We start from the raw sequence: 72,089 nt of genomic DNA, 5'->3' as shown, positions 1-72,089 counted from the left end.
TACGTCGCAGAGACATCGCGGAGACGTTTCCGAGACATTTTTAAAAAAATCTCCGTAAAAATCAAACATGGACATGTTCGATTCTCTCGCGACTGCTTCAAAACCAGGCTCGTCTCCAACGTGTCCAGCAAAAACCGAGTCGCCACCAGGTCGCCACCTCGATTCCTTTCGGACTAAAGCGAACCTTCGGAATAACGAGAACGAACTGTAACCCATAACACGAATTAAGATACAGTCTTTCCGAGGGTCGTCCCCCTATACCCGGCATCACCAGCTTCCCGTTGTTGTTGTTGTTGTTGTTTGTAATACCTTTCAAAAGGCACCTGGTTCACCTCCTTGTTCCCATCTAAACACTAACCCATCGGACAAGATTCAAACTGGCAAGCGAGCAGTATTGATCTGTAATAATTTAAGAAGAGAATGGTCATTCTTTTGAAGAACTTGAACTGCTTTCGCTTTTTGGGAAAGTTTAGACATATCCCTGGTATGAAGAGAGAGAGAGAGAGATCGACTATAATAATAATGATAAAGATGTAGTTTTTGGAACAATTATTTTCTTCAGTAAACAGACACTGTCTTATTCGATTATGACATATAGATCTCCTAAGTGTCAGGTTTTCGACAATCTTATCCATATCAATTGCATGATAAGGCTAGTCTTAAGAATTTTAAAGTAGTATCGTCTGGCCAATTCCCGTTTCCCCCCTTTACCTGCCCTGCAGCCGGTCCTTGCAGAGAAACACAATTAACGTGTTTTTAATTCTTTATCATACATTAAAGAAAAAGAAATCGCTGCTATGCTCTGGAAATCAATATTATGAGTCGCACTCTTGCAGTTCCCTTCCATTGCGATAGAGTATACCGAAATGTGACGTCACAGCCCTTCGTCGCCAAAAAACAACAACAAACAACAAAAAACAGAACAAAACAAGAACAAAAACAATAACAACAAAAACTGGTTCTTAAAGGACAAGTCCACCTTCATATACATAAGGATTGAGAGAATGCAGTAATATTAGTAGAACACATCAGTGAAAGTTTGAGGAAAATTGGACAATCCGTTCAAAAGTTACGAATATTTTAAGTATCTGCGCAGTCACTGCTGGAAGAGAAGACTACTACAGTGTATGATGTCACATGCGTACAACTATATAAGGAAAATAAAAAGAGAATTTCACAAAACTTTACTTTTTGAATAAAGTGCACATTTCTTCGACTTGCTACTGACGTATGTTAAGGGTAATATTATTCCCCCCGCCTTCTGAAAGAGAGAAGTCGAGTGTTCTTTTGTTATGCGAGAAAAATGGAAATATGTTGAATTTTCTTTATTCTTTCTTTATATCGTTGTACTCATGTGACATCACAAGCTATAGTAGTCTTTTCATCCAGCCGTGACTGTGAAGAAACTTCAAAAATTCATAACTTTTTAACGGATTGTCCGATTTTACTCAAACTCTCACTGATGTGTTCAGCTAATTTTGCTGCATTCATTCAACCCACATGTCTATGAAGGTGAACTTGTCCTTTAACAACCTTGCGAGACCCAAATATCTGTATGTGAACACAACGGTCGCAAACCATGCTCGTATCCGGCTCCAACCCATTACTGCTCAAAGACTTGTGCTATAGGGCAATTGTGTGGAACAGCAATAATCAGTTATAACAGCTGTAACAAAAGACTCTGACGTGATCACTTTGGAACTACAGTATATCACTCACTTGAATGATTTCTATCTCTCAGTCGTCCATAACGAAAGCGGTTCAGAACTGACATGTATAATGACATTGATTTGATCAATCATCCTTTACCCTAATGTATAAGGGCCAGAAGAGCCTTATCAATACATACATGCATGACCTGTTGTATTAACGCCCTTCTGTATCCAGTAAGAGACCACTCACCAGAGTAAATATCGAAAGTTTATCTTACATTATTCTTGCAGACTATTACTCAAGCAGAACTATATCAAACTTGGGGAGCTTCGGGGTCCATTTGTACATGTATGATATTACTATTTATATCCTCATGTAAAGCTTGATCTTTCGGAGTTTTGCACGCTGTATAGTGTAGCTCGTGTGTAGGAACAAACGGTGCCGTTCGCTACGCGCTGCACGCACTGCTGCTGCACTGCCACTGCTACGGCCTAACGTTAGATTTAACGTCAGGAAACCTGCACATTTTTCCAAAAGGGAACCATCATCACTCTAGTAAAATGCTCGAGAGGGATATAAAACAAATATCGACTGCTTTATTTCGGGCCATGGTAAAACTATTTGACCTCGGTGATTTCTCAACAGTGCCATGTCCCTCGACTTCGTCTCGGGACATAGCACTGTTGAGAAATCACCTCGGTGCAAATAGTTTTACCATCTCCCTCTGCAGCAGTCGATATTTGTATAATATCACATTGGCAATAGTGCCTGCATGCCAAGTTCGTAGAAAATATTTGACGATGCGTTATCGAGAAGACGAAGGTGTGAGACACAGGAGGGGGGGGGGGGGGGGATAAGGGAGGTACACCCGGATCCGCCACGAACAAATTTGACACTTCAGCATCAGTTACCAATGTACTTACTCATATGCATATAACTCAGCTCTTATCACTTCATGGTTCAAGAGAAGATTCCCAAAGATATTTCAATGGGGAGGGGGGGGGGGGCATGGCGTCCTTTTGAATAAATTATAAGATCCTATCACCCCAGGGACGTTATACCTGCCAAGTTTGGTGAAAATCCGTCGTGTTTGTTTGGCGTGTTGTTTTTTTTTTCAAAGAATAGCTGGAAATGTGAATATTGGCCCCAAATTGATCTTCCCTTCCCAGGCACCGGGTGGGGTGGGGCACCCCGGATCTGCCATGAGCAAACTTGAAGCTGTACAGTAATTGGTCGATGCATACTTACTCATAGCTCTCGAAGTTAATATCACTTCTGTTTAATGAAGAGAAGAATATCTTGAAAGATTCTTGATTAGGGGGGCTTTCGCGACCCCTGGCGTCGCGGGGTGGGGGGGGGGGGGACCAGGAAGCATTGGTGCCCATTAGAACAAACTGAGATCCTATCATATCGAGATGCTACCCAGCCGCCAAGCTTGGTGAAAGATATGTCGTGATGTTTTTTAAGGAAAAACTGAAAATGTATAAAAGTTTACACACGGCGCACGACGGAGGATGGCCGACGTACGCCGGACAATGAATAATCGCAAACGATCACTGTAGCTTTTGACTCTGGTGAGTTAGATAACCGACCGGAAAGTGCCGATTGCCGATGACGAACTTTTATTGAAACTTACAACAGACGAGGGACTTCCGTAAAAGGGGCGGGGTGGGAGGCACTGCGGTGTTGACCGCTACCAGTTGGAGAAGACAACATCACCAAAGTCTTGACCCATCCTATGAAACACATACGTACTGCACACTCATTCGCATGCACACACTTTACAAACGAAAAGGATAATCCAATACATAAACAAGCAAACACTTATACTTCTGGACACCTAAACATGTCATGAAAATTCCAAGGGCCTATGTGGTGGGCATATCCATTTCGTACGTATATCTATCTCACCTCATTCGAAGCGGTTTCGCCTTTACAACTGGCGCCTTCCATTCGCCGAAAATGAACGGGTACGTACCGGACCTTCGCGGAATTCGATGCTTCGATTTGTCTACAATAATCAAGTGGACGCAAAGTGAGGGGACGGCAATGTCATGTTGTTACCCATGTAGAACTCCACTTTGATAGCGATATATTTTGTTTGCTATCCCTTTATTACTCGCGATGACACCCAAAAAGTTATCACACAGATCCACGCAGTATAGGCCTATTGCCATGTTTATGATCACAGTCCGTGACGCAGCCGCCCTCGAATGACAGAGTGCACCAATATGATATGCAATGAGCTTTATTCACCATGCACCCTTTGGGTTCCAACTTTGCTCGCAAAAGTACCGGTACTCATGGTGTGTAACAATTCGATCGTCATCTCTTTATATCGACGGCACAAAGGCGGCGCTCTTTTGCTCAGTGCTCTTATGATCGATACTCGGGTATCAAAGACGCAATCCCCTATTTGTTCGCCTCCCACCCCCCCCCCCCCACACACACACCGATGGATGAGCGATTACGACCTTTTCGGACCGCAAGCTTCTTCTTCCCCCGCCAATTATTGCTTTCAATACCCACCTAAATACACAAACTCCTTTTCCTACGAAGCCCGTATGAGTAAACGGCTGATGTTTAGTATTATGTTCATGTCCATCAATCACCAACCTTGTAAAGAAAAACCTTTCAACATGGGTTGTGTACGTAATCATAGTATAGGTATGGATATGCATGACTAACTGTACAGGAAAACAAACAATAACACCAGGAAAATACCTCCCTGATAATAACACATCATACAGTCTATTTACACATCAGAACGAGTGGATGTTACACGCCTAACACAAGAAGTCAGTACCAATTAAATTAAATTAAATGAATACTCGATCTTCTTCATTTGGTTTGTGCAAAATTTAATCGTCTAAAAAAAAACACAACTTTTTTTCCACCGTTAAACAACGTTCACAAGTGTAACAGAAATAAATAGTATGTATATTTCGAGTAAATCGTCGTGTAGGGCCTCATTCAGGTGAAACTCTAACGCTAACACTATTCTCCGCGAATGGGCTTGCCATGGGCGCGTCTTCAATTCTGGAGCCTGATTGGTCGAATACATGCCAGGTTATACCAAGGTCAGGAACTCGTCGTGATACAATGCCTACTATACACAGAGCGTATAGCGGTGAGAGGTGAGATCTCTGCATTCTATATACAGGTACACTGTACCTCCTCTTGTTTGTACAGCAGCAGAAAGCCTCTGTTGAATACAATGTTGTGCAGACCAGCAGCGCGGAAATATCCCAAAGCTTCAAACACATATCCCTGTACTGGTACTTAACTAACAATGAGCAGCAGTACAATGTATTTGTATGTAATTATACAACAGCAGAGTACATGTAGGACGCTTTGAGACATTCGCTATCGAGGTTAGAAATAACAGTACCTTGCGATGGACAATCGAGAACGTATGAACACTGGTCTGCGCCTAGTGGAGATAGTAAATACTCCGTATACTTTACGGCCTCACTCTTCTGAGGTTTAAATCTCCCCCTTTCCTATACTAATACAAGTGTACTGTGCTCCGACTATGCTCTACTTCCTTCAAACATGAAGCACGCGAAACTTGAAGAACTTGACAAATTTAATGTGTGTCACAGGAGTCAATGTGCTAGGGTGCGAGTAAACGCGGCCTTCTGCTTTTTAATAGATGATTGATATACAAGAGTAAGCGAGGACTGCAGTCGCTCCGGCTGGACAATCACTTATAGGGTCACTTTAGGGTCACAACAAGAAGCGCGTGGAGGCAAGAAGACCTTGAACATGGTATACTGTCGACACAAAGGTGGACTGTAAGAATGGATGAAGGGCACATGCCGTTCACATGCAATTTAACGTTTCGACATAAAGAGGCGGTTGAGAGGGGGAAGCGGGAAACAGTCTTGAGTCAAAGAAGAGTTATGATTAATGCAAGCGGAAACACCTGAGCGTTCGCTTATCCTAATAATTTTGAATGGTGGATACGGGGGGGGGGGGGAGCGGTCCCTGGTCGACGATTTCGGCCAGCTTATAGTTTCCCGATTGAGAAGCACGATTTGATGTTGGTTGATCCTGAGCGTCCGATGGTGGCATGTCGGGTATAATCATTGTAAACCATATTTCCTTTTTTGTTTTAACCAATGGAATCAAGATTTGGAGTTTGGAAACGAACAACCATCTCAAGCCCACGTTGACAAATTATTTAACTCGTTCTATCATAGATGAAGCGGTAGACCCCCCCCCCCCCCAAAAAAAAAAAAAAGTCCTACTACAAGTTAAGTTATCATCACTTAGTTATCATCACTTTCAGTTAACATTGCGGGAATTGGGTTTAAGCCTGCAAAATAATATTATTAAGCCTAATTCCAAATAATATGATGCCTGTCTACTACAGCGTCACGCATTGATCACTGCATCTCAACGGGGGCATCCCACGAGACCGACACCCACGAGTCATACGGTCCACGAGACCGACATCAATGATAGGTCCATGAGTCATACAGCCCACGAGTTATACGGCTCAGGAGTCATACAGCCCATGAGTTCGACACTACGCACAAAAGGTTCATGAGACCGACACTAAGCAAACATAGCCCACGAGACCGACACTAAGCAATAAAGGCTCATGAGACCGACACTAAACAAAGAAAGCCAACGAGACCGACAGCAGGCAAAAAGGCCCACGAGACGACAATAAGCTAAAAAGGCTCACGAGACCGACACTAAGCAAAGAAAGCCCACGAGACCGACAGTAGGCAAAGAAGGCCCACGAGACCGACAGGATAAACAGCGCCATCTACATGTCAATCACCTGTACAGGGTGTTCCATGAACGGAAAAATAACATACTGGCGGGTGCAATTTCGTAAGGCTATCAATTGAAAGATGGTGACCATCTACATAATTATGAACGTCATCAAATATGCATTTCTACATACTTCGGGGGGGGGGGGGGGCAAGTGTGTCAGGGAGCGACTTTGTTATCAAGTAGGAAAATTGAATTGTATTTTTCATGCCCTCGCTCCCCCCCCCCAAAGAAAAATAGAAGAATTAGTATTCTTCATCCCCCAAAAAAGAGACAAAAACACAAATGAATTTAACAGAGGACAATAACGATGTATGAATTAATTTTAGAGCATTGATAATGCCATCGTGCTATTTTTAGTAGGCTTTCCCAGTTTTTAGCTAGAAAATGGACAAGTTATAAATTTTACCTCTTCTCTTTCCCGATTCACTAGTTACTTATTCTATTTTAGATATTCTACCCTCCTGCTTTGACGTTTTGCAGTAAGATCTATTTGTAATTTTCTCTGTAACTATGATGTAATTCTACTGATTAAAACGTTTTAAGTTGCAGGGATTCACCTCAATTTTGTAGCTTGTGTTATTCTCCTCCGAACAGTACATTTATCGTGAAATACAATAGCTGTTTTCATGGACGCATCTGGTTTTTTTACGAATCCCTAACGCTACCTTAATAGACGATTACGTTATTTTTTATTTTTAATTGATACTAAATCAACACCCTCGCTGGTTTATTGTAGAAAGATCTGTTACACACTTTTACTGTACTTTGTTCAATTTTTCTTCACAAACACACACCCATGTAAACACAATTAAAGATCCTGATCATTTCGGGGGGGGGGGGGGGGGGGGGGGGGGGGGGCAACTGATGGGGTAACACCCTGCCGGAGATGGCAACTCTTCCTTTTCATCTCTCATATCTTCCTATGCTATTATCAGGACACCCTATACAATTTATTGGTATATAGGTGGCGCTGTTCATCCTGTCGGTCTCGTGGGCCTTCTTTGCTTAGTGTCTGTCTCGTGAACCTCTTTTGCGTAATGTCGGTCTCGTGAGCCTTGTATGCGTAGCGCCGGTCTCGTGGACCTTTTAAGTGTAGTGTCGGTCTCGTGGGCTTTGTTTGCTTACTGTCGGTCTCATGAGCCTTTTGTGCGTAGTGTCGGTCTCGTGAGCCGTATAACTCCTGGGCTTATTTTACTTGATGTCGAACTCGTGGGCTTTATTTGCTCAGTGTCGAACTCGTGGGCTGTATAACTGGTGGGCTGTATGACTTGTGAGCTGTATGACTCGTGGGCTGTATGACTTGTGAGCTGTATGACTCGTGGGCTGTATGACTTGTGAGCTGTATAACTTGTGGGCTGTATGACTCGAGGGTGTCGGTCTCGTGACGTGCACCCATCTCAACTGGTTTTCATGATATCATTTTTACGAAAACGCGTTGGATTACGATCGAACTGCTGGGACATGTGCAATTTAACTGGCCCTAGAATGTAATTACTAGTATAGTGAGGCATCTGGCTAGTGTTATTTAAACATTCCACAAAAATGATGAGAAATTAACTGGGATGAATATCGTAATGCGCATGAGTGCCGATAAATTGGTGAATGGATGAGCGAACAGACAACAAAGCGTATTACCCACACCGACTATAGTCATGCGTTTCGAATCACTTGTCTTTACAACAAATACTCCGGAAGAATAAGCAATTCATTTAGCAGAGGCAGAGCGAAGGAAAAGTGTGAATTCGTCAACACGTGCTCTAATAGATCTAATGTATTAAAATATAATTCACGTTTGGTAGTACTATAATAGGCCTATGTCTAGGGTATCTTCTTGTTCATGCCACATTTTTTTTTGTAGTAATATGACGATTAACTCTCTGCATATTGGCCACATGGAATTCCTGTTCACAGGGTATGTGTGTTAAATTTGTCCGTGTCAGGTATAATATTGAGGTTTGTTGTAGAAAATCGGAAATTTTCAGGTGCACATACTTGAGAAAAAAAAATCTGAAATCAGATTTAAATCTACAGAATATCGTGGCTGCCATATTTTGAAGGTTAAATTCCAAGTAAGAAGATCGCCATGGTGTGGGTAAACAAAGCCGCTACGATTCATGAAGCGTTCAGAGCAGACGATAAAAACTAGCATGTAGGATACCTATCATACATCGCATGCATTCTGCGATGGCTACGGTCATTTCATACTTCGAGCGCGTGTCTTGTACAGCACTTACCTGAAATTTCTGCCACAATAGTCTTGCCGCTGAAAGTGGGTTCACCGTCATGACTGAATAAGGATTGCCGTGTCCAATTTAGTTTTCTCCAGAAAGCTCTTTAAGGTAGCCTACTTAAGCACAAGCGTGACAAGGACGCCAAAAGTCGTACACCACACAACAAATTTTGTGACGCCAATTAGACCCTCCTACCAATATTATGCCAGCGCGATTTTCTCGCTGGTTGTACTGAACGCTCGCTCGAGCATCATCCGCCAAGCGACATCCCGTTGCACTTGGCAGGGAATGCAGCAGGCCACAGGTTACACGCGGCGGACATGTAGAAAACGCACTGTATACACACTCAGGATACAGAAGCAGATAAAAATGTAATATTATTATTGTTCATGTCGTATAGGGCCTACATCCGTCCACAACAGATAGTTACCGCAAAGCCGGACTTGCACTTGTGATGTGATTTGTCGACAAAATTAGAAAACGTGTCACGCAATAACTATAATGCTTTTGCAATAAAGATCTATGGAAGGCATACACACAACGGGGTCCTATATATATTAGTCATAATGATACATAACAATTCGTGTATATTGTATTTATATAATTTGTATTTTCAAATTTTTTTTACTTATAGGGCACACTCTTCATCATTCATGACAAAAGCAGCACATAAAAGTGACATAAGCCATGGTGAGAATGCATATACCATCAACAAGAAACAAAACAAAAGACAAACAAAACAGCTAGAACACACTGGCGTGAAATAACATTGCAATGAGTTGGTAGATAATGGAAGACAAATTCATATTGGATATAAAATGGAACAGAAAGGTGCCCGGTGAAAAGCAATGCGATGCTAATTTGTTTAAGGTTTTTCAAAATATGGTTTATCTGCTCAAAAACCACAATGAATTCCACGAATCTATGCATGGAGCTGATGATTTATATACTGCATGAAGTAAAATTATGAAAATCGTCTGGAATCGAATGCCCCTTTAAGGAGGGTTCATCAAGTGGAATTGGCCGTCTATTTTCTCGGACGGTCGCGGAATCTTAAGAGGTTTCTATCAACGGGTATTGTTTTTGTTTTTGTTTTTTGTTTTTGTTTTCTTGGAGAGATGCAGTCCACAGCCCTTCCCACCTGCTGTATGACATGCGCTTGCTTTTCTCTCACGACCGTGTCAGCTTCTCAATTCTGCACCTGCCCCGTTATCGACTTATCGCTGTTAAGAATGAACTAACTCAAAATTTGAATGCCGTCACATGCGAATTTGAATGCCCCCTCACATTCGTATGAATGCTCTCGACGGGCATTATAAATTCAAAGACGTAAATATGCTTATTGTTTGACCAAAGCGCGAATTGCACGAACTTGAATGATCGAAAAACGAATTGGATGACTGTTCTCATGGCGCTACACAGGGCCTATATGCATGCAGTTATCGTCTTTTGCGAATTGAATGACTCGATTGTCAATTTGAATGATAGATGTCCAAAAATGACTGCACTATACTCTCAAAATTTGTGATCATTCGTAAGTATAACTAGTGGAATGTGCACTTACCAGTAAAAACGACATTTTGTGGAATTTTTTTATAGTTGTCCCACTATTATGACATCACGCATTGTTGGTCTTGATCTATATAGCGATTATGCAGCTCCCATCCGAACTTATACCGACTGTCCGACTGTTGGTCTTGATCCAGCGATATGTTACATAGTATTACAGTCTATAACCGAATAGTATACGATACTGCCTATTCTTCTTAAAACTTCACGGAATTGTTTTACTAAATCATCTTTACGTTCAAGTGATTTCCCGGAGTGATTTATTATCATTTTCACACTGGAACCTTGATGCATTTTTTGCAACAATATATAGAATTTACAGTTTTTATCATTCACTTAGATATGAAATGATAAAGAGTATACAATTCTAAGAGAAATTCAAAACTATAAGATGATGAAAACTGCTTTTCGAAATGACTTGGATATCCAATAAAAAAAAAAGAGGGCAGGCTAATAAAATGTGGGACCCATATATTCTTTTTTAGGACTACTCTGTTTTACTTTGTTTTTGAGTATCTCGGGCATTTCAAAACCGTTATATCAAATAAAAAGTTGCACCATGCACGCTCTACAAGACCGGTAAAGTGGGTGGGGAGGAGGTGGGGCAGTTTGTATTTCTGGTGCTACTTCCGGGTTTGATCAGTAAAGTGTTGACAAGCCCCCCCCCAAAAAAAAAAGCACAAAACAAAAACAAAAACAACAATAAAAACAACAATAAAAACCACACACCACAACACACACACAAAAGGTTTACTGGTGTCACTTCAGGGTTTCATCACCTCAACAGCAAAAATATAAACCCCAAAACCAAAAAAACAAACAAAACAGAACAAACAAAAACAAAACAAACAAACAAACAAAACCGAACGACCGAACAAACAAGCAAACAAACAAACAAACAAACAAACAAAAACCTGCGCGCATTTTTAAAAGCAATTTTGGGGTTAAGCTGACATGCAAATATTTCTCTGGTGCCGCTGCCGGGGTAAAATAAAGGGGGGGGGGGGCAAGTGGTAAGCCCCTATGTATTCCTTTTTATCATGAAAAAAATATTTCATGCTTCAATATTTCATAAGTTGTTTCTAATTCTAAATTTGAATCAACCATCTTAACCACAAACTACTACGGAGTACTCGAGGGATATGCCAGCCCTATAACTAAATTGGTTTGGTTTGGTTTGGTTTTATTTCCGGTCATAAAAAAGACATACAAATGGAATGACTTTACAAATATACAGAGTTTACAGAAAAACAATAGAGAAAATTAATAACATTGAAAATTAAGAGTTTATACAGAGAACATAAACAATAATAACAAAGACAGGGTAATAGATGAGATAGAGTAAAAACGGCTGGAAAACCCATATTCAGCGACACTATAATAGAGTCACTGGTCTTCCATGGGAACCAGAAGAAAAAAAGAAAAAAGAAGATAGAAAAGAGGGGGAGGAAGGGGGGATCGTATCGTCTTGTAACAATAATAATAATTTTCAATATTATCTTCTTATTCTATAGTTAAAGATCTTATACAAATTATAATAATCATTAATGATACAAACATCATACATAAAAATCTTTGAATTATTCATGGGACACGTACGATACTCGTGAGCGTTGTCGCGCTTCAATAAAAAAAAAAGTAAAACAGCCAATGTTTACCATACAAAGTGACGTATTCTCCATTTATATCATTCTTTGATTTGGTTTGGTCATACGGGTATGGGCCGTTCTTCTCTGTTTACCAGCTGACTGCATACACAATACACGGGCCGGCTGTGTTGTGTGTGTGATGTGGGGCTACTAATAATGTAAACACGCACATATATCCACCGACTCGGAATGACATTGCAAAATTTGTAAGAGGTGCGAGAGAGATCGACAACTTCTTATATGTACCAGCTCCTATTTCTACAAGTAATCTGCGAAAAAGTGATTCTTGAACTCATTATGGCATCATCATCAGAGGTTGTTGGGGCTGGATCGGCAATCGAGCCAGAAATTAAGGAGAAAATGAAATCTGAAGGGGGAAGCGAGCGCCGATTACGACTGTGCAACAAGCAGCGGTGCAGTATCTTCAAGCGGTCCGATGCTGACGGGTAAGCAAGTGGGAGGGAGTCGGGCCGGCGGGCTGCATGCTACATGATTGCACTAGCCACTAGACTGTATACTGACATTACTGTGTTAGTTGACCACTGGAGAAGTTGTTGCTATTGCGTAGAACCTAATACAGAACTGCATTATACTTATACAATAATTTAGTTAATTCAATTCAATTCAATTTCAATTTATTGAAAACCAGGCATAGTCACAGTAACAATCATGATTGAAGCAAATGGATATGACTGAGTCTGAGAGTGAGTCACCAAGAAGCAGAGCTTGTGAGCATGGTGAGTGGGGCCCATTATGAGTGGACTTCTCAAGTTCTCAATCCCAGCTGAGAGTTACCAGCAAAGAGACCAACAACAAGTACGGTAGCCCAACCAGACGCCTGTCATGATTTATACACCGTACTTGAGTTTCCCTCCTCATGGGACACACTGTATATATAAAATATACTATATTCAAATATGTACTTGTTTGGCACCGAGGTCCGAATATACATTTCAAAGTTGATGAACCTATACTGCTCACAGTGACAGAATCACTACTTCGTATACTGCATGATGTGATATGTGTATGCCAAATGAAAAATCAACCAACACACACCACATCGAAATGTTGAACTAGGGACCGTAATGTATGAGATAATGCAGAGCTTGAAATCTGTGAGAAGTAATTATTATTTTGGTAGTCGAACTCGGAATCAGATGTAGAAAATTTTAGCATAGGGCCTGTTTTATTAATCATAAAATCAGCTTTTCTCTCAGGCTGGAGATAACAGATTGCATGTTGTTGCATTAGACTCTAGAGGAGTTCTAATTTACTAAATTTAGATTCAGAAAGTCATGACCGTCCAATTTAAGTCTTCAGTTGTCATATCAGTCGTACAATCACCTGTTCAGGAAATTTGGTTTGTCTTCTCGATTATGGTGTCTGCTTATCTACAGACTTAGTTCAAATTTTTGCTGTCTAGTTCTTGGTCCATGTCTTTCAAGCATATTCAAACATTATTGATGAGTCTACAATGAACGTTTATGGGAAGAGACCTGGTATAATCCAAGATACATGGAATGCATGTGTTACTCTCGTTAAATCTTAAAAGCACAACAATGAAAATTTGATGAAAATCTGATTTCAGCAGGAAAGTTATGGAATTGTGAAGTTTGGCAATTTTTTTGCAAGCAGTTCTTGAACAGTTGATATGAATATGCAAATTAGTGAGCTGATGATGTCATCATCTCACAATTTTCCAGTGATTTTTTTGCTATGAAAGTGTAGAACATACTGTTATAAGTAGATGGTTGAATAACTTCAAAATGATGATTGAAGGGCATACATTGACATACCCCATTGAGTTTAAAAAGTAAGAAAAAAGAAATTTTAAGATTTTGTGTACAAACTATGTGGCAGGTTGTTAGGCAATGACATCATCACCTCACTCATCTGTATTGACTGTCCAAGAACTTTTTTTTTTTTTTTTGGGGGGGGGGTGAAAAACTTCACAATGTCGTAACTTCCTTATTTTTATCCAGTGTGATGTTTATCACATTTTCACTGTTCCGATCGTAAGATTCAATTCTTTCTTTAATAGACTAACTTTTAAGTAGTCCCGAATTCCCTGTGGATGCAAGGAAAGAAATGACATGGAGTTTGAATAACAAAAAAAGCCACATCAAACTTGTAAGCCTTCCTGAATTTCAGATTAAGAAACTAATTTCAGCCCTTCACATGTTTATTTTAAAACACATTCCACCTCAAAGCTTGATGAAATTTAATGATTTATATTTCTACATCAATATAAATGATTGATGGATTGTAAATTATGACAGAACTTCATCAGGAAGTGCTGATAGATAAATTTTGTTCTCAGATTTTAAAAATCATCTTTAACCAGTCGTTTCATTCTGTGACCTACAGAGATTGCCTCATGAACCGATGGACTCCAAAATGGCAGCCTACATCAGACAAGCTACTCGAGGAAGCAGAGGCAAAAGTACTTGGATGTGAGTCATTTCTTAGTTAATAATTTTCTCATGACTGAAAAGTTTGCAGACCTTTTATTTCATTTTTAATAATTTGATTAGGCTATCAACAGGTTGATGAAATTATTCTGATGTATTGTATGATACAGCAGTCTTCTAGCAGAATATCTGCAAGGAATAATATCATAGACTTTGATATATACAACTATTAGTTTTTGAAGATCAAGGCAAAATATGAAACCCCTGGAGACTTCAGGTCAAGCATATTTTCAGAAATTTTGTCTTGAAATACAATTTTGCAAGTGATTGAATGAGCAATTGAAAACCACAATTGTTACAGTGGGAGAATTATATCATCCCTTTCAGGAGGAAATTAAGTGATTTCTACCTTCAACTCAAACCAGTGCATAATTGCTTGATAGGAGGCAAATGTCATGAATATCAATTGACTTGCAAGAATGAGAACACTACAAAATCAAATAGGATGGCTATGGGCAATTCAGGTGCTGCTGGATTAATGTCATATGAGTCTCATCTTCAGTGGTGATTTGTGCCTCTGTAGAGGAAAAATTATGCAAGCACTCAATATTGAAAGAAATCTGTCTTAAATTGATAGATCATTTGGTTGTAAGAGAAAGATTCATGTGATGAATTTCCTTTTCTTCCTTTGCCTGTACTTAGTTTATGAGACAGGGACTGTTGTGTATGTGCACTTTACAAATTTCCACCCTAGTATTGTGTAATTTTTTGTTTGGTTAACTTACACAGGCCTCACAGTGCCTTATGAGTCATTCTTTGTGGAGATAGACGGAGGGGAAAACAAGATCAGAACCATCAAGCTGAATCCGTCCAACTCGACCAAAACACCTTTCGTCCTGGTGCACGGGTTCGGGAGCGGCACGGCCCTCTGGTCATTGAACCTGGAGGCACTCTCAGAGACACGCCCCATCTACGCGTTCGACATCCTCGGCTTCGGGCGGAGCTCGAGGCCCAAGTTCCCCTTCGGTTCGCAGGCAGCTGAGGCGGAGTTTGTCCGTTCCATTGAGGAATGGAGGAAAGCTGTTGGCTTGGAACACATGATTCTGGTAAGAGCTACAAACCAGATCTCATCTAGAGTCTTAACGTGAGAACTCTACACACATTCAAAATACATGTACATTGTATGTCCTACAAAGCAACAAATTACTCATACACAAAGTAAAGTTTGCCCTGTTATTACTGTATATATGCCATTTATTCCATAAGGTTTTTATTTTTTCGATTTTTGCAGGTTGAGTGCTAGTTGTGAATTTGAAAACACAAATATATCAACTGTGATCTCAACATGAATGTGACGTGCATGCACACATGTCTCTGTTCAGTACTGTACTCCCACAATCTTTGAGACAAGGAAAACTGTTTGTGAATTTGATCGCAATTGCTTGCAAACCATGACGAAACATAAAACTCCCTGCACTCGCAAACATTTGTGTCTTGGTGAGATACCCCATACTGAGTCTAACTGTCAAGTCAACACAGATTGATTAACCCGTTGAGGACGGACTGATTTTGCTTTAACACGCGTTTCCCATAGACACCTTCACGAGTATTCTCAGGACTCGTCTTCAACGGGTTATACGTATGATTGGTTTATTGTGCCATCTATCACCTTGTGAGTTAAAACATACAGATGTGGTAACCAGTGCTGTCATTACTAAAAGTAGTGTTTCAATGTGCTTTGTTCAATGTGAACTATTTTCTCTTGCGAGCAGGTAGGACACAGCATGGGTGGGTTCCTGAGCACAGCCTACTGCCTGGTGCACCCTGACAGGGTGAAGCACCTGATCCTCCTCGACCCCTGGGGCTACCCCGAGCGACAGGAGGAGGACCTCAACAACCTGCCCTTCTGGGTGCGTGTCATCGGCACCATCGTCCTATCCTTCAACCCACTCTCCAGCCTGCGGGCAGCGGGGCCTTTTGGTGAGTTTTCTTTGCAGACTACTGTATACATTTGTATGACTATGTAGTATATTTCACAATTTTTGCAACTTTTGCAAGTCAACCAACACTTGAGAATCAATTTCACATCTGGCACTGTGTGGCTGTGCACAAAATGTAAAAAAATGTAATATCTATACCAAAGGGTTTCCAGTAAATCTTTGAATGTGGCCTCATAATCATGAACTAGAAAAGAACTCTGAGAGTGCAGACCTCTGCCAAGGAGCTCATTTCCACCCATACATGCATGCTGAAAAACGCCAAATTTCTTAAATAGAAGCTTGTTGTTTACATCATCAGCTTCCAGTTGCGTGCCGCCTGGCCCAGGCGAAGTACATGCTTTATTGTGCATTGTCAACATGCAAACCTCAAATACGCGCAGCTTGAACTCACTAGGTCATTGACCTTATCTGCCAAAATATCAAAAATCCTCCAAAAATTCATTAAAAACTCCGGGATTACTACCAAAATTTAATCATCTGTTCCTTGTGACATTATCAACTTTTCCTACTAATTTCATTCAAATCTGTTCACAACTTTTTGAGTTATTTTGCACACAAGATTGACAAACAAACAAACGCTGATGAAAGCATAACCTCCTTCCTTGATCGAGGTAATTATCGGATATTCCATAAAAACCCACATTTCACAAAAAGCAACAATTATGAATCATGGTCATTGTGCTGCATCAAAGTCTGTATTTGTATTTGACTGATTCTTTGTTTGCACAGGGCCCTGGCTGGTCCAGAAGACGAGGGGAGACATTGGCAAGAAGTTTGCCTCGCTCTGTGAAGACAATCGCATCTCCCAGTACATCTACCACTGCAATGCACAGTACCCAGCGTAAGTGTGACATATCGTTGAAAAACAGGAACAACAAAAACACACAGGTTTCATAAAAAGACACCTTTCTAAGAATGATACACATCTTTTGCTAGATTTACTGCAATACATAGTTTGTGGTGTAAATTAGATGTATTTCATGTAATTGAAAAAAAAAGTATAAAAGAAAATAAGATTCCTAAAAGACATCTTCTAAATACTTATTCATCCTGGCTTGAAAAGCATTCTCATGTAATTATCTGTCTATTAGTTATGTTGACCATGTATCACAGACTGCTGCTGTATGTACTGGTACACTTTCACATGCCTTGACAACAACAACCGATTGATTGTATAGCTTCTTCACGTAGTTGTTTTATAAAAGAAAAAATATCCACAGATTTGAATGCATTGATCAGCTGTTTTCACTTCCCATGTGTTTTCATGTATAGGTAGTTTGAAGTCTCTCCAGAGTTTGATCATCTTATGTGCTCAATGTACATGACTTTCACATATCTTGTAAGTCTTTCCAGGGAGGTGAGAGGAAACACTCACCTCCCTGGTCTTTCTTATCTAATGCTAAATTTGACCTCTGTTCTAAAGTTATGTTTTTATTGGAAACTTCAAAAAAGCTGTAAAATTTTATTTGCATATACAGTAATGGAAAACCTACTGACTGTTATTTAATGTCATGCTGTCAACAGATAGGTTTGAAATGATGACATTGCTGTATGCATATCTATGCTGTACATTGTACATTGGGTTCTGCCTTCTTGTCAGATACAGTGTATGTAAAGCTGGGTTTACACCATGTTCCCGGCGGCCACGACAGCCCCATTTGCCCAAAATGTAGTGCGCCGTGGGTAGATGAGACATATATTCCCCTGTTTTCTCCCTTCGCTTTCTACACTGTAGTTTTGGTCATTCCAGTCCTCACCTTGGTAAATATAGAGCTATCAGATGCTGTTCTCGTGTCTGGTCAGGCTAGACGATCAATATCTTCAGACGTGTCCCGCAACGGACAGCCTCCAAGTTTTGTTACGGCCTATTTCCTGCCGCCCCATTTTGTTGTGCTCACCCTGTTTTATCACTGCATACAAGATTCCTCATTAGCACCGGGACTACCGTGGCAAATTTTTTGACAGTCTAAAACTCTGACACGGCATCCACGGCAATCACGGCCTGTCGGGTTTGCCAATCCTGTCTCGCTGTGTTGTTTCGAGTCCATCCCATTTTGTCCACGGTGGCCTGAAACAGGGCTGCCAAGGTTGCCGGGAACATGGTGTAAAGGCTGCTTTAGCATGATCACAGAAAAAAAGATATTTGACTGTTCACATCATTCTTTCTTTGACTACAGCGGGGAGAAGGCCTTCAAGGACATGAGCTCCCAGATGGGCTGGGCTGCAAATCCCATGATCAAGAGAGTGGGGGACATCCCGGCCGACCTACCCATCAGCATGGTCTTCGGCTCCCGCTCCTGGATGGACTTCTCCATCGGCAAGGAGGTCCGCAAGCTGCGCAGCAGGTCAAGGGTCGATGTGCAGGTGTGGGATTGTGAACACTTCCTTATAGCATATTTATACACTACATTTCATTGCTAGTGGCTGGGTCGTTACGCTGGCCATAGGCTATGTGTAAATGAATGAGGTGATTTAACACACCCATGTGCAACACATGGATGTTATGCAGGGTCACACTTTCGGTGTTTTGACTTGTGCACTTTCGGTAGTGCGGAGTTACTGTGCAGCAAGCATGGGTAGGGCGTATATGTGGTAATTGTATCTAATTTTCCCCTTATTATCGTGACTAAACCATCATCATTTCACAATTGAAATGCATTTTCAGAGCTTATAACTTCATATTTCTTTCCCCAACGTGTAACAAATATTGAGAAAATCTGCAAAACTTATTTGCCACCCCTACCCCCAAGATCTGGGCCACTGATCACACAATCATGGCGAAAATGTTTGATACAACGTGTAGTCATTTAGAAAAAGTCACAATTGTGGTTTACTTTTTTGCATTAGAAATATATCTTCTTCTTAAAACTTCTTTATATGGTATTATTATCCAGTTCTGTTGAGACATTTTCATCCACTCTCCCTGTTTCATAACTACTGATTATTTAGTGCTTAAGTTTTATAAGCTTGCTTTTATGTTTTAGTTCCCATCATATTCTCTAATATTTGTGCACCTGCATGTACTGCTGTAATTTTGACATTGACCAGTTGCCATTATGACTATTGTGTGTATGTATTATTTTTTTAAATTTTTTTTTTTGTAATTTACGAAGTAAGAGCATTTGTGTTTTCAATGTAAATTTTCCATGATGTAACCCATTACGTGAAATATGAAAATAAATGGAATTGAATGTATAGTGAATTAATGTTTGGAGCTTTATGGTGGTCAGTAAAAGGTTTGCATTCTTTGTATCTTTATTTTTCATCATATCAGATCATAAAGGGAGCAGGACATCATGTGTACGCAGACAAGTTCTGGGAGGTCAATCCGCTCGTCAATAACTTCTGCAAGCATGTACAATGATCACTGGATCCATGCGTGCCTTCTATCCCGAAACCCCACACCTCTTACTCTGTGTGGTGCCAAGATCTGAAGCCATCCATGGATGCCCCCCACCAACTTGCTGTAATTCTAATGAGAATGGTCTGCGTAGTGGAAGCTGTTTGGCGTTTGAGGCTGGTGCGTAGATTCAGTGCAGGAGACAAACTGTGTGATTGGTGATGAAAACTGTGATTTAACAGTGGAGGAAACATGCTGTCATCTTCACCTGCCTGCCCCCAAAAAAAAAGAAAAATGAAATAGCTGCCAAAGGTCTATCTGTTTTATTTTCCAGCATCGTGGCTCCTGCGTAGAAGTCTGAGTGTAGAAATGAACTTGGGCTAAAAATCTCCATAAGTTCAGGTAAAGAGTGAGGTAGGACTTACGCATGTGTAGTATGGGTTCACATAGGGATGATTTTGACTACAACATCATTTGTTTAAAGTTAATTCTTGAATGGGTGATGTTTTTATGTGCTTGAATATATTCAAAGGATACATATACCCTGAACATTTAGTGTGTTTGAGTAGAATCAAGCAAAGTGAGATGTTCAGGACAGTGAAAATTTGAGCAAATTTTGATCAGAACTACAACATATGAAGATGCTATCAATCGAGTACAATTGCCAACTCCATGATGGAGCATGTGAGCTCACTTTTCCATTTGGCCTATGCCTAAAATTCCATCAAATCTTTTTTTTTTTTTTGTATTGAGGATGGAATTTTATATATAGGGGTCGTGTAAGATAAGATATTTACATACATACATACATATTGTACTAGGGATGCATGTAGCACTGGAGATTAACTTGATGGGAAAATTCAACTGTCTTGTCGTATAGTACAGAGCAAATTTAGAAATGAGCTTGCATGTGAAATCACAGAATTGCCAATTTGTGTTTGATTGAGCATAACTTCAAAAATCATGACATTCTCAGTTTTCATGAGAAGTTAGAAACATGTATTTATTTTTAAAACACATTAGTTCTCACAGCCACCTACATGTATACCACAGATTTGTAGTTTACACAATTTATTGGTTGTTGTGTAGCAACTACCACGGTGAAAAGAGTCATAGAAAGTTACAATTGACTGTAATATAGGATTTGTGAAACTTAAGGTGGGTCAATGTGAACGTAATGGTCTCTTTATTTATTATAAACTGTGAAGTCTAGATGAACACCAGATACACACTCTTGTGCTGACTTTGACGTACATATAAAAACGCTTAATTTTCCGGTCCTTTGAATACGGTGTCAGTAGCACCATGGTGTACAGTGTAACACTGTTATGCTTGTGGTTGGTTTTAATATTTGTAGCACTGACGGAGAGCATATCTCAGTACAAGTGAATATATCCAGTTTACAGGTGCAAAAGGTGTATGCTCATCCTAAAGAATAGTGTGGTTTCTAGACAGTGATCAATATAGGAAGAGCATTTGTGTTCTAGACATTTAAAAAACGATGGTTTTTTTTTATGTAGAGAGATAAAGGGATTACTATTTTATGATGAGGAGAATGACAAAAACATTGCGAGTTATTATAAAGAAACAAATTTTAGAAGAGGATTATTCACCCATTTTCTTGGGTGATATTTTGCCTTGTGAATTCTTGATCAGTACTTTGGGGCATTCAGGATGAGATGTAATTTTTTTTTTTAAAGATTAGATCACTAGATCATGTAGAATAATTGTGACCAATCAGGAAGCCAGGAATTGAGAGTGTTTTAATAGAAGTGTTTACCACCTTGAAATTACTCTGTGACTCTGAACTACGCGTAGCTGTCCGAAATAATTTGAACTCTGGAATTGTCAGTGAGGCTTGGTTGTACTAAACTTTAGTAAATATTCAACTCTGAATGACTGTGTCCTGTAGGCTTGTGCCCTGCTATGAATCTGTGCAGATGTTTTCATTTCCAAAAATGTACATCTCTTTGTTTGGGTATTAATAACCCATTTGTCTATATGTCAACACAAGAGGAAAATGGCATTCCCCAAAGAAACATGCCTAACGCCGTGCATGGGTTTGTAGTTGGTGACTGATTTGACATTCTTCTCCTATTGTGACATGATGTGCATGTACCAAGTTGATACCGTTTGCCGACTATTACTAGTCACCCTGAGCTGCATAGGAGCAGCATGTAAAGATACATGTAATACACTGAGTAGGTTGCGATCAATTTAGTGTTAGGAAATTATTAGTTGAAATGCTTTGTAAGGTTGTGCAGTTACATCTAATCAGTCCTGTGTAAGATCATTTTTTGAAGTGCAAACAGAATAATGCTAGGCCTGTGGTGCAACCCTTTGATTTACTGCTGCTTCAGTGGAAAGGACAGGGTGAAATTATTATATGAGTGTAGTATGTATGCTTACATCACAAAAGCTTTAAATAGATGTAATCCCTGAGTGTGTGGTTTTACTTTTAGAGTGCAAAAGAGGGTCCAGTAGAGCTGTTATTCCCTAATTGGAAGCAGGTGAAAGTGCAATGTGTACAGACATAAATCCAGTCGCTGTGTGTAAATACAATTGTATGAGTACAGGGTGTATTAGTGCCTATTCTCATTATAAAAAGAGGAATGATTTCCCTATAAATGTTCAGTTTACAATCATATGGATACTGGTGTGAACTGGTTTGAAACTACTGTACCACACAAGGTGCCTCGATAAATTATAGAAAAGGACAATAAATTATGTACTCTTGAATTTGGTGTTTAGTGAAACCTCATTATAAAGGTCAGATATATTACATAACCCTCTCATAGCAAGGTGATTTTGCAAGCACATGTACTAACTCTTTATATTTGTTTGCTTTTGTATCCTGATATATTGAAAAACCCGATATAACAACATACAAGTGTAGTTGTCATGGTTTTTAGGTCCCTGCCATAATGAGTTCCCTTTGTACTTGAGCTTCCCTTGGTATTGTACCTTTATCTGTTGTTGCTTTCAAGCTCACTGCCTCATATAATTCACAGGAACATGAAGTGACTCTATGCACTGATTAGCCTGAAAAAAAAAAAACAACAACAACAACCAACAACACAGCAAACTTAGAATAGTAGAACATGAATATTTATGAATGCTTTGAATATTCATGAGGCATGCAAGTCCACTACAACCAAACTGCTAGCATCATATGGTCAATGCCCTCACGAGAGGATCGTGAATAAACATCAGAAAGTTTTTAAGTTTTTAACAAGACATGTGGCTAAGAGTGGCCTTCTCCGATGCTGAGGTAGTAGATGCTGCTTTCTGATTGGTGGAAAGTTTGATGGTCTTAAGACATTTGCTAGGATGCCTGTTACCTGGTCCCATGCAACTCATTAGATACAAACAAGAAGATGGCATTTAAAAAAAAAAAAAAATACCATGACAAACAAACTATCAAATTTTGTTAAATATTCATGTAATAGTTTTGCTATATTGAATATCCAATTACTTCAATGTAGAAAATGGATATTCAATATAACAACATTTGATGGTTAGTCTATCTTTACATCCATTATGTTAATATCGTATGTTAGAAAGCAATATGTAAGATTTGTGTTATGAGCACCGGTGGAGAGATTTATTCAAACTTCACGAGACGAATTCAATGAAAGAAATTTTTTTAAAAAATAGATATTCATTAGATTGCCTTGTGAATGTGTTGAGTGCTACACTAATGTACTGAAATAATTATGGTTTAGACTTTGTGAATTACAAAGGAATTATTGTACACTTTGTCAAATCAAAACTGTAAATTAGATTGCCTGTATACTTACTGTAAATAATTCATAGGTTTCTTGTAAAACTACAGAAAGTTTCCAGAACCTGTTCCAAGCAGTTTTACCTTTAAAAGATTACATAGCTAAAAGTATATTTATTTGATGAAACACAGACATAACTATAAGTTTTGCTGTCATTCTCTTGCATTACTTTTTAAGAAGTTCATGTCTTGTGAGCATATGGGGAAAAAGGGGGTAACGAAATTCTGCAGTAGGTGGCAATTTAGACCAATAACTGAGAGAAAGCCTTTGAGCAGAATAAGACAGAAGAACAATGTTTACCCAGCCCAAAAAAGCTATGTGGTACATGTATTCTCAATGTAGGGTAGTCTACCTATCTTACTGCATGCTGTTACAAGGTGAGTCCCATTATAAACAAAGTCCTTCGGACCGGTAGTTTTCTTTGGTCAGATCAAAATTTCGTTATATCTGAACAAATAAATTGTGTAAAGACATCTTGCTGATAATTTGGGTCCCTGAATTTTTACCTGTTTTTTTACTTAACTTTTACTTCCTTGTATCTGAAATTTTGTTGTACTTGTGTTTGTTATAATGGGAGTACACTGTACCACTTTTGTTGGTATGCAGTGAACTTGTAGTCACTGTGGAATATGTGTCCTTCAATTTTTCCCCCCCCCCTCTGTTGTATTAATGGGCAGGCTAGCAGATAAGTACCGAGGTTACATAGAGTAGAAATCTGGGCATTCCACTTATTTGTTTGTTTGTTTTTCTGTGCATGGGCCTTTTTGTGAAATGTAATTGATGAATACAATGTTCGCATAGAGAGGATGCATTTTGCTGTTGTTTGGCAGTTTATACTATTTTACGTCATTTTCCTGTCAGTGGCAATTTTAATCTGTATATGTAGCAATGTAGAATAGTGTACATGAATTATGTCCCATCATGTGTTTATGTTGCAACAGGTACAGTTGTATGCACAGTTTGCTGCTGGACTTATAATTGGTGTATTGTAAGTTAGAAGAGATATCTCACACTGGTGTTGTCTGAAGCATAGCTGGTCAGTAGTGCAAAGGCTGTTTATTATGTTCATGATGTATGAAATCTTTTTCCTATTAAGACTGTGAATGAGTTTCATATGGATGATTGAAGTACATGTACTGGTTCAGGAGTTCTCATATCACATCTGGAAACAGAAATTAACCTGTGATGGTTTCACTTTCAGATATACGGACACCTAATACTTGGGCGCAAAGTGGGGAAATAAGACGAGGATTAAACACACACCAACCAACAGAAAACAGGATGGGGGAACATACCAGCTGTGTGATACATGTATTAGGATTTAGTTGATTGCTGAAACAGCAACTGCTAGCAATCTGGAAAATGGTGGCTTACTTCAGTCCACCAATTAGCATTGGAAGGAAGTTTTATGCACTTCAGACACTGATACTGTCACAGGTTGGTTTCTGTTTTCAGATGTTGCATCAGAACTTTTCAACTGAATTTAGTGAAAACTGCTTGCACTGCAAAATCCACTTTTATAAGGGTGAATCTGTATGAGCAAGCTGCATAGACTCTAATACTATTTTGAAATATATAGGAAGATATGTATAAAAAGAATCATACAGCAGCATCATTTGTACTGAGGAGTTTGTTTCACAGTGGTTAAATCTTGTGCGTGCGTGTGTGATATACAGTGTACATTGTACTGATTCTAACAGAATGAAGCTCTGACCCCTATTGAGCTTTGCTCTGCAATCGAACATACATGTATACTGTCCCTGGGGCAGCAAGACCTTGTGTCTCAATTGGCATATATTCAGAAACCTCTCCTCTCAATTTTGAATATAACCCCCCCCCCCCCCCCAAAAAAAAAAAAAAAAAAAAAAAAAAACCAGGAAAAAAAAATAATTTAAGTTTTAAAACATTACAATTATTCATGAAATCCGAAACAATGTTCCTACATCTTTTTGACGTCAATATTGACGGTTTTATGCAAAAATATTGCAAAAATAAAAATTTTTCACACTTCTGGTCACACTTTCCTCTCAAAAAAGGAAAAAGACCAAAAGTCATCTTTTCCCGGCGATATTATTATATGCTCCAAGGAGAATTTGACTGTTTCAATGTTGATAATTTATTCTTTAACAAAATACCAACATACAAGTGTACATGACACAAAGAACATACATACTGAACTATAATACACTAAGTACAGTAAATGCATTTTTCCTTTAACTTACTGGTCCAACGACAGCCAACTAGCACATAACTGCTCTGTGCACCAATAAGCTGTTCTCATTTTGACATTTTGATAAATCTTACCCTCTTTCAATACACTGTAGTATGAGCCATACTTCTTAATCAAATACAATGTGCCACTGAAATTAGTCCTTTTCTCCATCTCTCTTCAGTATGATTTATGGTACCATCTCAATCATAAAAAAGCAAGGAAAGCAATTTGGGAGGAATTAGAGCTAAACAGAACTGTCTCTTGTACATTTATTTTCATGCACATAATAAGACTATCTCTTTTTTGGCAGACAAACCCATCACATACATGTGTACTACATGACTTTGCCACAATTCATTGGTCATAAGACCCAGCAACTGGGAAGTGCAGCGTCACCAGCCTTGCCAGTTTCCAGTTGTGCAACTGGGTCGCAGTGCCAGTCATAGAGATTTGACATGTTGAATTTTTGATACTGGTCGTTGATCTGACAGCCAATCAGGCTACAATATTATAATATGTACTGACGTCAGTACAGTCATATGGCTAGTTATGTGGTCCGATTGCAAATTGTGAAGTGTCGAGTCACTCGACTGGTCGTGACTTGGTCAGCCTCAAGAATTGTGCAACTGTTCGGATTGAGTAGTGTGCGTTGTGCTTTAAAAGCACACATTTCATGAGTTTAAAGGTATTGTTTACCACTGGGAGCAGTGATTTTAAAAATGTTCATGTTATCACATTTGATGCACATGAGTAGGTCAGTTGTATCACAAAACATCCTACCATAATTACTTTGCAATAAAGCCTAAAATATAAGGAGATATCAATGCTTTTCTTACTAAACTATAACTGTTGATGGTTCAGACTAGACATAATTTTATTTTAACTATTGTTCAGATTTTATATATTCAACACTATTTAATATTGATTATAATAATTAAAAATTTTTATTGGTTGTTTCTATGCCTAACTCACATTTTAGAACTATTTTGAAGCATTAAAGCTGGGTTTTTGTTTCATCTGCAAATGGTAAACAATGCCTTTAAGATGCAGCTTCCTGTGACCAGATTCTGTGCGAGGCACAACAGGACTGTGCATAGTTAATTCCGATGAAAGGTGATTATTTGTTTTGATCATGATGATGATTTTGAATGCGTGTGTGTTTTTACTGATCAGTGATGTCAATGCTATGCATGTACTGGTTGGCTATTTAGTTTGTTATCTTGGTTTTTCATTGAAGTACATAAGATTTGCTTTGAACAGCAGAACTAGAGGTGCAAGGATTTCATGAGCATGACTGCACATATATCTCCTGTTCAGGGCTGCAGATGTTGATGGAGGTTTGAGGATTTATTACTAAAAAGATCTTACATGGCATCTCAAATATGTGTGCACTTCCTTGTCAAATGATAAATGACACCACAAAGTGGTTGACAGAAAAATATGCATGCAACTGGCTATAGGCACAAATCATATAATACCATTTTCCTACATAATGCAATGTTTTAGTAAAACCAGCCTTGGAGTAATTTCTCTTTTTTCTACAGTTGAACCTCTCGTATCAGGACAAGTCGGGACCGGGGCTCATCCGGATAAGGGATTTGGCCGGACACGGGAGACTCGATGCTTTATACATGTACATAATATACATACACATGTACAGTAGCCCATTGTAGTACCACATGTGGTAATGTGTATACTGCAACCTTTTCATTGTTACACTCAGTAACAGACCCCAAAATAGAGGTTCGTGTTTGCAAGAATGAAATCATTTTCTTTTATAAATTCTGGGGATTATTTACCTAAATAAGTATTACGAAATGTATCAAGTATAATTATGTAATTCATGTGTGTTTGTGAAGGAGTTCTCAAGGAGTTGGGAATCCCCCTTTCCTCCCGTAATTATTTTTTAAAAAAAATCACGGCGAGATTGCGTCCGTATAATAGAGAGATCCGGATAAAGGGAGGCCGGATAAGAGAGGTTCAACTGTATTTAAATTATTTGATATGAGGAGAAATAAGAATGAAATGATCCTTCAATCAACCCTATGCCTTTGCAAGGAACCTCTGACCAACCCATAACAGAAGCCAGGCATCACATATGGTCTTAAGAAGTTTTCTTTGTTTTTCCTCCATTTTTTTTCGGTGTGTCTTGAAATACTATCAAAGGCACAGAGAAAAGTAAAAATGTTTGAAATTCTTTGCAGCTGTGCTTCATTTGTAAAGACCACAGTGGCTTGCCCCAGCAACGGAATGTCTGCAGAAACTACAAGAAAAGAGACATAAGCGGACACAAATGTTTAACTTAATCAAAATTCGTCAGCACAAATGCAGTATCTGAAATTACCCACTACACTTGTCTTCTTTTCTTGTCTTTTTTTTCCCCCAAGCACAGAACTGTTTCGAAGTCTTTTCCTACTCTCATCTGAGAGTGGTTATCATGGTAACCCTGCAATGGTCTGGAGCTGGCATCCTCTCCACCGCTTTTCTCCATCCATCTCTCTTGACTGTCGATACAAAAATCACATGCAGATGAAAATCTGTCCTCCGCAAATTACACCGTCCTACTTTTTATCCTTGGATTTTGACTCTGAGCTCTTCTTGTCCTTGTCGGATCCCTTCCCGTCCTTGTCCTTCTCTTTCTCATCCTTTTTGTCCTTGTCCTTGTCCTTGTCCTCCTTCTTGTCCTCCTTCTTCTTGCCCTCCTGCTTCTCCAGGTCCCGGTTCTGGATCTTGTTGTTGATGAGGTTGTGGAGGGCCAGGATGGAGCGGATCAGCGAGGCCAGGTACACCACCAGCATCTGGTCGTTGGTCTTCGTCACCAGCGACTTGACGAAGTCGTTCAGATTCACGTCCGGCAGAAGGTTGAATACATCCTGTGGGAAGGGGGAGGGGGGGGGGGGGTGAGGGAAAAAAAAGGAAAAACATTTAATACAGACGAACTGAAAATTGGCTGTTGCATTTGGAAGAGCTTGCAAGTTAATATTCCTTTTGCTGTCAATTTAGAAACTGTGTCCACCAGGGGGTTGTGTCATAAAGCTGTTCTTAAAGGGAATGTACAGTACTGGTTGAGGTGGGAATTCATGTTTTGAACATTCCTAAGTGAGATAATGAGAAACCTCTTATGAAATATGAAAGAGCATGTAATTTTAAGGAGGATTCAACGTTTATTTGATGAAAATTGGTTTTCAAATGGCTAAGATATCCAAAAAAGTGATAATAATAAAAGGCGACAGGCCACGCCTTTTATTAGGATCTCTTTGTTTCACCTTGTTTTTGGATATCTCAGCCATTTCAAAGCCGATTTTCATCAAATAAACTTTTGATACCCCTTAGAATTGCATGCTCTTTGGCATCTCATAGAGTGATTTCTGAATATCTTGCAAATCGTTGAAAGCTAAATCCTCACCTCGACCAGAACTGTACACACCCTTTAAAGTTACCAACGACTTAAGAACGACTGGTGATCTGTTCTTGTGCTTAATTATTGAAATTTTGATAAGTATAGCACATTAGAAGTGATCACCAGTCGTTCTTAAGTCGTTCGTAACTTTAAGAACAGCTTTATGAAACACCCCCAGGCTATTGTAAACATGAAGCATGAGCAGGACTGCTAACATTATAGACATCAAAATCTGACAGGTTCCAAAAATACTCAGGCATTTATGGGAATCTAAAGAGGTGATATTAATCTTCTACTCAAGGGGGCTACCATTCTCAGCATAATTATAAAAAAGTTGTTAAAGGACAAGTTCACCTTCATAAACATAAGGATTGAGAGAATGTAGCAATATTAGTAGAACACATCATTGAAAGTTCGAGGAAAATCAGACAATCCGTTCAAAAGTTATGAATTTTTGAAGTTTTTGTGCAGTACCCGCTGGATGAGAAGACTACTGCAGTGTATGAATAACTTAGATGTCACATGCGTACAACAATATAAGGAAAATATAAAGAGAATTTCACAAAATTCCATCTTTTGAAAAAAGTACACATTCCCCTGACTCGTTACCGACAAATGTTATGGGTAATATTATTCCCCCTGCCTTTAGAAAGAGGCAAGTCAAGTGCACTTTTATTATGCCAAAAAAGTGAAAATATGTTGAATTTTCTTTTACATTTTCTTTATACTGTTGTACGCATATGACTCACAAGCTGTAGTAGTCTCCTCATCCAGCGGTTCCAACACAAAAATTTAAAAAATTCATAACTTTTGCATCGATTGTGCAATTTTCCTCAAACTTTCACTGATGTGTTCTACTAATATTGTTGCATTTTCTCAATCCTTATGTTTATGAAGGTGAACTTGTCCTTTAAGTTTTGCACAGAACCTCCGGCAGAATCAGGACATCTCGCCAGGTCTCGCCAGGTTTGCATAATACTATGCTTCATTGTAACAAATGAACTAGATATATCGCTACGGCTACTGATATGCCTCCGCCATAATGCATGGTTCTCCTAATAGGTCTATAGTACAATGTCTTGACAATGTGTGATGACAGTTTCACACAATTGGCAAAATATTAAAATGACAGGTTTGACACAAATGTGCTGAAAGTTCACTTTCCTAGAACTAGGTTCAATTGGATGAATGATTAAAATGTCAGAGTGCAGGTATTTGTACTACGGCAGATAGGTGAAAGAATTGTGGGTTTGGTGAAACAAGCATGAAATTTGGCATGCGTGTAGACTATGCCCCAGTGGTGATTTTTAGATATAGGGCCATCGCAGATTCGGCCTGTGACAAAAATGGCGGCCATTTTCCAAAATGGCCGCCATCGTATATATTAAAGTCATTGATATTGGAGGTTAGATCAATTCTTGGGATGAAAATCTTTTTCCATCATGTTATAAACCACACATCAGTAGTTCTACTGTTCAGATAACATCTCAAATTCGACCTGTTTGAAAATGGCGGCCATTTTTCAAAATGGCCGCCATTTCTCGTTAGAAATTGTTGACATTTCAGTATAAGTGGTATCAATTCTAGGGATGAAAATCTTTTTTCATGCATTAAGAATCACCCTTCAGTAGTTTTACTGTCCACACAACATGATCTCAAGTTCGACCTGTGACAAAAATGGTGGCCATTTTCCAAAATGGCCGCTATCGCTTGTACATAAAAGTTGTTGATATTGTAGGTTAGATCAATTTTTGGGTGGAAATCTTTTTCCATTATATTATAAACCACACATCAGTAGTCCTACTATCCTGATAACCCCTGAAATTGAACCTTTTTCCAAAGCAAATGTATTTTGTTTAAAGATGGTTCTAATGGATGGCAGTTGTAAGAAGAAGACTGCCGAGTGTAGTTATTGTGCACTTTTTCATTTATAACAAAAAGTGACGAAATACCCTGTGGAAATTCAGAATCCTTCGTTCTGTACATAAAGGACCTTAGATTCATAGAATGTATATCATGTACTTTTAGAAATTTATTTTCATAGAAAGGCTCAATAGTGTTAGAACGTGATGTTGCACCAGAAAAATAATTCTCACTGCGCATTTTTGGAATAATAATAATTCATCCAAGTAAAGTTTTACTGAGTTTCTCCTGGCAAGAACACCATAATTGACAATGATTGAGATAGTGTAGTACAAGGGTTGAGTATACAGTAGTATACGCACTACATTCTTTGGAAATATAGATTTTATATTATTGATAACGCCAACATTTCTGGAAAGAAATTTACCAAAGTAGCATATAATATATGAATTCTCGAATTCAATTTGTCATCTATATGTAGGCCTAAAATTTTTGTATTCGTGACTTTGTCTATTTGCACATTATCGAAGAGTATGATAATGGCCTGGCAAGGATGATAGTGGACGGTTAAATAGCACATACAGTAGTTGGTTTTCAAGAAATTTAAAAATAACCTGTTTGCACTGGCGTATCTACGGAAAACTGCGTCTGGGGCAAGCGCGAAAATCGCGCCACTATAATTTCTGAAAAAAGTTAGAGTTCAACCCCAACCCCATCCCGGTAGGGACTTCAGAAACATTCACATGATATGCTTTCTCAAGCACTTAAAAGGGGTCTTTTGAGGGTAGTTTAAATGTAATAAATTCAGATAAATTTTGGCGAGTGAGCGTAGCGAGCAAGCCGAATATTTTAATATATATATTTTTTTGGCATCATCATGTTTTCATCTCCTCTTTTTCTTCTTTTTTTTGATAAATTCTAGCGAGAGAGCGCTGCGAGCGAGCCGAAAATGTGTGTATTTCAGCTTACAAAATCGGGAATCCTTATCATTTTTTGGCTTATTAACTCTTACATTTCTAATCAACATATATAATGACGGCCTTATTACAATAACGATTTGTACCAACAAACTGAGGAATTGGAAAAAATACTCCAAATTAGTAAGCACGATTGAGCCGAAATTTGCATATTTCCGCGCCATAAAGTTTTGTTAATATTTTTTTTTAATATAAAGTTTGGCAGTGAGCGCAGCGAGCGAGCAAAACATTTTTGTATTTCAGCTTACAAATATGGAATTCTTGTCATATTTTACTTATTAAATCTTAAAATTCCAATCAAGATAAAGTGACGACCTTGTAGATAACGATTTATACCAACAAACTGAGGACTTGAACCAAAAAAAAAAAAAAAGATATGCGCTAGTGAGCCGAAATTTGTATAATGCCGCGTCATCATTATGTTTTGTTCTTATCTTGTTTGATTTTTTTTCGCCCCCCCCCCCCCCCCCCCATATTATGTTCGACACCTTTGGCGCTCTCGTTTGATCCAATGGGCGATCGCTTCAGAACGAAGGAAATAAAATTGCAGCCGGTGCTCCATGTAATATTTTGCCTTCTAACGATGGCATGTGTGAACACAATGCTAGTATACATTGTCATTTTGTCCGCGTCATCATGTTTTGATCTTATCTTCTTTTTTATATACATGTGTATATAAATTTTGGCGAGCGAGCGCAGCGAGCGAGCCGAAATTTCAGCTTACAAAACATGGAATTCTTGTGTGAACACATTGTCATTTTTTGTTTTTGTGGTTGATTTGGTTTTCTCCCTCCCCCATTCTCCCTGCCCCCCACCCCCCGGTCAGGCAAAGGTTTTTTTTTTTCTTCTTCTTCTTCTTTTTCCTTCTTCTTTTCTGTTTTTTTCTTCGTTTTTTTTTTTCGTTTTCGGCGCCCTCAAGTAGTGGCGCCCGGGGTACGTGTCCCCCTTGCCCCCCCCCCCCCCCCTAGATACGCCACTGCCTGTTTGCACGGATCCATGCCGGTTACAAAGCACTACGCAAAGTGGTAGTAAGAATATTCCTATATCAGATCAAGTATACTTTTGCTTTGATTCTGGTGTTTTTATACGTATATTTATTTTTTTTTAAAACTATTTTTCGTATTTATTAAATTCACTAAAGAACATGCAATTCAAGGCATGCGAGGGGTTTTCTTAGACTTACGGGATTTCTTTTCTAGCACAGGGAAATTTTCATTGAATAACAAAGTTATTATCTGCCTTAAATTATCAAAAGATTTGTTCACATCAGCTTCACTCAAAACCGAGGTCCATTCTTCAGCAGTAAGTCGTCCTAAAATTTCTGTTCATTCTCAGGGCTGCAACTTTGTATATATTCTTTGCAAAATTCATACCGTTCAATCTTTAGAGATAAACTAGAAAATATAGGAAAGTGATCTGAAATGTCACTTACTAGGATCCCTGTTTGAATCGGCTGTAGATTTGTAAAGAATATGTATATATAGAATGAGGTGGTATCAGTGATTCTGGTTGGCTTATCAATGAGTGGGAACAAAGAAAATGAGATAAGAGTTTTCAAGAAAGTGTTCACATAAATGACATCATACAATTAAAGTAAATGAGATAAGAGTATTCAAGAAAATATTTACACAAATATTTTCTCCAAATTAATTGTAGGAGGTTTGCGTTTAAATCCCCATTAGAAACAATGTTTTGTTATTCAATTAAGGGCTCGAGAGAATATCATGTAATTAAAATTCATTAAGACAGACTTCAGAACAATTCTGTGGCGGTCTATGTATAATTCCAGTTACAATATTTTTGTGGCCGGGAATAACCAATTCAGCGTATAGAGTCTCTAAAGCTTAACTCATAACAGTAAGTTCTGATTTAAGCTTGTATTCAAAATGAGAGAAGATATATATGATATATTTTCATTTTTAAAACCCTATGAGCATTGAGAAGTGGACCCGTGCGCTATACAAGTAGCCACCTGGTGCCCCTTGCATAAAACTTACCATTGAAATTCAATGGTAACTACCGTCAAAATTAGGTGTCACAGCCAATCAGCATCAAGGATGATAAAATTTACCGCTAATTTGAAGACTTACCGCTAGAAAGGAGCGGTAAGTCCAGCGGTAAGGGTTTTCCGCAACAGGGCCCTGCCCTATTCCATGTGTATTCAGGCCACTTAATTTGTAATTGGACTATGATAGCCAGGAAGAGCAAACATGCCGTTGCAATAAAATTGTGAGAGGTCCATGTCTCAGTAAGTCCGACAACATAATATTTTTTTTTTGTTTATGTTATTTAAAGGGGCATAGTCCCGGTAGTGTAGATGGCGCTGTTGATGCTACTGCCGATCACCGTTAGCATTGATACGAAGATTGCCGAAATTGAGCTGTCATCAAGAGAAAAGCGCGTAGGTGTTGCTAAGTAACGTTGCCTTCGTTGTCTTCTCTGCGCATCACGCAGTCTGCAGTAATGCCAGGGGGCGTGCATATGTGCTTCTTATTATGACATCACAAAAGAAATTTGCTAAAGCTGTCATCCCCCTGAGCCGAATCATGAGCCGAACTGTGATCGGACCACTGACACAGTGGATCGGACTTCTTCGGACTCGGGAAAGTGGGCCAAAGCGTAAGCGCCCAAGAGAAGTCGATAGCATAGGTCTCTATAGGAATCTTGCGCCGTGCGCCCGCGTACGCATTTGACTAAAACACGGGGACCATGCACCTTTAAGAGTAAATTCAACTGATCAAAATTTTTGAATATTTAAGTGAAAATCATCATTCGCATTTTAATGGTCAATTTCCACTTCCAAATGTGCACGTATGCCTAAGAAATGTGTGGAATAATGCTGTTATAACAAGATATGCGATGGTCAACAACGAAAATGCGAAATAATAACCAAAAGGGTTCGCCAGAATCACAGTCTCAGAACTTATCCGTTCGGGGTCAGGCTAAACTCGAACTCGGGGACAACTCGGCCTCGCTTTGACGGCGGGACGAGTTGTCCCTCTAGATTGTATTGTGTTGTACTATGGGAGCGGCCTGTAGCGCTTTGCTTTCTGCTTGGTCACAGTATGGTCCGAGTTGAAAACAGGAAAGTGCGCGCTAACCCAGTACAAAACAAATGGACAGCGCGCTGTCCTCAAGCGTATATACGCACATCACCTGAGACGCGCTGTCTTTGAAATTATTTTGTTTATCAAGCGCCTTTGATTGTCTCTTCAGTATGGCGATCACGAACAGCGTGTATATTGTCTGAAATAGGACCAAGTTTTCCCAAGACCGAGTTAGTCTGGATCCTTCTGGAATAATAGTCGGTACCGGTATACCAACTTTTATTTTTGATCTCGAAATACTCCAAAACAATTCCTCATCCCGCCAAATCGCGTCAGTTAAGTTTTTTGGTAGACTCTTTCCCTATATCGCAAGCAAATATGAAATGGTGCCAGACGGGTTCCCAAACCCTTCAAAACAATAGCTGTGATGACACTACAATATCGCAGAATTTCAATAAGTGATGGCGGCCATCTTGCAAAATGGCTGCCATTTTCGTCACAGGTCGAGTCTGGAATGTTATGTGGACAGTAAAATTACTGCGGTGTGATTTATAATAAAAAGGGAAAACAATCCCTCCCCTAGAATTGATTAAACCCACAATATCAAAGAATTTCAAAGTAGCAATGGCGGCCATTTTGGAAAATGGCCGCCATTTTTGTCCAAGGTCGAATCTGCGATGGCCCTATATCTAGAAATCACCACTGAGTCATAATCTACCAGCAGACCAAATTTCATGCTTGTTTCACGAAACCCACAATTCGACGAAATTTTGCACCTATCTGCTCTACTATTGGGGAACTGATGATTTTTACTTGACTTTTGACCCTTTTATAAGTTTATGCATTGAGTAATTTTCAAGGTATTGAGAAAACGTATAATTTCAGTATCAAATGGGAAAATAGCATTATCTAAACCTGGCCTTTGACCTTTGACCTCACAGTTCCAAAGAGAATCACTGTTAGGTTGAACATGCATAAATATGTAAGTTTCATGATGATACCTTGAGTTACTTTCGAGATATGGAGGAAAAAGTGCAATTTAGCACTTTCACTTGACCTTTGACCTTTTGACCTTTGACCTTTTGGCAAGAAACTTCCCCAAAAATATATATGTGACCGTGCACCTCAAAACGAACATAAAGTCGCACACACTGATTTGGCGTGAGGACTGAAAATAAGTGAAATGGGTCAACCTAGCCGAACTTGACTTTTTCATATTTTCTGAAAGAGCGGGTCTTCTTTTACATTATGCTAAAATTTGGTATCATAAAACGGGCAGGAAAGTGTGTTTTTTTAGCACTTTATCTCGAACATTTTTGGTAGAATAGTGTGATTAGGTGTGTCTTTAGAATCCCTTTTTCATTTCTGAAAAAACCTTGTCCACACTCTTCGCTTTCAACTCTAATAACTTTTGAAAGGATAGTGCTACTGCTTTGAAAGTTGGGGTTAATTATGGACAGAATGTGGTAATGAGGCATGGTCAATTTCAGTTTAATCTAATAATCCCTTCATTGTCGTTACTCTGGTGGCTTACTTCCTGTTTTTGGTCCCATTCATCGCACAGCCAGCACGGTTTTGTAAAGATTAAGCGCTTGAATAGACACTGTACTTCAGAGCCTCTTTTCTCAGTTCACAATTTTCCTGAGTTTGTGCTTTCTTTCCAATATTTAGATAGGTTAGGAGAGTCCATTTGATTTGAGTTATACATCATTTTAAAGCTTAAAGTCTGCTCTTTCAGAATATGGTCTTAACTATAAATTCATGTCTGGCGACTTTTTGTTTGTTTTGAGGTGCAGTGTCACATATTGGGTAATACATGCCATACATCAAGTTTAAAAAAAAAAAAACCTTCAGGCATATTGCATTTTAAGGAAAGTAGTGATATTTTGAGGAGTTGACCTTGACCTTTGACCCCCCTGACCTTTGACCCATGACCCCCAACTTCCCTAGATAATCACTGCCCATCGGTACAAGCATATATACTAAGTTCCATGAAGATACCTTGAACCATTTGCGAGATATGGAGAAAAACATGAAATTTCAATTTTTTTTTCTTCACAAAATAACCAATGACCTTTGACCTTTGACCCTGTGACCCTAAAATCCACACAAAGTATTATCCCCCAAGGATATACCCTCATACCAAGTTTGATGTAAAACCACCACACAGTTCTTGAGATATCGACAAAAACAAAACGGGACGGACGGACGGACGGACGACCCGAAAACATAATGCCTCCGGCCACTTCGTTGCGGAGGCATAAAAACTATTCTTTCAAGCATATTCAAAATACAGTTCAGGATCATCTGGCAGCAGACATTATCATGCTTTCAAACAGCAAGAAAGCTATTTTTGCAGATGCCATTAGAATTAAACTAAATTTATGTCCTTTTTGAAGAAGATCAATTTTTTGGGGAGAAAAACTCAGAGGAAAAATAATTTCTTAAGCCAGTACCTACATTGTATATAAAATGTAACCGGATTGAACAGTGATATAAAGCAAATTTAGAATAATACATTTACTTCACGCAAACTGGTATACACCTGTAGTGTGACTGCAAAACATATGGAATGGTCCTGCATTAGCAATCGTCCCATCTACAATGATCACCGCTTCTCAACTAAAACTCCTACACAATGCTATGGATGCAATGTATTCTTCTCTCAAACAAAGTTTTTAATATATTACTCTCAACAATTGTGTTGATACAGAGTGTCGATACAGAAGTCAATCCTCAGTGTAACTCTTCCATCTCATTTTGGGTACAGACCATACTTATCCAATAATACATGTACTTTTCCAGTACATGGGGTAATCAGCAATGACTGTTTTTCTGATTTTGCCATCAAATTATGAACTCTTCTAACTTGGGAAAGAAAATGGCATTCTGTCAGAAACTGTTTTCAATCTTTAAAGTAATGAATGCTAATTTTCCCCTCCATCAATTACCGTCTGACCTCAATTATCCAGCCACCTCTAATCCAGACTACTTTATCATCAGGATGTGTTCATGCAGTGTAGATGAAAAAAATAAATACTACTTCAAACTTTTGAATCTCCTACAAAACTCACTTGATTTACCTACGATATTCTCCACATAAACATGCCTTGTGATTTTTACTTTAAAATGTTTACATTCCTGTAAAATCCGCCCCCCAACAAAAAAATGGACTATATTTCTACGTAGGCTAGCACAGATTACACCACTGTTGCAGTGTACGCTACCTATAGCTACCACTAAGTCGGCAGCTACATGTACATGTATATGTACACGCTTCTCCCATATCCAGCCAAATCGCTTTATACGGATGGGCGCTGGTCCAGACATGGCTGGATAATGGAGGTCGGACTGTAAGTGAATAAACTCGGCAGCACCTGAAAAAGAGTCTGCAAAGTCCATGATGGAAAGTGCGCTCACCTGCAACTGGTATATGATGGTGTGGTTGACGGGCAGCTCCCCGGCCGCCACTTTCTGGAGGTAGCTACTGATGTGCTGGATCTGGGACTGTAGGCCCTTCAGGCCGAGCAGCTGGGCCGTGATGCGCTGGGATAACGTGCCGACACTGGTGTCCTTGATGTCCCTGGATAGGTAATGGTGCGCAAGGGGGACAACAATGATTGCATGCCCTTAAACAGGGCTCGACACTAATGGTGGCCCGGTGGCCCGGGGCCACCAAAAATGAAAGTCGGGCCACCAAATTTCAGAAAAAGGCAAATTTGGTGGCCCACCTCGGGCCACCGAAAAGTTTTGAAAAGTGTGTCAATAAATTCGTAACTTTTTGCGCCGGCAATGCACAAATGCATGCAGTGAGTGTGCGACTTATAAAAAAAAAATGGACTTTTATCAATGTTTTTTTTTCGGGCCACCAAAAATTTGAAATTGATGATTTTGGTTGCCCCATCGGGCCACCGAAAAATGAAGTTAGTGTCGAGCCCTGCCTTAAAGGTCCAAGATGACCAGCAGTATGCCATGTCATGACTGCATCTTTGAAGGACTCAAATTAAAGCAATTGGTACCAAAGTCATTAAAACAGACACATTCTGTGATTTTCAAAACTCAAGTAAAAGTGAAGTTTGGAGATGCCTTATTCCAAAAGTGTCAAACTTGTCACAGTGTTTTTGCACAGAAGCTGTTTTACAACAATTGAAACCTGAGAGACTCCTATTACAACAAACTCCTCCCGGTTATCCATGGATGATTGATTCAATTTGATTTGATTTATTTATTCTCCGTATGGCATCATTTACAATTTTTTTTTCAACATAATCAAACATAACAATATACAAATATGATACTCATCATAGCTAGTTTCGACAATTTCACCAATTTTGCTTACACATACATCTGTGTCATAATTGCAGTACATGTGTTATGAATATGAATTACCATACAGTTCAAGGAAATAGTTGAAATCAATTCAGCAAAAATAAAAGAAAACAAAACAAGACAAAAAACAATTCAATAAAAAATACATTGGTGTAAAGGGGCAAGATGCATTTGGGATTTGAAAGTACTTTTGGAGTCTGCTCTGTTGTGCATTAATAGCAGGTACTGTAAGAATAACTGGTACTTTGAGTTGGTATCAATAACAACAACAACAACAACAACAACCATGTTTTAAAAATCCAAGTGCTGCATTTATGACGCAGAGACTCTGGTCAGAAACGGGATATTCCTCACCTGAGTAAATGTTCAACTCCTACTTCTTCCGCCTCCTCTGCACCCATCTCGCTGGGGATGTGTTCAAACGTCTTACTGGTTGGCGTTCCATCCTGAATGTAATTTCAAGATTGATAAACGGTAGCAAAATGACTCAACATGGGATGATCCAAACAGTGCTCAGCATTAATCATTTATATTTGATCACACACAGCTAAGCGAGTGATATTTCTAAATCCCTCCCACCATGCAGTATTACATTGTCTCTGGACTTCATTATACGAACATTGTCCCATGTAAGAGCATTATCAAAATCATTCATCCAAGTTTACTGGGAATAGCTTAGCTCCACTTTTTCAGAATGTGTGCTGCCTTGAGCGAAAGCTGTGATAGCTGATGAAACAACATGCTGAATAACTGAATATATTGGTCTGGGTACTAGTAATCACTCGACATCACACAGAAATTTGCATATATGTATGCACTTGTATGCAAGAGTTTATAATTAGCCAATCACTACTTACATCATGGACTTCCTCCACAGCATAGTAAGCTTCTGTGGGAAGACCTAGCTCCTTTGGTTTCGCATCGATGATACATAACACCTTTGGATACATGTGAAGGAAAGAGGCAGGATGAGTAAGTCTATGTTACACGTGCATGGCACATTCAGTGTCATGATGAACAGAAAGTCATTACAAAATCACAAAGCTTGCAGTCATACACAACTCTTTGATCATACTGAAAAGGGCTGAGGGGGCATATGAATAAGAAACAAGTGACGAGAAATTGATGCTTTGATGAAATATAAAACTTGCTCTGACTGACCACTTCATGAAAGATGTAAATATTCATGTCACAGACTCTGGTGTAATTGGAGAGATAATTAAGCCAAACTTTTTTGTTGGCTGTGTATAATTACAGCCTAAGCTTATGACAAAATATGGACATATACATGTACATGTAAAGGACAATGCATTCCTATGAATGTGATAAAGATGAATAAATGAAATATTTCACTTTCTTGGGGGAGGGGGTTGGATGTAAACATCCTAAGGCTTACCCTTGCTCTGCAATTAAATATTGGCATTTCTAAAGAGTGAACTTTAATGATTATTCTTTTTTTCTTTTTCAGCAACACGAACCAATTAAGACTGGTTTAAAACTCTTAACATGCACAGGCACTTAGCTACAAAGTGAACTTGCAACGCTTTTTTTTTTTTATCAGCATTTGATTATAAAGTCATCAAAACTTGACCTACCCTGTAGAAGTAGAGTTAGCAAGTTCAGTCAAGTGTAGCAGTGTGCCTCAGACCAACAGAAAGGCCATGGTGACACAATAGGTATCAGGGAGATTATGTACCATGTAATCTCTATTCGCTAACAATTGGTTTCCAGACATCTGTACCAAAAGGCAAAGAAGTGCTAATAGCCTGTGTGCCAATTTTATTGGCAAACAAAGCATGCTAAGGGTCCACAACTTATACATACTTTGAGGTGACATGTGGGCATTCTCATGCATTTCCCACTCAAACTGTTAGTTTTTGTTGTATGCAGACACTTGAACGCACACTATTACAACCTTCATGTTGACAACCAATAAAATAAATAATGTGGGAAACTCATCATACTCAGCTGAACGTGAAATAAAAGGATCATGAGAACATATCCACATTTAATGTGGTAGCCAGTTGGGTATACTGGTAAAGGACGTTCAAACCCCTACGCAGTGATTTTCGTCACACTCACAGAGTTTGGGCAATATTTCCTGATGAGCTCGTTGACAGCGATGTCATTCTGGTGCAGTTTGGGTCCTGTGTGATACCAACCGACAATCTTTTCCCTTGCTGGGGAGAAAAGACAGGAATGAAATGCAAACTTTGCTCTGCGAGGAGTCACTTCCGATCGAACCAAATCTCAATTTAAGATTACTACAAAGGTTTATTGCAAGAGTACACAATTCCAGTTGTATTAAAGTACACTGTATTCACTGGGGCATGGTTTTACTTGAAACTGTAGTTTGATATTGAAGATCTGCATTACGTAATATGTTAAGCAAGCGACAGCATGGCATTTGTAATTCACACTTGTTCAACATGTACAAGTTTCTAGGCTTGGAAACATTCTACTGTTTTGCCATCATTCACACACATGTAAACTGTACAGGATATGAATAACACAAATTACAGATTTAGGGACAGTGTTGACACCCAGGATATGCTTATAAATAAGATTTTGACATACATTTGTACTGAGAAACATGGGTTTCAAACATAGTTTGACAGAGGAGTGTTTAAAAAGGTTTTCCCCGAACTTGCTTCTGGCTCGCTCGGACTGTGCCATTGTGTGTCTTCAATTTGTCCCTAGGCAGTTACTCATGATGTAAAGTAGGTCATACAAAGAGGGTGGGCAAAACTGTGACAATTAATTCAAAAATCATGTTTGAGATCATGGTTGCATTTATCTGACTTTAAAAATCTTGTTTCTAGAGAAATACAATTGTACATGAATGACTTTTCAGTCTCACCTATCCACAGCGAGTTTCAAAAGGTTTCAAAACTATGTTTGCCATCACAAAGTAAAATGTGAAACAAAAACACACATTCAACACCATGTTTCTAGCCTGAAAAGTTTGCCATAAACACACTCTTTAACCCATATCGGGCCAACGCACCTGTGTAAACAAACACCCAAGTGGCCCAGCACCGTTCACGCACACACGCCGACAAAAAGACAACTCTCCAAACAATCACTCTTCATTAGCAAGCAATGAAAAAAACATAGACAAGTTATATATCATTTGAAGAGGAACAAAATCTCTTAAATATGATATATAACATGCTGCCATTCAATGCATAGTACAGTCATAGTACTCAGCGGAAGTGAATGACGTCATTCATAATCATATGTCATTTTATTCACTACGAGATATTCCGTATGTGGCCCCTGCGGCGTTCGGACTAAATACGGAATATCCCGTAGATGGCCCGATATGGGTTAAAGGGGAAGGCTAGTAACTGATCAGTGGGAATCAGTGGAAATGCTGGGAGATGATTGTTCCAATCCTTATGGGATTCATTCAAGAGTTCATTGTATATCTATTGTTGTGTGAAAATGATTTGCTTCAGAACGGTCTCATATTCAAGTAATGTGCAGATTAATGCTCCGTCACTGACCAGGGACGCTAACCTGGAAGCATTAAACTGCACATTACTTGAATATGAGACCATTCTGAAGCAAATCATTTTCACACAACAATAGATATACAATGAACTCTTGAATGAATCCCATAAGGATTGGAACAATCATCTCCCAGCATTTCCACTGATTCCCACTGATCAGTTACTAGCCTTCCCCTTTAAGACCAAGAGAGCAAATCTTACCGTTGACTTTCTTGAACATTGTGTACATGTTTTCCAGGTAGTCATGATCGAGGAACCAGACAGAGGAATCCTTGTCATCTTCATCAAATGGCACTGACAAGGGAACAATAAAATGCACTATTACCACTAACCTTTCAAATGAGAATTCAACTTTTGACATCCATATTACTTTATCTATATAATGCACTTAGAATGTAAGATTTCTGCTGTTTTTATTAATTCTTTGCCTATAATGGAATTGCTAGGGCCAGGGGTAGAACATAGTTTTTATCAAATGAATCAAACAAGTATGATTGGCATACAGAAAAACTACTTAACTGACAAACAAAAACAAAATTATGAATGATCTTTCTAGATTCTCATAAATTAAATTAAAAAAAATGAAATGTATTGAAATAGCAACCTCTAATGTTATTACTTGTAACCCAAAAGGTCACGGCCTAGCTTACAATGTAATTTACATGCAGTCTCTTGTTTTGTTTTGTTTTGTTTTGGTTTTTTTGCATTTTTTTCTTTTAATTTGTATGATTGAGGGTACCACCTACAACTTTGTATCGTCACCCTAAGGATCTGTAGCTTGTTTATTCTAAAAATACAAAACAAATTCGCCTAATTCTTACCTCAAATATGCCATAAATACTGCAGTTTTGAATGTCGTGACCGTCTCGTTGATTATGAATCTCCGTTTTAAAATAGCGCAATTTTAGTGCATGCAATCCGTTTTCTTCGCACAGCTTAAAAGGGTATAGCGAGGTACCCGCACCTCGTCAGGGGCCCGAATACCGTCACCCCCGCTTAAAATTGTTTTAAGCGCACTAAACAAAAATTTATGCCCGGGACTGTGTTCAGTATGCTTGAAACTTGGCAGGGCCAAGCAAATTTTGGTGAAAACCGAACAGTTTTTCGCGAAAATCGGAAATTTTAATCGGAATAGGACCCTACGTGTTATAAGTATCACCACTGTCCCCGCACGCATCTTTTACGTGTATGTCTATGGGAGCATCGCGGTCACCCGCACACGTCTTTTACGTGCTTTGTCTATGGGAGCGCGGGTGACGAGTTGCGGGCCCCTTCCTTAGTGCGCAACTTTTTCGCATCGTTCGCGTTTGACGACGATAGCAGCAAATTTTCGAAATCGATCAGTGAACTTGTGATTCCATTGGAATTTTCAGCATTTTTCCTGTATGTGAGTTGGGTTTCAAAGAATTTCAGTGGCGAAATGTGATTCAAATATGCGCAAACATTAACTATGACGAGGTGCGGGTCACCCAAGTATACCTAGTGATCGGCACCCCCTCCCCTCCATAGGTAATACACGTGAATTTCACAGCCATGCGTCGTTACTGAGCGGATGTGGAATTGAAACATGTTTAGTTTGGTTTGTAAGTTTGTTTTTTAGTTTGATTTTCGTTTCTTCGTTTTTATTGTTTTTATAGCTAATGACACTTAATCCCGCGCGTACCTTTTCGTTCTATCCGCAAACAGCCATGATACGCAGGGTGCCGATGTCAAGGTACCCTGCCGATAGGTGGTACCCTTAACATACCGGTAATATACAGCATTACAGCATGATTTATCTAGACAGAAAGATCCGTCTGTCCGAAGGAGTCTTTTATTTATTTATTTATTTTTTTTGACGTTAGCACTCTCCTCCGGAGGGGATCCGTGAAGCCAGACACAGTCTCCGCAGAACATTTCCCCGACGACCAGTATCTAGATACAGACCGATCTTTCGGTCAAGATTTTATCCACAGTCTCACAGAAATGGGGAATGGAACTTGGAAGGTTTCATCTAATTTACCCCGGTACTCATCTATTAGCTACAGTATGCTTACATTACTTCCTAAGGGAGAACTGTTCTAGGACTCCTTCCACAGAACATGATGGAGCATAGACATTGGGCATTTTGATAGACATTTGAACTCAAAACTAGGATCTAGATTGTGGATTTCTACTTTAAATTCTGGACTTGGCCTGAGTGGGAGATTATGCTTTCAATTTTCTTCTTCCTGGGAAGTTTGGTTGTGATGCCAGTTAGTGAGTTACTGCAGCTGCAGTACTACGTAAGCCAAAATGAGATATTGAGTAAGATACAAGCAAACAAGAAAAAAAAAATGTGCAGAGATAGACCTATGCATAAAGTACTGACAACAAATTAAATTAATTTAATAATAGAATTAATTTAATAATAGATTGCAACTTTTTTCATTCAGTTCGGAGCAACTGTCATTTGCAAGGCAATACTCACCAGCAAAACAGTTCGCGATATCTAAAACTCCTTGTCGCCAAGAGCCGAGTAAGACACCAACAACCCGTCTCTGGTTTCGAATTCTGTTAAAATGATCCACAACACTTAACAAAACGAGTGGATGAACAACCACTTTCTTGATTTCGATTGTGGGGGCAGACATTTTGACGGTGCAACTCCGACAGTCTTACAAGAACCTTCGCGTACCTTCCACACACCAATTTTTGCACGTGTGGGTCTAATGAGATATGTGTAGTGTGAGAAACTGCAGCAACATGAGTCAGCTGACAGCGTGTCATCGGAGATGGCGCTAGTCATTTTGAATTCTTAGAGTATGATACTGTAAGCTGTGTGTATGATCTTGAATTCGGGGATGCTTTTCTCTGTTTTTTTTTTCAATTTATTTTTGATTTTCCTCTCCTTTCTCTTCCTTCCTTCCTTCCTTCCTTCCTTCCTTCATTCATTCATTCATTCTTCTTCATGTCTGTCTTTATTTTTCAGTGTTTTTAATTTCTTCCTTTCATTATTATTGTTCTTCTTTTATTCCCTTTTCTCCTTTCCATAATTGTTTCTTCTTCTTCTTCTTCTTCTTCTTCTTCTTCTTCTTCTTCTTCTTCTTCTTCTTCTTCTTCTTCTTCTTCTTCTTCTTCTTCTTCTTCTTCTTCTTCTTCTTCTTCTTCTTTTCTCTTTCTTCTTCTTCTTCTCCTTCTTCTTCTTCTTCTTCTTCTTCTACTTCTTCTTCTACTTCTTCTTCTTACTCTGCTAAAAAGAAGAATATCAGACTTTATGGGGAATATCTAACTCATCGATTTAATTTTTTTCAATCGATTTTGCAAGTGACTATGGCCTCAAAGCAAAGAGCGTATCAGAACTATCAAGTCAACGCTTGTAAACCAAAGCGAAACAATCGCTATTAATAATAACTATTATCAATTTAACTGGAGGCTCAATTTCTGTAGAAACTTTCTTTCCTTCCTTTCCTCTTGTTTTTTTTAATGTTCTTTTATGCTTGAGACTTTGGTAGTATCTTGGACGATGTAGATGAAAATTGCTTCTTTCTAACTTTGAACATTGCTAAACAGTGCTTTATCTTATAATTTGCAGAAAATCAACGAGAGATTGACAGAATGATGTGGAATCACGCAAAATGGTCCCTGACAACAATAGAGCCTATTTAAAAGGTAACCTACTGACTTCAAGTCTTTAACGAAGCCTCAAAACCAAACACTGGAAACAGCACTAAAAGCAACATTAACAACGACAACATCAACATCATAGTCAACAACAACAGTAACAACAAAAGAAGAAGAAGAAGAACAACAACAACAATAACAACAACAAGATGCAATGATCAATAAGTGCATAAATTGGAGCACCGTCGGACCAAAAAAAAAGTTCTGTTTGATCAAAATGTGTGCAATTCAAATAAAAATGGACTTCAATCCCGTCGATTAAGTAGGCCTACAGCACTTGAGGGGGGTGGTCGTTCGCCAAGTGTTTTTGTTATCATTAAAAAAAGAATTACATGTAGGTGGACTTCATGGCAATTTTGCTTTCACAATCATAAAGTTATAAGGCGTGGATAAATACAGACCTGTAAAATAATGTATTATAATAAAGTATTAAAAATACTGTACATACCTCTCTCTCTCATGATGTGCACATTTACTCATACATACTGTTCTCTCTCTCTCTCTCTCTCTCTCTCTCTCTCTCTCTCTTTTACGCAATGGGTATATTTGGATGACTCTTACCATGCAATATAACATACTGAATTTTACAGCCGTACTCAATGTGATATTGAACTTATACTATAATGGTAGTTAGGACAATGTATTAAACAGTACTCTTAGCACATTATGTACTGTACTTTTTCTAGTATTTTTCATTATATACGCGTACATGCATCTAGCTGTACATGGATTCAATATAGCTTCCCACAGACGGTGCTACGTGCGCGTTTTTTTTTTTCGGTCGCTCCTTGAACTAGACAAAGCGAAACTAGTCTCGCACTGGTATGTAGTACGTGTATTACTTAGTATATCCGCATTTCCTCATTTGCATACTGTATATGAAATGATAAACGTCCTGTGTGTGTGCGTATTCAGTGCACAGTGCTTTGGCGCGACGCGTGCAGCAATGCTGCACACACAGTTCGTGCATTCGTATCAGTGCGTTTCTTCCATTTTGACATGATTTTTACCCCAAACAATGAAAACCGCGTGATAAATGCGAAAATAAAGTATTCCAAACGACTCTTCGTGTAATTTCGGTTGCGGGTTATGACATTCATTTTTTGATATTTTCTCAAGTTTTCATGATATTCGACTCAGAAGATGGTGATATCGTAAGTTCGTAATCGTGCCTTTAATGTATGACACTTTGTCTCTATGTACATCGCAAACCTTATTCGGTATCGCTTCTCGGCCTTTTGGCTAAGATCATGTGTAGTATCTGTTCTTTTCAGCTTAATATCTGAAACGCGACTCACCGAGTCGCTTGTATATTAAACTGATTTTTGAACCTAGGCCATGGAATAGGGGCTTGCTCCATCCTGGCCACGGGTTGGCCCGGTATTGCAGTACCTCCGGGATCGGCCCACCCCTACGGGGGTAGAAGTAAATCAAAGAAAGAACCTCTCTCCTCTACCTACCCCTCTCTAACCCACCTTTTATATCAAGCTCATTCTTTTGTTTCCTGTCTTCTAGCTGTTCCTCATCTCCTTTCCTTCTTCATACCCAGTATGCTTACATCTATTCCTTGATAAATACACAACACTCTAAATCTTATATATTATCATAATATATACACAACACTCAGAATCTTATGAATAAATACACTCTTAGAAATGAAACGGTAAATCCAACATATCACATGTTAAACTTTAGTAAAACATGGAGGAGTAACAACCTTCACATTTTTGGAAAATTTTACATTTAACTTATAAATTAAACACTTTTATTAGGAAGTGTCAAATTTAACATTTTTTAAAGAAAATTGTGAAAAAACCCTTTATCAAATTCCCATACGCGAAAAAAACCCCAAGACTTTGCCAAAGGTTGAAGAGTGACCTTCCAATAATTGTTAATTTAACATTACATAAAATATCACAAATCTATACATGCCAAATCACTTACTCAGAAAGTGTTAAATCTAATATTTTGAAAAATAATGTTGCAATACCATTAATAATATTATGTCAAGATACCATTCCAAAGGTAATCAACAATTTTCCAAAGTTTGGAGAATTGACAAATACATGTTAAATTAACATTTTAGAAAATGTTATACAATGTTAAATCTAATACTTTAGAAAGTGTTAGATCTAACTTTTAAAAATGTTGTAATAATCATTTACACTCCAAATTGGATTATGTTGAAATAACGTTCTGATATTGTAATCTACACAAGTGCTTTTAGGTGCATTTTTAACTTGAATGTAGTAGTCGTCTTCACTTTTCTTTATAAGCAGATAAAACAACAAAAAGGAAAAGGTTGAAAGCCATGACAACATAATAAAAATAACAATATCACTGCATCATTACAATATAGAGTTTCACTGCAAAATGAGCTATGCACCATTTTGATTATTTTTTTAAAGTAAGGACGTCATTAGATAAAGTAAAATGAAATCTTTCCAATCATACCTCACTCATTACATATCAAGGAAGATTCTTATAGTTATGATTAAAAATATGCTACTATATGTTCTTTTTAAATGTTTGAATTTTAGCAGCTTTAATCGCAAGTATATTAACATAACAAGAATGGAGTTAACTCGTTTGGGATAAAACTCTTCAGTCATGTTTCTTCTTTTTATTTTGGATCAGCGATTCTGCAGTTCGTACAATCGTGGAGAAGTAGATTTTTTTTTTCTCTCTCTCTCCAAAATATAATATCCTGATCATACAGGCCTATACCCATTTCAGAGGATTGTCACTTACTTCATAAAAGAATCTATACTGTACAAAAAGTGCCTATGACTGTAGACCATTCCTTCACAAGAAATGTCTGAATGTCATGGGGGAATATTGAACTTGTACATGTACTAGGTCAATGTATAATACAGTATACACCGTCTTGTAATACAGTTTGAACAGTACATTGTATTTTGCAACGTATGTCAGTGAATGGGACGTAGAGCCGGTTCGCACGCACGCATCCTATAGATGCATAGTGGATTCAATAGCTTCGCACACACAGTACATGCAGCGCTGGCTACGTGCGCGTTTTTCGGTTGATCCTTGAACCACAGTAGCATACAAATCGAAGCTATTATATCCGCATTTCTTCATTTGCATATGAAATGATAAACGTCCTATGTGTGTACGTGTTCAGTGCACAGTGCATTGGCGTAATACTTGCAGCCATGCTGCACACACAGTTCGGGCATTCGTACCAGTGCGTTTCTACCATTTTGACATGCTTTTTACCCCAAATATTGAAAACCATTTGATAAATGCGAAAATAGAGTATTCCAAGCGAATCTTCGTACGATTTCGGTTACGGGATATGGTGTTCATTTTTTGATATTTTTTCACGATTTCATGATATTCGACTCAGAAGCTGGCGATATCGGAAGTTCGTAATTGTGCCTTTAATGTATGACACTTTGTATCCGTACACATCGCAGACCTTACTCGGTATCGCTTCTCGGCCTTTTGGCTAAGATCATGTGTAGTATCTGTTCTTTTCAGCTTAATATCTGAAACGCGACTCACCGAGTCGCTTGTATATTAAACTGATTTTTGTACCTAGGCCATGGAATAGGGGCTTGCTCCATCCTGGCCACGGGTTGGCCCGGTATTGCAGTACCTCCGGGATCGGCCCACCCCTACGGGGGTAAAAGTAAACCAAAGAAAGAATTATTCTCCTAACCTCTCCACATCTCACTTCTTACATCTCAAGCTCATTCTCTTGCTTATTCCATCTCTTTGATCTTACTGTTCATCATCATTTTCCCTTCTTTTTCATACCTTATATGATTACATTCATCCATGAATACACATCACTCATAATCTTATGCATTATCATAAATGAAGATTATACACTCTAAAACAGTAAATTCAACATTTCACATGTTGAATTAAACATTTTAGTAAAGGTTCCAGGAGTGACAGCCTTTTACTAGTAAATGTTAATTTCACACTTCTGGAAAATTTTACACATCAACTGTTAAATTTAACACTTTACACAAAATTAATACATGTATTTAGAAAATGTTGAAATACCATTTTTAATAAGTTATTATGTCGAATTACCAATTTAAGTGTAATATATACTTTGCAAAAGGTTGGAGAAATGACAATTTTTGAAATGTTAATCTATACAAAACGTTACACATCAATCAAGTTCAGCACTTAGGGAGTATTGAGTTTAATGTTTGGAAAATGTTACAACAAAATTTTCCATTTTTTGTAATATTTTTTTTTTGTAACAGTATTTTAATTGTAACATTTTTTGTAACAATATTACAAAAAATACTTTTTGTAATATCATGTCAAAATACCTTCCAAGTGCAAGCCACGTTTTCCCAAAACTTGGAGGATTGACAATTAGATGTTAATTAAACATTTTATAAAATATTAAAGAAAAGTTACATCTAAATCTTCAGAAAGTGTTGGATTTAGCATTTGGAAAATGTTAGAATACCATGCATCTATAGAACCCAAGCGTTATGATGACATCAAATGCAGTCAACAGTAATGCAATCTACAATTAGCCAAGTGTTGCTTGGGTGAGAATATATGGTAGTCATCCGTGGCATCACTTTTTTTTAAAAGTGAATGAAACAACAGCAAGTTAAAACATTGAAAGACATAGCACAATATAGTAATAACAATATCATTAGACCTACATTATAATTACACGAAGAGTTTCACCGCAAAATTGGCTAAGCGCCATTTTAAAACATTTTAAGTAATTCCGTCATCAGATAAAAGCAAACTGAAATCTTTCCAATGATACCTAACTTGTTACATAACAAGGACGATTTTTGAAGTTATGATTGAAAATGTTATTTATGTTCTTTTTATGTTTTTTTCAGCTTTATTCGCAAATACAAATTTTTGTATCTCAACATAAAAAGAACGGAGTTAGCTCGTTTCGCGATAAAACTCTTCACATATATTATTTCTTCTTCTTACGATCCTGGAGGAGTAGAATTATCTATAGAGTTATAGCTCATCTTCTCTCTCCCTCTCTCTCCCTCTCTCCAAAATATGAAATCCGGGTATATCTAGGCTTATACACACTTACACCAATTTCAAAGGACTGTCAATGTACTTCATATCGAATCTTTGATGCATACGAACACTTCCGACTAATAGGCTGTTCCTTCACATAACAAGAAAAATGTCGGAAGGGGGGGGGGGGTGCAGGCCCCTCACTGTTTTCGCTCTTCAAAACAACATTAACAACAACAACCAAAAAATCGGGAAAATATAATAAAAACACAGTTTCCATAGAGAGGACGGAAGCCATGTTTCCTTTCAGCTGGCATGGACACGATGAGTGAAACAGACGTACTAGGAAACGAAACTAAAAATAACAGTGTATCTTATTACACGTATACATTAGTGTTTCGTATAATGATGTACAGTATGATTGTGTATTAGATGTCTGCATGTGAGTCTATATAGGTGTAAATCACGTGATCATATCTACATCTCCTATACTTCCGATTCCGACTGATATTTGAATAACCCATGTCGTACTGTGGTATACTATAATCATGTGTCACTGCTCTGCATTGACTTTCACCGTGGATGGCGCTCTCCCCCGGGCGGTGGCAGTGCCGTATATTACGGCACTGGGCGGTGGCAGTTCATCGTAATTAAGCGTAACCGCCGAGCAGAAAGCGATAACTCTTTCGCTTTTTGCGGACCAAGACAAAAAACGGACATGATGAAATATGAAGAAGAGGCGAAAGAAGAAGAAAAGATAAATTTGAAAAATAGAGGGAGGGGAAACAAGACCTGCCCATAAACAAAAGGCTCTACCTTCATGACCCCGTAGAAAACAGAATAGCACAACAAGTGAAATCAGAATCATTGATAATCCTTGGGTTTGGATGAGGTGCAGGCACAAGGAAACAATTTGAAATTGGCCTCACCTCTTTTAAGGTCAAATCATATTGCAACCCTTTTTGTCTTCTCTTATCTTTCCTTCTCCCACTCCTTTTATTTTTTTTCTCGTCCTCATCACCATCACTGTCATCTTCTCCTTCCTCTTCTTCTTCTTCTTCTTCTTCTCGTTATTATTATTATTATTATTATTATTATTATTATTATCATTATTATTATTATTATTAACATTATTATTATTATTATTATTATTATTATTATTATTACTATTAGTAGTGGTAGTAGTAGTAGTAGTAGTATAGTAGTAGTAGTAGTAGTATTGTTTTCATTCTGATAGTAATAATAATAATAGTAATGACAATAATATTAATGATAACAATTTTTTATAAACAGTACTTTACTATGGTCTGCTAGTACATTACTTTCATTTCTTTTTTCTCCCTTCTCTTCATCTTCTTTCCTTCTTATTTGGAACTTATAGATGCATTCATTTGAACAAATCCTGTGGTGGCCAATGCTGTAAAGGGCTTTTTACACTTGTGTTTCTTAACCCCGGACTTTCTCTGACCCAGGACTATCGTTAGTCCAGTACCAATTTTTTCAGCTTTTTACACTCGCCAATTAGTCCCGTACTATCTCTTGTCCGGGGCTAAGGAGAAAACTGACCTTTTTACACTCGTATTTCTTAGCCCCGGACTTTCCAAACCACATGAATATTCATAATTACGCTGTGTACTGTACACGTACACGCACGCACCGGCAGCACTTGATTACCTCGTTTCTGATTGGTCAGTGAGGGTCGGACTTCGTCTCCGTCACTTAGCCCAGGATTATTTTTTCGTTCTGTTTACACTCACTTGCTTGGCACCGCAATTGCGGTGCTAACCCCTGCTATTTTGCAGGGCCAGATAGTACCGTACTATCGGTGGGGCTAGCCCGTTTTTTTTTTATTTCTACCAAATTCCTGTTGACGATGAGGTCACGAAAGCTCTCAGATCTTGGCGCAAAGGCATTATCGCGTGGTGTTTATTTTGGAAGGTGATCACGTCAGTGTACAGGGAAAACTGTGGCAACATTTTTGGAGAGTATGTAAATCTCTTCTCGGAATGCCGACATCTACGCCAAGATCTATACTCAGGCGCTTCGTACGTGTTTCTTGACCACAACCTATCACGCACAAGAACGATTTGATTCTCGCTGAAATATATCTCCCCCTTTTGGTGATGAGAATGGAGATGAGCTGGTCTACCAAAGATTGTCTTTCATCCACGGAAGTATGCAGACGCATCCTTCGTTTCGTTTGCGTCAATCTCCTGTCTGTTTTGGGTTTTTTTCTACTCTTTCTCTCCCAATGACTTTTGCAATATCTTACGTGCATTCTTTTGTTTTTCATGAAATCATGGAGATATTCCTCTTTAGAACAATCTCAGTTGGAAAGTGTTTCCCCCAAAGAATTATAACATAAAACATTATACTATACTAGTTACAAGGACACTGGTATTTAGGCCTGCTGCTTCTATAAACATCAACTGAACCTCTACCGTAGAATAGAGAATAGGGGAATGTTATGAAAGAGTACATTCAATTCTTTGGGTGGCAGAAGGCTTAACGGGACGTGTACCACGTATTCTTTCTTGGGTAGCGTGGTCCTGAAAAGGGCCTACCCACTCTCGACGTTTCGGCAAGCATGGTTCTTGCCGTTTCAGGAGGAAACGGGCCACATACCTTAATACCCAAGAAAGAATACGTGGTGCACCGTTAAGCCTTCTACCATCCAACGTTCTGCCGCCACGGAAGCCTTCAAAGATTTTCATACATTCAATTCTGATAATCATACAAAGCCATGAAACTGAGTTATAGAGAGTAATTCTGCAATATAATGATAGGGCCTACGTGTTATTGCCTGCACAAAAGAACCATGATGGTACAGAAAAATATATAATACATCCAAATCTGACTCCATGCAGTTACATCGAAATATAATACCCGAAATAGTCAAGAAATTCCACTTTTTTTCATACTCTGAGAAATGTGATAACTCGCCCCCCCCCCCCCCCTCCCCCGGTGAGGGGAGGAAATGTAACCCATCGTCTCCCTCCTGTTCCTCGCTAGTCAGTCCTCATCATTTTTCGATGTCTCCGTTTCTCATCAGGGAGACCATCGTCAGTGTCATCCCCGACCATCGAACCTAGTCTGCACTTTTCAGACCCCGAACGAATAGCGAGCCAACAGCTCGACGGCCGTGAACTATTCCAAGAACAACAACCAAAAAAAAGAAGACAATGCAACAAGAAAAAAAAAAATCGTTAGAAAGATGAATAACAGCAGAAAGGGGAAAAAAATCCTCATAAAAATCAATAACAGGAGCAAAGCTACTAGTATACAACCCCTCTTCAAAGAAGGACATTAATAGTAGCACGTGACACCATGTACACACCGTTACACCATGTGCACACCGTCATGGCGAAATTGGCCCCATGAAACCCAGAATGACTGCGTTATCGTGATTTTGTTGTCGTTTTTGTTGGCTCTATCCTTGGCACAGATGAATAGATAATGTAGACGAGTAGCTGCAAAGATAGAAATAACAGTCATATATTCTTGCATATCGATATATGGAGTAAGAGCGAGTGTAGAGATAGATAGATAGAGAGAAAAAGAGAAATAGTGAGAGGGAGATGGAGAGAGAGAGAGACAGACAGACAGAGATGGGGGAGAGATAGAGAGAAAAGGGGGGGGAGAGAGAGACAAAATAATAGTGATGACATCTCGGAAGCCAAGACTACGACCCCCTCCTCCATCTCCGAGCATCATCCGTCTTGATATGCATCTTCCTATAGCTCCTATCCGTCTCCGGGCCCAGATGGCGTGCCGAGCAGACTGCCCCCAACATCTCTATCAAGTTGGGAAGGAAAATGAAATGAAAAGAAGCAGAAGATGGAGAAGAAGAAGAAAAAAAAAAGCGACTAGCGATGGGGCAAGATGGCGATCGACCTCTCGCTGTTTATTTGGACGGGATGAAGGTTTTTCATGGCGGCTTATTGCTGGCGAACGACTGTTTGTTTGTTCGAAAAAGAGTTTCATTCTGGCGTGCCATCCGAGCACTCGCTCCCCGGGTCTCCCCGCGCCATTTTCAGCTATCATCCCTCGAATGTCGCATCGGGGAGGTTTGGGTGTACAGGGTACTCCATGAACCCGTGTGATTCCTGATGAGGTGACTATTTTGAACCTTGCCAAACGTGACGTCTATGATTCTTTAGTATGAAAGCAATAAGACATTGACATATATATATTGACCTATTCATATTGAATATAGATATAGAAAATAATTATATGCTTCCCAGAACCAATGGACACTCAAAATAATAATGTGATAATATTTGCATTTTAACCTGTCCTGAAAATTGAGTGGCGTGTTGTCTATCATACAGACCTTCCTATTTTATTTTATTCCCCTGCTCTTTCTCCTCTCTTCCGTTCTCTCTTTTCTTGTTATTTGTTTGTTTGTTTTTTGTAATGTCATTTTGCTCTCTTCATGGTATCTCGTCATGTCTTTTGTGCATGTATAAAAGTGCTCATTATGCGTATATTTGAATATGTGTACTGTTGTGTTTGTCTTTTCCGGGTACACACGGCTCTGAACTTACTGAACTTACTGAAGCGCCGCATCCGTCTTGGTAGTGTACCAACGTAGTGCGGCTAGGGTGAGGGGGCTATTCGCCCTTTGTAACCCATTGATTATCTTAATTCTGTTTTGAAGCCGTTTATTGATGTTGCATGAACTGCTGCTAGGGGGAGATTGTCCCAGTCTTGAATTACCCTTTGACTGAACGAATACTAACTTCCTGGCGTCAACTCTCATGTGTTGCTTCTGGATTTTGAGTTGGTGTACTCTTGTGCTCTGATGTGTTGCAAGTTGGAAGATTTCTGTTGGGTTGATTCTGTCTATCTTGTTGAATATTCTGTAGGTTTGGCTCAATTCCTATATGGCAGTGTCTTAATTTTAATGTCTAACAAAGATTATAGTATGTAGTGTTAGTATTTGATATGATGATACAAGCGATAAAGTGTGGATTACGTTCAAATACTGCAGCAGTTCGTCGTTTAGACTTCGACCCGCTTAAACTTTATTATCATTCAAAGTCATGTCATTTTCTTGTAGTAATCGTCAGAATCGGCATTTTGCCTGGTATAGAATAAGGGACGAAAAAGGGCAAAGGGGCGAAAACTCCTAGAAGATTGCTTGACGTAAATATCCAACAATCAAAGGCATCAGCCTTTACTCGCAAACTCCTGAGGCACCCTTTTCTACCTGTCACGTGATCACGACTATGAAAAGCGTTGTGAGTCCTCATTAGTTTTATTAGTGAGAGGAAACACGAGACGTCGCGTTGCGTGATCCGATCGTGTTTACGAGCGCCCGAGTCGTCAAGTTCCAAAGTCAATGATACCTAAGTCACGGTGAAAGAACGACCAGCCCCATATATCCCTCCCCTCCCCCCCCCCCTCCCCATCCGAAGTGGTGGTGGTAGGGGGGGGGGGGTGAATATAGCTCATGTTAGACAGAATGAGTATACAACACCACGAAAAGGTTCCATTGCGATGTTAATGTACATGTTTTCACTCTTTCTTCGAAATTGTTTACGAGAGCAGAGGAGTAAAACCACGCGTAATGCAAACATATACATTGATGCGGCTTCGAGCATTGAAGTTTGTGGTTTATTCTGGTTTTGTTTCACTGATATCTGTCAGTTTTCTCCATGAACAAAAAACGAATGAAATATAAATGGTGGCATGGAAATGATGCATGGATTTCAAATATGGCGACCATTGTTAAATAGTATTAGTAGATACAAATAATCATAAAACAAAATTGTATAGGGAAAAGTGAAGGAAACTGCTCATTATATCTTAGTGGGGGCAGAATTTTAATGTTATTGACCGTAACCGGCCTACGGCGCTACAGCGATGATAAGAAATACAGAGGCTTTTTTTTTGGGGGGGGGGGGATGTATGCAGTAAAATTGAAGAGACGAAGTGTAATTTTGTATTTCTTGAGAAAACTAAGTTTCTGCTGGGCAGTTATCATTCCATAATAATATGTGCGACAGAGAAGTGTTTTTTGTGTTGTTTTATTTTTCAATAAGGAAAAACAACACCTCCCTGAAGCAGTCTTGATGAGAATATACCCGATGGATAGACTCCTACTGCTCGAAAACAATTCGTAACAAAATTTTAGAGACCGACGATATTAACCAATGTCCGAATTTATGAACGTTGTGACAAAATAAATGTTAATGAATTCTGTAACGCACCCTCCTCAGAAAACTTAAATGTAGTTGATTTTTCTTCACCATGCAGACCGACTTTTAAGGTCACCTCTCAGTTATTGGAACATAAAACTTAATCAATTTTCTCCTTTTTTTTCCCTAAAGAACTAAACTTGTTTTGACTCCAAGGTATATCTAAAGTGGATCTTCCAATATTGTCGGTGTTGGTTGCCTTGATCTTATCAAGTTGATTCACCAGGAGCTATACGAAGTAAAGATTTTTTTTTTTTTCAGTTCTGCTGGAAAATGTTGGTGGATATACCATTCCTGATGCAAACATTTCAGTCCAATTTTTCAAGTTCAAGTTGATTTATTTCATTTCCAACAAACAAAATAATTAGAAATACAATGAAATACTCGAATACACAGATGTCAGGAAATCAGTACCACAATGCGATGAACAGAATAACATTGTAAAAGAGATACAGGTAAATTATCAACAGAGGTACAAATAACAGTTACGTCACTGTGGTGAACGCAAAAACAATATTGCTGGAAATGTCTTCATCACAGCGGTAATTCTCTGATACTTAAAAACTCATCCGTCCTGTACTCATGTCCGGTGCGTGCAATAATTCGAGAATATCATGACAGTTGGAAGGCGCCCTCTCTCGCCATCTTCTCGCTCCTTGAAGGGAGCACCTGTAAAGTTCACGCGATCACATTCTGTGATATCCGTTATGACCCTTGAATAATACATGTACCATTATTTTCGGACAAAGACGTGTGTAAACGAATGATTTCACCCATTGCGTGCTTTGAGTGTTGATTGGCCGAGTAAACCCTGTAGCTGTATACACTGTCCAAAGTCAATGTCACAGAAAAGGTTAAACAAAACCTGCAAATACAGGTTTTGTTGTTGTTTTAAAGAAAGGAAGAGAGAGAGAAACTTTTTTTTTTAATTTTGTTTAAAAATAAACAAAACAGGTTTTGTTTATGTTTCCGTTGTATTATCATGCATTTGATTGACTTGTACTTCAACCACTTTCATCTTGGTGTTTTGTTCTGGTCGGCTTGGTTTTCTCGATTTTTGATATCTTTTTTTTTAAATGCTTTTACTTTTACTATTTCCACTTCAACTCCACATAGCGTCCAAAAGTAGCATTGTCAGGCTACGTTACTCATGCATTATACGTATGAATATGCGCCTACCTGTGCAGACCCTGCCTTTACGTCTTCTATATGCAGGTATGTTATTGTGCTATGTACGTGTATAAACGTGTGCGTATGTGTGCTTGTGCAGAAGAATTCAAAATAAAAGAAAGAAGTTGACATCAAATCACATACTAGCAATCTCCCTCTCTTTTTCTTCTCTCTCTCTCTTTCTCTCTCCCCCTCTCTGTTTGAAACTCAAGTATAATAATTTGAGTTATTACTATTTTTAAGAGAGTATTTCGGAGATACAGCCCTGCGTACAGTAATTTTGACAGGTCTCAGAAGCCAACTGAAAAGGACTGCAGGCATATAGAAGAAATTGGTCAAAAGTTAATATCTTGACAATTTAGGACTCAGCGAGGCTAAATGCAATCTTTTAACATCACATGTAGTTTGATATCAAGCTATAGATCTTTGACCACGATTGCCAAAGACTGCAATCACTCGGTTATGCTCTCGGTGTAAATTTGAATTTACGATCTGACCTGGTGAGGTCTGGAAACCTCCTATCAGCATTTTTTTAAAATATTTTTTTGGTTATGACTATGATAATATAACAAGCGAAGTAAAAATATCCAGAGAATGCATGAATCAGAAAATATTGTGAGATTCTGGCGCAAACCTAGAGTTCATGTGGATAATACGGCTTAGCCTCTGATCAAGACGTTACATTTCCATTTTTATTGAGATTACGCAATGAGCACAAGAGTAAAAATATATAATAGTGTATGGACTGTGATATTATTGAGCTGTGAAACCTTTTGTGTCAATTTTAGGAGGTGATAAGACTTAAACGATGTCTTTCTAGCCTCTGTAAACACTTTGTAAACAGGTAATCTTGTTGCATAGATGAACTAAGGTACTAGTAGCTCTGCTTGACTAGAACGTATCAAGCAACATGAACCTTTTGACTTGGTGTGAACATTACGTACATCTGAGTTTGAGTGCACAATGTGATAAGTGGAAGTAGGTAAGGGGGCAATTTTGTTTTTGTTTTTCTACAAACGCCGTCCGCCTGCATGTGAACTGCCTGTTTCTCTTTCACTTCTTCTCTTTTAAAGGATTGCTGAAGATAAGTTGTTCGATCATTTCATTTTTATTATCGCATGTAATCCTACCACCCCCCCCAAAAAAGCACTATAACTTGGTTATTCTTGTGAATAGTTGGAAACCATGAAATCCTGGATTCGTTCTTGTTCCTTCTCAAATTCCTCTTGTTGTAATCATTAAAAAACAAGAAACAAAAACTTTTCAGTGTTTTCCTTTATTTTAGCAGGAAAGTATCTGTCGGTATAGTATAGTGACGCAATGACCTAATGTCCCGTTGGCTTGAGTTTCACGAAAATGGCCGGAGTTAATCGGCTGCGAACGAGCCATTGCAATATGGCGGTAATGAGTAATAATGGGCGTATCAAAATCGCGCGCGTAATGTCTCCGGCGCTACCGAAATTGCCGGCGATATATTCCAGACGATTGAAAGAGAATACGGGTGTCCCTTAGGCCTCCGGGAAACGGTCGAGTTGAACCGTAGGAGAGGGAGAGAGGGGGAGAGATGGGAGAGTGCATCTCTTGGCAAATTGATGCAAAACACGCCGCCATTATCTTCTTCGGGTTATCAGGAGGACTTCTATAGCCGATCAACCAAATTTAATATCTCATGCAATACTCCGGTACAGGGATCAGCCGGATCGTTTCCCTTCTTGGGGGGCTATGTTTTCTTGCTTTTTAGTGTGTCCACTTGAAGAGGGGCAAAGAGGAGCTAGCGAAGAAACGGATTCATTTCTCTTTGGGTTCTGTCATCTCGAAAGGAGTTTGCGAAAAAAAAGAAGAAAATTACCGGTGCATCATGAAATGGGACAGGAATCCTTCCGTTTGGGAAAGGTGCACCACAGGAAATGAACTAGGAATACACATTTTATTTATTTAATCATTTATTCAATCATTTATCTTATTTATCTATTTATTTATTTATTCATTTATTATTGCTATTATTATTATTACCATTATTCTTGTTGTTGTTTGTATTATTATTTGTTTTTTTTTGAATGGAAGACTGACACAGAAGCCGCTGGTAACCTTCTGCACTTATATCATGAATGTTTTGCTCGGGAAAATTTGCATAATTATATTACATCAATCGCTCCCACATCTAAGAACTCAAACATTGGTCATTCTCTATGTAAGTAGGTAGGCCTTATACACGCTGATCATGACCATTAATCGGCATTTAATATAGTCTTGCTTACGGGTTCTTGTTATAACAATAGAAACGTGTCACTTAAACAGCGACATGCACTGTGACTTTAAATACATAAGCAATAAACAAAAAGAAAAAGACGTACAACAACAATAACAACAAAAACGAACCGGAAACAAACTGAAACTTAAGCACAGCTGACTTTGTTCATTTCGATCTCTGATACAGCAGAGGAGGAAATGAAATTGTTAGATGACGTTTGACTTATTTTGCGCCATCTCTAGTTGGTCTTGGTGAGGCCAAATCCCTCAGAAAGCGTCACCTACCTGCATGCTCTCTTCGTGGACCTCTGGACAGATCTTGTCATTGATGGGCATGAATTGAAACAATGTTCGAAATCACACACAAGCTTACACACACACACACACATGCACACACAAGCACACCACAATCCGGAGAAGACTCACATATTCCGATAACACAGTATTATAGAAGATGATAATAATGCCGTGGCATTTTTTTCCTTTTCGCCGAGATGGGTAAATCGAGAAGAACATCGAGAATTACGGCGCGAGATTTATGGGCTCTGCGGGCCGCCAAATCTGCGATCCGAGCCCCTAATTCACGCCCCGTCCGGCCTCGTCTCCCGGGAGCTCTCGGCGAAGCTCACCGTCAGCTCCACGCCTTGCGTCGGGGACGGCTTGTGTAACATGCGAATCGGTGGCTTGTCAATTGTCACTTCAAATTACTCCCGATATAATCGCATCCTTAATGGATTTTAGGGAAGAAAGCGAGGAGAAGAGCCTATATAGAAACCCCCTAAATCGAAGAAGAACATAATAGATAGACAGAGACACTAATCCCAATTCTAAAGACCAATTCGATAAAAGTCGAGATTGAGTCATTGGTTACTCGCCCATTGTCCCCCAAGCCCTATAGTGTTGGCTGAGATGCGTTGAAAAGCTTGCCCGCTAATGATTTACATAAGCCAACATTTCACTTTTCTTTTGTGAAACTACAAAAGTAAATGACAATCAACGACAATAGCAGGTATGTACTATGCAGTTTATAGTGTTGTGAAGTTCGGCTTTTGCAGAGAGAGAGAGAGAGAGAGAGAGGGGGGGGGGGGGGGGCGGGGAAATCAGATGACAGTAGCAATGAACTATTCAGGCAATGTAAAGCTAGAAACAAAAATGATCGCCCCTTAGGGCATTCTAGATTAACTTTGTGCAACGACCTAAGTAATTACAGTTCCTACTCTAATGTTGCTCGTTAATTACTCCAATATTGAGCCTTGTCATTAACTAATCTTATCAAACAGAGATTGGTTACAGACACGATGAAAGCACGAGATTAAGCGGAGGGGTGAGGTTAATAATAATGTGGTATGAGTTTTCTTCAATTTGTCTCCCTCTGTACAAATGAAATTTGTAAGATCGCAACTGCTGATCTACATTTTTAGCAAACATGTCGGACAGTGTTAGTTAGAAACATGTAGATCAGCAGCTGCGATCTTACAACTTTCATTTGTACAGAGGGAGACAAATAGTTATTGAAGAAAACTCATACAACAGACATACAATCGAATGAAATGAAGGGTGTTTGTTCACACTGTCACAATTTTTATTTTGCCTTCCGAAAATCCACCTTCATTCATTTCCACCCGTCTCCCTGCTTTATCTTGGGCCATTTGCCGACTATAAACTTCGAGCTCAAGAGTGTTACTGACATAGACCATACATCCAACTTTTCATACGTTCTTGTGTTTGTTCCTAGCCGTGTGAGACTCAATAAGTGTATGATGCGGACGTAAATATGAGTATATCTGTCGGAATCTTGGTCTTATTTTCATCATTCTTTTCCTCAATTCCTGTCTTTTTTTGTTTCTCTAGATTCTTTGTTGTGCTGTTGTCTCAAGTTTATGTTCTCAATATTTTCACGTGGGTCAAGCCGTCCATACAATGTTTATTGATAATCCCCTCTGTATGAAAACAATGCCATAAATAATGCGCCAGTAATTGAAACTTTGGAAAGACGCGAAGAAGGAAAAAAAAAGAGTATACGTAAGATAAAAGGGTGAAGACAAACCTGAACAAGCATGAAAAAACATATGGTAGGCCGTGGATCAGTCTGTTCTTCAAGATGAGAATTTTACAATATAAATTCACGTTTGTGATCGGAGTGATCAGTGGACGGCGGCCCTTGTCACAAAAACGGCAATATTGTTGGGCGCAACGCGTAAATCTACGCCGCGAGGTCCATAACTTTCGATCGTAAAAGTCTTCGGGCTGAGCGGACATGTTGTGACAGCATTACAATCACACGTTACTGAGATTTCATTTCGTCACGCAGCTAGTAGCAGCCTTTCTTTCTTTCTTTCTTTTTTCCGCTCTCTTCTTTTCTTTCTCTCAAGCAGTTGATGCATTGTCCTGGAATAACCTCAGTTGAAAGTCGATCGATAAAAATGAGATTCATGGTTAGAGAGATAAATCTTGTGATTAATTATCTTCACCATCTGGAGCATCATGAAAACCACAACGACAAAACCTGGGGGGTGTTTCATAAAGCTGTTCGTAAAGTTAGGAACGACTTACGAGCGACTGGTGATCAGTTCTTGTGCTGAATTATGGAAATTCCGATAAGTATAGCACATCAGAACTGATCACCAGTCGCTCGTATGTTGTTCGTAACTTTACGAACAGCTTTATGAAACAGGGCCCTGTTCTTGTATTACTGTATTGTAAGCAGCGCTATAATATCTTCACATTATAACAATGAGTGCACAACTTATGCTTTGTCTATTAGATACAAAGGTGATGTATACCTTGATAAAGCAAAAGGCAGCACGATGTAGGCCCTACTCCGTTCCACAAAAATCGTCCTCTCAGTTTTAGGTGAAATTGTGAAATTGACCCCCGAAAATGCCTCGAACTCGTTTAGAATTGTGATTCTGCCTCTGAAAATGAATATCATGAAGATGGGGAAAAAAATAACAAGGTCCCCCAGCACTTCCAGTTAAGGAAGTCTGGTTCGTCACAAAAATCTTGTTTTGATACAACTTGAAATTTGGTAATTATTTTATCGATGTTTGTTAGCCTGGACTCCATTTGATCTACAAGGAGAACAATGTCTCATTTCGATCTGGCTTTTACAGCTTGAATATTATAAGGCAGCTAAATGAGACGATAGCGAAGTCACTAAAATACTTCTCCATTTAGCAACTACTATCGATGCTCAAATGAAAACAAAATAAAAATATATCTAGCAATTATCATCACTGTTCTGTAATAATAATAATAATAATAATAATAATAATAATAATAATAATAATGATAATAACAATAAAAAATAATGATAATTCCGATAATAGTAATTCATATATATATATATATATATATATATATATATATATATATATATTTATTTATTTATTTATATATATACACACATATATAAATAATTGTTAATGGAAATGAAATAACTTCTTCAATTCAATTCAATTAAATTTAATGTCTTTCTGTCATCCATTGCTAGTAAGTCAGTGCTGCTTGAAACAATTTGGGTTTGACAAACACATTAACGAACGATCAACTATAGTTGTTGTAGCTGCAGTTAGTCTAAATATAAAATGTCCTTGTTAGATTTTGCGTGTTGAAAAGAAACCCTTCATCTTGTGTTTCTTTTGTAGTGTTTCGCGCATACAGACGGCACTATATCCACAGCAAACCTGGACTAGATTATGCTCATCTCATACTTAAAATAAGATAACAGAATTTACTTTTCAAGCATGGTTCAAAAGGTGGAACAAATTTTAAGGCTTTGAGAGAAAAGGGGAAAGCTAACTTTCTGGAGTACAATGTGAAGTTCCCCTCGACATCTCTTTAGAAATGACGACTCTTCAAAAGTCGGCGGAATAACTGGTTGAGACTGGAAAAGCGCGATAACCCCTTTAAATGGCAACCTCACCTCAGAGCCGTGGAGTGTGGAAGCCAATCATAATATTAATGATGATAATTCTTCCCGGAGGCCCGATATGCGTGTGATAACAAAGGCATTATGGGTGAAGGTCGGATCGCCGGGGTCAGCTATACCTCTGCCTCGTTTCTCTCCCCCGCACATGTCACGGGGGAGATTGAGAGGGAGGGAGGGAGCCCGAGTCTGGAGCACGGATGCTGTGTTCGCTTTATACTGTACTTCACGACGCACCCATAGCTCTATGTTAAAAAATGCGAGCGTTCATGGTGTTCTGCTCATAGCTTTCGCACCTCATAAGCCCCACGTCTATTTATTACACATGCAGGTGCGAAATACCTGAGGCATTATCGATATCTCTATCTCTACCAGTAGGCCTATTGATATATTCTTGTTTTTTCTGTTGGTTTCATATTAATTATGATGGTTGTGTACTAACGATTATGACGATGATAATATCAATAGTAGATACTTGTTAAATGATAATGATGATAAAAAAACCCCATGACAATGATGATGATAACAATATCGTAATGATAATACATAAAACAATTTTATCATGTGCATGTTAACAGCATTACTATCAGCTACGTATTTACATGCAAATTTAGTACACATTTATCATTCATTCATTCATTCATTCAATCATTCATTCATTCAATCATTCATCCAGCCATTCATTTAATTATTAATTGAGTTTGATTAATCAATTATTTAATTAATACATTTATCTATTTATCAATTTACTTACTTACTTACTTATTCTTTCATTCATTGCTGCAATGAACCTTTGAACAATGTTTCTAGTTTGAAAAAAAAAAAAAAATCTGAACTTCATGGTCATATTCCAGAGCTTGTGGTGCTGTTGTGTCAAAATAATCTGCTATCAGAAACAAGGAGAACGTATAGAACGTAAATGCTCAAATCTGTGAGTGACTAGATTTACCATAATTATAAAACATTTTCAATAAGCAGCAGTGTTAAATACTCTAAATCATTAAGTTATCGGCTTGTCAGGATGGTAATTCTTTTGTTTATAGACCATCATAAATAATCTTGATATAGTGGCAACGTGCATTTGGATATCGTCTTTATAATCCAGGGCGCCATGGAGCAAACGTCAACACTTTTTGAACGTTGCAGAAATGGAGCAAACACAATCTTGGAATTGTACCTTCCTGTATCTTCTGTATTTTTGCTGTTGTTGTTGTTGTTAAATCATATGTTCATAATGCTGTATCTTACTTCAATATATTTTGTCCGGATTAATGCGCTTAGAAACATCAGTTTTAAGCGCTATAATGTCATTCATTATCAGTATCATTACCTTATACGTCATGTGTCCCAGTACAATTTGATATCTTTTCATTAATATACCTTTCATCAATCACTAGTTATAACGTTTGGATGAAAAATGTCCAACTCCTGTTAAAAGCAGTAGGGTCCCTACTTTTTTAATACTACCCGACTTGTCTTACGTCAAGTAAGTCAAATTGAGTCCTTGCTGATGAAACAATCGACTCCAATAAAACTCTAACAGGACAAATAAAGAATTTGAGCTGGTGTTGACTTTAAGAGTTGATACGGATTGCAACTCTTGTCTTTATTTTTACATAGTGAACTTTGATAAGTCTCAAAAGTACATAATGGAAAATACAATAGCTAAAGAACCTCACTGGCAGAAGCATTTGCAGCCTTATAACGATTTTTTTCGTAATACATATTTGAATGAAATGCCCTTTGTCTAATTAAAATCTAGACTTAAATTCAGACACAAATTTCAAATTCTTCTTTTGATTGTTGCTGAGATAACTACATGTACTACCCCAGGAATCACACTTATCTGACTTTATCCCATAAAGAGTCACGTCGACACAGTGAAAAGAATATCAAAATACAACCATGAGAGAGAGAGAGAGAGAGAGAGAGAGTACAAAATACTCTAGATATCGATGCAGCGTACTAGAGGGCCCTAAACATGCACACATTAAATAACCACCGGTGATTGATAAAACGCGAAAGAGAAAAACAAATTAATGACGGTTCATGATTACATTTCTAATCCTAACACACATCCTCTTCAGTTTTCTGCTTACCTTTTTTTAAGAATTTTCTTTTTCAATATTCAAAACTGTGATTATTGTTGCACGTATTGGTTAATGAAGGTGTTAATTTCACCATGTGGTGTATCAGCGCACTGGTTTATGGTGTTATGTTATTGTGTTTGTTGAATTAGACTTCATAACATTTATGCACTTTTTACTTGTTGAATGTCCGAAAATATGTCAAGTTGTTTTTAAACAGAACATTGTTATCTGGACTGCACGAATCTAAATGGGTTTCGCGTTGAATTATGACCGTTGGCGAATATGGGTCTGCAACGCAGACTAATTTGGTCAAATGTGTATTACGAAAAGAAGCGCGCATAGCCCTCTACAACAATAGCTGCGATACGCACAGCGCGAGCAGCGAACGGACGCACTGTAAGGTATAAATACGGAATAGACCCACGGGATAGTTGCTCGGATGAGCTTCACTGGTGTGGTGTGCAGGCTTCAAACCTGTAGCTGTCTAGCGACAGAGTGGTTCGATTCCACCTTCCGAGCGTGTCATTTTTTTGTTGTCCGTTAATTGGAAGCTTGGCCGTTTTGAAACATTTTCGCAGATCGCAAAATACATATACGAGATTTTTAACATTGTGAGAAATATCAACATGATAAATGTGAACATGATAACATGTACGCACTTAGACGGCTCTCTCTTTACACATTGTTTCTACGCAGTGGTAAATCGTTGCTAAGTTTCATGATCAAACTTTCAAACAGAAAAAAAACAATGTACCAGTATTTCAAAATGTTGTACACAACGTAGTTGTTGAAAACACAAGTCATGGTGAATTCCTTGAATGTACGTCAATATTTCACTATAGGGACTAATCCAACATGCACTTACTGTATCACTATGGTCGTTATGAAAGGACAAGTCCACCTTCATATACATTTGGATTGAGTGAATGCAACAACATTAGTAGAACACATCAGTGAAAGTTTGGGGAAAATCGGACATTCCGTTCAAAAGTTATGAATTTTTAAAGTATCTGCGCAGTCACTGCTGGATGGGAAGACTACAGTGTATGATGTCATATGCGTATACAACGATATAAGGAAAACAAAAAGAGAATTTCACAAAACTTTACTTTTTGAATAAAGAGCACTTTTCTTCGACTTGTTACTGACATAAGTATTATGTTAAGGGTAATATTATTCCCCCTGCCTTCTGAAAGAGAGAAGATGAGTGTTCATTTGTTACGCGAGAAAAGTGAAAATATGTTGAATTTCCTTTATTCTTTCTTTATATCGTTGTACACATGTGACATCACAAGCTACAGTAGTCTTCTCATCCAGTCGTGACTGAGTAGAAACTTCAAAAATTCATAACTTTTGAATGGATCGTCCGATTTTCCTCAAACTCTCACTGATGTGTTCTACTAATATTGCTTCATTCACTCAACCCAAATGTCTGTGAAGGTGAACTTGTCCTTTAAACCATTATGTTTTATTATGTGATTGAGTTTGCCTTTATACCTTTGATTCCGATTTGATTTGATCGAGTACAACCATACAAAAATTTAACACAGTTTAGTATAGATAGCAACTACAACAGAAACGCATAGTTTTGTTCGCGCATTATCCTTTTAATCATGACCACATTAATCATTAGATTTTTTTAAAAAGTAAAATTAAACCAGACCATTCGCTTATCTCCCCCCCCCCCCGCACTTGCGCTTTCCCCCTTTTGTTTGTGAATCCCGAAGAACATGACATGACTGTGTTTGTAAGCCGTTTTGCCATGAGGAACGGGCTGTCATCTAATCAAGCTGCAGTATGTATGTTAACCGTGACGACCCCTACAACATGAAACATGTCATTTAAGAGAAAGTGCAATAATTCACTGTACTTTGCATTTAAGTGATTTATTGCATTTATTAATAAAACCTGATTTTTTTTTTCGTAGAAAAACTAACTTCTGTATTAAAATGTCTTTATTTTATCATTGTTATGTTTTAATCTGTATATTGCATTCTTGGTAAGGCAAAAATGAACTGAATTACATAAAACTGAATTGAATAGAATTGAAAATGAATTCAATATCTGTCTCTCTAAAACGATGACGCAGAAGTGTGATTTGTAGTTCGTGTTGAGCAGAGAATGAATTTTGGCAAGAGCTACGTATATAGTAATTCAAACACGACCAATCTTTAATATGTTTTAATTCTTTGTTACTATATAGTATACGTTTATGCATTCTAATGATGAAGTGGTGATCACAATTTTCATGGCTTTGTCTTAACAGCAATCTGCTCATGTTGAAAGTCTGTTTGAGATCCTCGCAGAGAATCGGTTAAATACTGCAGACTGACAGGTTAAGAAACATAACCAAGAAAGAACGTTTAAAAGAATAGTGTGCTTGTTTACGTGATCTCGGTGATTATTAACATTAATTTAGTGATTCAAAACGTCATGTGAGTTTTTCTTTTAGAAATAATCTCCTCGGTTAGAATAGTTATCTAAATGCGGAATAACAAAAGCAAAAAATCTTTCGAGAAATTCTAGGACTGCAGAGGTGTGAACTAAACATAGTCAATTTCGAAGGATAAACGAAACAGTGTGAGAGAATAGATTAGAGAATAGAGACACTCATGTGAAGTGCCCCATCTTGGAAAGAAATTTGAACAGTTGTTTTGTTTGTGGTCTCACAAAGGAGAATGTGGATCATTTACATACAAAAGTATGTTCCAGAAAAGAAGAATAAGAAATACTTTTTTTCTTCAGTTAAAGGGCAATTTCGGACGAGTTAAAAGCTAGTCCGAAAGGAAAGAGTATTATTGAAAGTATTAGTAAAATTCTTGAGGTTTTTATTTCTTTTTCAATGTTCCGGTCTGAAATCGTAATATAGACTTTGACTGATCATTAATTTCGAAGTTATTCAGCCAAACATAGCATTATGTTTTACACATTCGTACCAGAAAAATTATTTTCGTCAGTTTTTTGCTCAATGGTAAAATGTGAGGTGATGGTATGAACTTACTCATTTGCACTTACTCATTTGCATATTCATCAACTATTCGAGAAATGTTTGTCAAAAAATTAGCGAAACTTCACGATAATTTTACAATTTCCCCCTTTTTGCGACTGATTGACGAATTGCCCTTCATCGACGTAAATAAACACCAGTCAATTGCAGTCGACTTGAACATGTCCGTTCAGCGCATGAAGCGATGTTGCTTGATTTTTAATTCATCCATTTTTACGCTTACGATGAATTAAAAATAAAAAGCTAAGAGATCACTTTGCAGAAAAGATTATTCAGAGTTTTCAGTTGTAGCCATGATAAAATATTGTCGGCATACATACTCTGGCTGGATTCGAACCCACGAACTCCCGGGGTGTTTCATAAAGCTGTTCGTAAAGTTACGAACGACTTACGAGCGACTGGTGATCAGTTCTTGTGCTGAATTATGGAAATTCTGATAAGTATAACACATCAGAACTGATCACCAGTCGCTCGTAAGTTGTTCGTAACTTTATGAACAGCTTTATGAAACAGGGCCCTGGTTGATACACAGGCGTCATGTCCACTGACTACCGAGCTTTCGTCCGATAGCCAGTGACGGTTCTGATCCCTAGGCCTATATGGCAGCGGGTATACTGCAAATTCATTAATAGCGTAATCTGTACGTATCTATATATTTCTTTATCAAAATTATATCCTTAATAACAACTGGAGTAGTTCTAGAGTTGCATCCATACTGATCTTTCAACGGGATAGTCAAACTTGTTTGATTATTGAAGAAGAATTCAGTGATGTAGATATTCTCGTGGCAGGACTGTTCAATTGATGCTCTGACAATGTTATTATCAGAGCATTAATTCGACACGCCTGAGAAAACGACATCAAGATTTTGTAAGATTTTGATTATGACAGATATCATTGTAGGGAAACTTTCCATTTTTTTTTGGTGGAATGTTAGTGAACACAGTATGGTATTTCCAGTCAGATGCAGTCGATTTTGCATTTCCGTTCAGCTCATGAAGTGATGCTGCTTTACTCTCAATTCATCCATTTTTATGCTTACGATGAATTAAGAATAAAAAGCTAAGAGATCACTCAGCAGAAAAGATGATAGCCCACAATAATCCTGGCTGAAGTTAAGCTGTCTCTTTTTCTTTCCTTGTGTGTATAGTAGGTATAATAGGCTTTGTAGATTCGTATAGGCAAATCATCCTGTTCTGTTCGTTTCGACGGGGCTGCCATCCAAGTCGAGTTCTGCTTTAATAATGGCGGTGTCCAGTTTTCTTCCTTGAGATTACTTGTAACTGAGCTTTATGTCTTATAGACTTATGCATATAGGGTATGGCAACTCTCACTGCAATTCTCATCATTATCAATCTGTTTCTCATATTATGTTCGAAAGGATAATGGTAATGTCTATGTTGATACTGCTACAAATAGCAGTGAAAATGGTAATGGTAATGAAACGGTCGTGGCTGAGTAGTGAAAGCCACGCAGGCTTATATGCATTCATGAGGTTCGAGTCCAAGTTCGGCGACAGTGCCCTAATTGCCAAGGCACTTTATGCACTTACAGGGCCGGTGTCACAGGCGATCCGTTCCGGCCAGTCGATAAGTTCCGCCGGAACTTATCGGCGGACTGTGGCCGGTATATAAGATCCCCCAGATCCAATCGGCGGGATTTTTGCCTCACCGCCGATAAGATCCCCCACCGCCGATTCGATCCGGGTCTCTACCGTACAATGTATACAAAGTGGTAATGGGGAAACACCCCTTCAGTAAAATGTACTCTTCCAGTCTCCCTCTACAGCCAATGAACTTCTCCAAATCTCTCTGACCAGCCAACCGAACAAAGTTGCCAATTTGAAACACGGACTACAAAGCAATTCCTTTTTCCCCCTCCCTTATCTCTTTCGTCGTCATGGTGGCCATGGTGCAGTCACAGAATTCTGCTCTGTAGAGTTCTGCACAATGTGACATTGGACATGCCAACCTCTCTCTGATTTGAATCATTTTGAACAGAATACCGAATGAGTAACTGTAAATGGGATGTTCGG

The 72,089-nt window shown here is 38.5% G+C and overlaps 3 protein-coding genes and 3 non-coding genes across 6 annotated transcripts in view; 4 read left to right on the top strand and 2 right to left on the bottom strand.

The window, feature by feature from the left end:
* Positions 1-38, bottom strand: part of LOC139738469 (cytochrome b5-like) — an 8,014-nt gene extending 7,976 nt beyond the window's left edge. The window contains exon 1 of the mRNA XM_071649096.1: positions 1-38. This exon is cut by the window's left edge and continues 151 nt beyond it. Coding sequence (XP_071505197.1) covers positions 1-38 — 38 coding nt within the window.
* Positions 39-12,190: 12,152 nt separating this feature from the next.
* Positions 12,191-19,726, top strand: LOC139738468 ((Lyso)-N-acylphosphatidylethanolamine lipase-like). Its single transcript, XM_071649095.1, has 7 exons — positions 12,191-12,339; positions 14,261-14,346; positions 15,094-15,410; positions 16,077-16,284; positions 17,034-17,145; positions 18,482-18,668; positions 19,579-19,726. Exons 1-7 carry the CDS (start codon positions 12,191-12,193, stop codon positions 19,666-19,668), a joined length of 1,149 nt encoding a protein of 382 aa, XP_071505196.1. The 3' UTR covers positions 19,669-19,726.
* A 6,871-nt stretch (positions 19,727-26,597) lies between these two features.
* On the bottom strand, positions 26,598-45,440 carry LOC139738475 (26S proteasome non-ATPase regulatory subunit 7-like). The gene is made up of 7 exons (XM_071649101.1): positions 45,222-45,440; positions 42,974-43,066; positions 41,340-41,437; positions 40,115-40,195; positions 39,612-39,703; positions 38,349-38,511; positions 26,598-28,514 (listed from the first exon to the last, which is right to left on the bottom strand). Exons 1-7 carry the CDS (start codon positions 45,382-45,384, stop codon positions 28,203-28,205), a joined length of 1,002 nt encoding a protein of 333 aa, XP_071505202.1. The 5' UTR covers positions 45,385-45,440; the 3' UTR covers positions 26,598-28,202.
* Positions 45,441-47,636: 2,196 nt separating this feature from the next.
* Positions 47,637-47,828, top strand: LOC139738479 (U2 spliceosomal RNA). Its single transcript, XR_011711442.1, has one exon. It is a non-coding gene; the product is annotated as a U2 spliceosomal RNA (small nuclear RNA).
* A 2,038-nt stretch (positions 47,829-49,866) lies between these two features.
* On the top strand, positions 49,867-50,058 carry LOC139738480 (U2 spliceosomal RNA). Its single transcript, XR_011711443.1, has one exon. It is a non-coding gene; the product is annotated as a U2 spliceosomal RNA (small nuclear RNA).
* A 17,422-nt stretch (positions 50,059-67,480) lies between these two features.
* Positions 67,481-67,567, top strand: Trnastop-uca (transfer RNA opal suppressor (anticodon UCA)). The gene has a single exon. It is a non-coding gene; the product is annotated as a tRNA-Sec (tRNA).
* The last annotated feature ends 4,522 nt before the right edge of the window (positions 67,568-72,089 follow it).

This window comes from Diadema antillarum, unplaced genomic scaffold (assembly GCF_040938485.1).
Source record: "Diadema antillarum isolate AM-2024a unplaced genomic scaffold, OU_Dant_1.0 seq00000744_RagTag, whole genome shotgun sequence".
NCBI classification, from domain to species: Eukaryota; Metazoa; Echinodermata; class Echinoidea; order Diadematoida; family Diadematidae; genus Diadema; species Diadema antillarum.
Note: the sequence above shows the minus strand (reverse complement) of the source record. Positions and strands in the feature narration are given on the sequence as shown.

Excerpts from the sequence above, each read along its gene's own strand:
- LOC139738468 (XM_071649095.1), top strand. The coding sequence starts at position 12,191 with ATGGCATCATCATCAGAGGTTGTTGGGGCTGGATCGGCAATCGAGCCA. Across the intron at positions 12,340-14,260 it reads AAGCGGTCCGATGCTGACGG|AGATTGCCTCATGAACCGAT; the intron begins GTAAGCAAGTGG and ends TGTGACCTACAG. Across the intron at positions 17,146-18,481 it reads TGCAATGCACAGTACCCAGC|CGGGGAGAAGGCCTTCAAGG; the intron begins GTAAGTGTGACA and ends CTTTGACTACAG.
- LOC139738475 (XM_071649101.1), bottom strand. The coding sequence starts at position 45,384 with ATGTCTGCCCCCACAATCGAAATCAAGAAAGTGGTTGTTCATCCACTC. Across the intron at positions 40,196-41,339 it reads GGAAATATTGCCCAAACTCT|GTGTTATGTATCATCGATGC; the intron begins GTGAGTGTGACG and ends ATGTATCCAAAG. Across the intron at positions 28,515-38,348 it reads CCATCATATACCAGTTGCAG|GATGTATTCAACCTTCTGCC; the intron begins GTGAGCGCACTT and ends CCCTTCCCACAG.